We start from the raw sequence: 72,089 nt of genomic DNA, 5'->3' as shown, positions 1-72,089 counted from the left end.
TATTATCTGAATTCTACAATAAGATCTCCTCCTTTATTCCCCAATGGTCTAGCCAAGACTGGCAATCCTTATGCCACCCTTGCTTCAGTCGAAGGTGGGGGTTTTGGCTAGAGTTAGAAACAATTTTAGAAAACCTCTTGGCATCCATGTTGTATAATTTTTTCTTATACATAAGATACATAGTCACAACCATGCTTTCAATGGGGGAAACACTGGATTCAATAAGGAGGATAGGGCAAAGAATGTTTCCCTTAATCTTAAGGTTGTAGGTTATAAATTTATTTTGGATTTATTCAATCTTCCTCCATGATTCTCTAGATATACACCAACCCCAAACCTCATAGTCATTAAAAATAACACGAGTGACAACGCTCTCAAAGAGGAGTTTCATTTTATCCCAAATCCAAAGATATGCCAACTTACAATTGATTTCAAGTCCATAGTAAGCTTTCTAACCTCCATTTATCATTTTCTCAATGCTATAATTCTAATTGAGCTTATGATGGATGTCAATTCCTACATATTTGTATGACCAAACTTCCTATGAGGATGAAAGTATCATAGGTGATAGTTTTGGATTTGATTATCATGACTTTAGTTTTGTCGTATTTACAATCATATCCATCTTTGGGAAAAAATCATGGAGGATATGAGTTACTTGCCAAGATTGTAATGGTTCTTTGCCAAAAGAACAATATTGTCAACATAAAGGTGAAGAGTTATGACCTATTGTCACTACTACAACAACCCACCAAAATTTTCGACTTCTTCAAATTTTGGAGCCCCCTATTATCCTCTCAAAAGAAACACATTTCATAAAATATTTTAAGTATCCTTGTTTGTCATAAGTCCTGTTGAATCCTAACTTAGAAAACCATAGTTGTAGTTTCATCAATAAGCGTAGTTATCATCATCTAATGGGGTAATCTCATAATTGAACAATCTTGTGTTAATGGTGGGTTGACAAGAAAGAATAAAATTTTACAAATTAAAAAAGGAAAATAGATATACTACACTAGAAAATGTAGTATGTGGTTATGATGTAAAAATGTCATTTTTAAGTGCTAGACAAGTATGAAAAATATCGTTTCAAATGCTTAACTGTATACCTATTGAAGGCCATTGATTGGGACCGTGAAATCGCTTGCCTTTATCGACACTTCAGAAGCTTCATAACTCCCCTTCCAATCCCCTAGAAAAACGAATATATGAAAAAATATGAAGTAAAATACTTCAATGGATTGATTTTTCAGAGTTGAGCAGAGCATGATGTAATTACAAGGAGAAATAAATATAAGGAGACACAAATCCACATGAAACCTTCGATTGAATGGAAAGATTAAGAGATTATGAAATAAATATAAGGAGACACAAATCCACATCAAACCTTTGGATTGAATGGAAATATTAAGAGACTCTGCTTGATACGGAGTGTAACCTTGATGGTTCTCATTCTGCAGCAATTTTATCGTTTCCTCCTAAGGGCAAAAAGCCGTCGACTTTGCTCAAAGACTTAGCCCAAAAAATCTTCATCGATGACATGATGGACGATGTAAAAAAAATCCAGAGTCTACACATGACTATATAAAGATCAATCAACCATTCCATACATAATAATTTTAATCAGTTCCGCCTAAATCAATGCACTGAATGAAAGGCCAGGGAAACGAAAGTTGAAAATTAAAAGTGAGAGTTAAAAATACCTTGTGACCTTATGTTGCAGTGGTCGCAAGGTTGAGATTGGAAAAATCAATGCAGGAAAGATTCACAGGCTCAGAATAATCTACCTTAGTCATCGTTAATTCTGTCTTTTATCATTTGTTTCTTCTAAATCTCTGATACCTTCAAAATATGCCTTGTTCACGGATACCAATACATAGCTACTTCTCCTTTGCTATCAATGAATGTGAAAAGAAACCTCTGTTATCAACGAATGCGAACATAAACCTCGTATCATCACTGCTAACTCTATCAGTGCTGCCAATATCACTGATGGCTTGGGAATGGATGAACAACCTCCATTAGGTCCCATTGCACTTTCTCGAGTGTTGCCAGATCCTCCTGCAGACTTTAGAGTGTTACATCAGTCACATAACTGAAATTTTTTGAAATGTCTTATGGACAGTCAGCGCTTTATAGGCCATTTTATAATATTATTTAAAATTTAAAAAAAAACTATAAAAATCAAAATTTAATTTTCTTTCAAATGGTAAATTTAGCTGAACACTTCTTAGACATGCTAGAGGGCTTCGGAAGGGCTGTGATGTGTTCAAATTTGAACACTGGTCGGGATGCAGCACAGAAACCGATGCAGCACAGACACCGAGTGCCGGAGACAGGACGCAGCTGAATTTGAAATCGGACGCAGCCGAATTTGAAATCATAAGGCATTGAATATGCATGGTGGGGTTTGTCTTGTCCGCCGGTTGGTTCCACATTCGGGGTCAAAGCTGCGGAACTGCCGGGTAAGGGTAAGGGGCAAATCCTATTTCCACCCCTATAGATCGATTAATACACCCTCTAAGGACATCGGTACATGGGAAGACTCTGACATCTATTTACCAGTTAATCTGTATACGTAATTTTCAGGCGAACACTTTCTGGTTAATAGTTATGGAGCTGTTCAGTTGAGAATAATTAATATTATTTTGTTATTAATGGAGAAAATAGTTACGTTGTTGTAACTTTCTCCCTAGTTTAGGATTAGTTCCTATAATTATGGGGTTTGGGTGTAACTTCCTATTTCCTAGTATTGTATTTATTGATGTAATCTTTGATTGATTGATGAAGAGAGTGGGCGAGAGTGATCTCTCAAGTTTTGTGAGTGTAGTCTCCAGGTGCAGGCTACACCTGAGAGCTACAACTCTTTCTTTTCAATTCTGTTCACATTTTATCTTGGTATCAGAGCTCAGAGTGAGTGAGCCTGATCTTTTGTCACCTGTGAGGCTGAAGTGCCTGTAGTAGCTAGCTTGCCTGTGTGGCTTGAAGTGCCTTTGTGGCTGTGTGTACACGAGAGGTGTGTGCTCGATTGAGCAGGTGGACTGCAGAACACCTGGCTTGGACTCGAAAATTTTGGCGCGGATTTTTCACGGATTGGCGTGGATTTTGCACTAACAGTCGCGCCAGAAGAGGAATTAGCGCGGATTTTGAGGAATAAACTGCGCCAAAGCGCCAAAAAGCCCGATTAGCGTGGGATTTTACTGGGAAAGTCGCGCCAATTAAAATACTCTAAGCGATTTTGAATTAGCGCGGATTTTTCGCTCGGGGTAGTGCCAAGGGGATCTGTGAATCGCGTGAACTTCGTTTGGAAGTTTGCAAACGGTGCAGATCGACGAAATTGCAGACCCATCCGGGAGAGATAGATCGGGAAAGCGCCAGAGGAGATCTGCGAGAAACTTCGACTTCGTTTGGTGATCTGCAGGGGAAGCAGAATCAATGAAGCGGCAGATCAATCCGGGAGAGGTGGATCGGATCAATAGTGATCAAATCATTGTTTCGGCTGTGTTGGAAATGCTGAATTTGCTCATTGGAGTGGGAGTGCCAGACACTGCAGATCGGTGGCAGAGGTGACAGATCGATATGACAGGTATTGTTTTTTGTTGTCGTTAAGTAGATTCACAATGAGTAATATGATGGAATCTTACCTTAACGAGTCTGGTAAACTCAACGGGTCTAACTTCACGAATTGGAAGTTTAAGATCCAGACCCTGCTCGAAGGTGCGAATGCTTGGACTATAGTGACAGGCGATGAGCAGAAGTCGACTGCAACCACACAGAAGGAAGACTGGGAAAAACGAGAAAACAAGGCCAAAGTCCTGTTGAAGATGTCTGTGAAAGACAATGTCATTGCACACATCAAAGACTGTAAAACGTCCGCAGAGATTTGGACGAAAATCAAGAATCTGTATGAGACCTAGAATACAAATAGAGTTTTGGCTCTGAAAAGCAAGCTATTTTCAATGAGGATGGACGAAAGGGAGTCTGCTACTGCATTTGTCGCGCGAATTAAGGATGTTAAAGACGGATTGGTGGCCATTGGAGTGGCGGTGGCTGATGAAGATCTTGTTGCAATTACAATGAATGGGATGCGTGATGATTTCCAAACCTTCATCACTGGAGTCTCGACAAGGGAGAAAACACCCACGTTTGATGATCTCACTGCGATCTTGTAGCAAGAGGAAGAGCGACGACAGAATCTGAATATGAACCCCCAAAGTGACGATCTTGCGCTGGTGGCAAAACGACGACTATCCAAAGGGAAGCAGTCACAGCAACAATCAGTCCAGAAAGGAGGAACAACACATAAAAATCACTATCATAAAGGTATGCTTGCAAATCATTCTGAAAAGAAATGCTTTTATTGTGGAAAGAAGGGTCATATACAGAGAGATTGTTATTATAAGAATCAAGCTGATGAGGCAAGGAGGAGACAGGTAAATCCAAAACACAGAGGATATTTTGTTGAAGAAGAAGACTTCAGTTATGAATTTTGACTGTTCACAGTCGACTGTGCCCTTTCAGCATCGAATGAAGATGACATCTGGTATGTCGATTCCGGAGCATCCTCTCACATGACAGGTAATAAGGAATTTTTTGATAGTCTTGAAGAAATTATAAATGGATCAAAAATATATCTAGGGGATGATAATGGATATCAGATTAAAGGTCATGGGGTGATTTCAGTTAAGTTACCAAATGGAAAAATTAGTCACCTTTCAAATGTTTTATATGTACCTGGAATAAAGAAAAACCTAATATATGTATCCATGATGGCTGACCAAGATATGAATGTCGAATTCTTCAAGACTCACTGTGTGATAAAGGATTGCAGGAATGAAATTGTTGCAACAGGCATGCGAGTTGGAAGCCTATACAGATTGGATGCAAAAAAGTATATCAAAGCAAGCCATGGTTGCAGGAGAGTCGACAGCTGAACAACTCTGGCATCAGAGGTTTGGTCTCTACAGGAGAGTCGAGGTCTCCCCATCTTTCGTAACATTCAGTTAAATTGTGAAGGTTGTGCCTTAGGAAAGATGTACAGAGAACAATTCCCTGTGCATGATAGGAGGAGGCAAATAGAAATCTTAGAACTAGTGCACACTGATGTATGTGGTCCCATGTAGACAAGGTCGCTAGGGGGAGAATACTATTTTTTGTTGTTTACTGATGACTGCACTAGGTATTCATGGGTTTATTTTTTAAACAAGAAAAGTAAGACTTTCCAATGTTTTATAGATTTCAAAACCCTGGTGGAAAGATAGTTTGGAAAAAGTATTAAAATTCTCCGATCTGATCAAGGAGGAGAATACAAATCAAAGCAATTCATGAAATACTGCAAATCTCACGGGATTGTTCAGCAGTATACAGTGCCGCACACACCACAGCAAAATAGAGTTGCAGAGCGTAAAAACAGAACCCTGGTAGAGTGCGCAAGGAGCATGCTGCAAGGTAAGGGTCTATCTAATACTTTTTGGGCAGAAGCGATAAATACTGCTGTATATTTGAAAAATAGAAGTCCTACTAGGTTTCTTGGCTTCAAAACTCCTTTTGAAGCCTTGTATGGATTTAAACCAGCAGTAAATCACTTAAGAGTCTTTGGGTCAAAGGCATTTGCACATGTACCCAAAGCTGATAGAAAGAAACTAGACCCTAAGGCAGTCAAATGCATCTTTATTGGTTATGGCACAGAGTTTAAAGCATACAAACTGTTCAATCCTGAGTCTCGTAAGACATTTGCAAGTAGAGATGTAGTCTTTCATGAACAGGTACAGGAAAGGAAAGCTGATGTTGGAGATGATTGGCACATTCCATTGCTGTTGGAGGAAAGTAGCGAGGATGAAAGGGAGCAGGAACAAGAGCAGAAAGAAGAGATTGAAGAAGAACAACAAGAAGGTTAAAGAGCAGGCCCAGTTATTGCAGAAGAAAACAAATTTGAGGTAAGTCCCCTACCAAGAAGGTCAGGTAGGAAGACTCAATTACCATTGAAGTTGAGAAACTATGCGTTGATGTCAAAGTTTTTGAACATTATAGAGCCCTCTAATTATAAAGAAGCTAGTCAATTTGAGGAATGGAGAGCTACAATGAATGAGGAGATGGAATCAATTCTTAGAAATAATACTTGGGAATTAGTAGAGCTGCCTAAAAATAAAACACCTATAGGAAGCAAGTGGCTGTTTAAACCAAAAATGAATGCAGACGGAAGTATAGATAAGTTAAAAGCTAGGTTGGTTGCAAAAGGATATTCACAGAAGGAAGGTATAGATTTTGATGATACTTTTGCACCTGTAGCAAAGCTAAATACAATTAGAATGCTTATTGCTTTAGCTACTAAATGTAATTGGGAATTACACCAGCTTGATGTTAAATCTGCATTTTTAAATGGTGATTTAAAAGAAGAAATTTACTTAGTACAACCAGAAGGATATGTAAAGCAGGGGCAGGAACATCTTGTTTGCAGATTGAAAAAGGCTTTATATGGTTTAAAGCAAGCACCCAGGTCTTGGTACGAAAATGTTGATTCTTTCTTTATAGAGTATGGTTTCCATAGAAACTTAAATGACCCAAATTTGTATACCAAGTACAATAATCAGGGGCAGATTATTTTGATTTCTCTATATGTGGATGATATGATTTTAACAGAAAATGCAGAGGATTTAATTAGAGGAATCAAAAGGCTCATGGCACAATTTTTTGAGATGAAAAATCTCGGAAGCCTTAACTATTGTCTGGGATTAGAAGTATTCAGAGATACTGGGCAAACTTTCCTTACTCAAGGGAAGTATGCGAGAAATCTGTTGGAAAAGTTTGGTATGGATCAGTGTAGAGCAGCAGCAACACCTTTGCAGCAGAATCTGAAATTGAGCAGTGATGATGGCACTAAGGAGGTTGATGCCACAATGTACAGACAACTGGTTGGCAGCCTGATATATCTTACAACAACCAGACCCGACTTGGCATACTCAGTTAATGTATTAAGCCAATTCATGTCAAAACCACGTGAAAGTCACTGGACAACAGCAAAAAGCGTGTTGAGGTATCTTTGTGGTACTGTTCATTTTGGTATTTTATACACTGATGTATCTGATGTTACTCTAGCAGGTTTTTCAAACTCAGACTGGGCAGGCAGGTAACCTGGATGATCGGAGGTCCATCACAGGTTATGCATTTAACATAGGTTCCGGGGTAATTGCATGGAGCAACAAGAAACAAAGTACTGTAGCTTTGTCGTCATGTGAAGCTGAATATCAAGCATTGTGTGCAGCAACATGTGAAGCAATCTGGTTAAGGAGACTTCTTAATGATGCAGGAAAAGAACAGAAGCAACCCACTTCTATCAAAAATGACAACCAGAGCACTATCAAATTAGCATACAATCCAGTGTTTCATAAAAACACCAAACACATAGACACCCAGTTTCACTTTGTTAGAGAGAAAATACAGTCAAAAAAAATTGTTGTCGAATATTGTAAAACTTGTGACAATGTGGCTGATATTTTTACAAAGCCTCTTGCACGAGTCAAATTTGAATTGTTTAGAAAGATGCTAGGAGTTCAGGAGAACCCTTTCTCCATTAAGGGGGGGAGTTGAGAATAATTAATATTATTTTGTTATTAATGGAGAAAATAGTTACGTTGTTGTAACTTTCTCCCTAGTTTAGGATTAGTTCATATAATTATGGGGTTTGGGTGCAACTTCCTATTTCCTAGTATTGTATTTATTGATGTAATCTTTGATTGATTGATGAAGAGAGTGGACGAGAGTGATCGCTCAAGTTTTGTGAGTGTAGTCTCGAGGTGCAGGCCACACCTGAGAGCTACAACTCTTTCTTTTCAATTCTGTTCACATTTTATCTTGTTCATGATATGATCATCCATTTGGCTATTTGTACTGATGGTCATTGAAACGCGAAAGCATGTGTAACATAAGCCCATCCATTCTTGTGATATTGATGGCCATGAAATGTCTTTATACGAAACACAAGACGCCAACTCAATTGATGATAAATACTGTATACAAAATGATGTATCAAGTGGAATCAGTATTGTATGCATTAATACCATTTATTTATATTCAAATTCAAATTCGAAATTTGAACTTTGAACTTGTAAACCCGCCCCGCCCCAATTCGAAATTTGAACTTGTAAACCAGTAGCGACGACAAACGTGGGTCAGAGGCATTCAGGCCTTTCTGGAACCTTCAACGAACCTTCAAGGCACCCCCCGGTTTCCTTTTCTATGAGGGGGAGGAGGATGGGGAAAAGGCTCTGTAGCTTTATCTTTTACAGAAATGGGCGTTGCACAGGTTGTGATTCTCCTTCTGGTTGTGTTTTTGGGATGTTCCTTTTGCCACTGCATTCGGTCTCACTGTCCTCAAGATCCTCTCAACGTCGAAGCCTCTCAAGATGACTTCAATTGAGTCGATTTACAGCGGGTTTGCAATTTTTGTATTGCTTTTCTGTTTCAGTATTGGTTCTCTGTTATTGGGTAGGATCAAGAACGGTGAATAAGGTTTGAGTAGTCAGACTTTATCCAGAGGAATTGGCTGGGGCTGGTTTTATATTTTTAAATGACTAACACTGTATTTTTTTAGGTGGTTATTGGCAAATGTATATGGGATTTGAGCTTTGAATTTCTTTCCACATAACAAATTATTTTTATAGCCATGAGATTTGAACTCTTCTCACACATAACGTATTATTTTTATAGCTATAGAGATTTCATCAGATTTGAACTTTAAACATTTAGCCATAGAAATTTGAATCTTGAATCTCATTTTACATATCATATCATTTTTATAGCCATAATCAATTAAACTACCCAAAGACTACCGTGAAACTGCTATTGATTCAAGTACTGTAAATAATTTTAATGGCGGATTTGTGGGTTTGAAGCGAACGGGAAGATTGCATGGAATCTTGCTCTGGCACGGCTGAGGTAGGGATTTGATTGCCTGGAATCTTGCTATGGCACGGCTGAGGTAGGGATTTGATTGTATTGTTTGAGAATATTGGAATGCTCGGCAGAGCTGCAGAATGGGTTTTACAGACCGGCCTCGTTTTAGTATCTGCCCTGCGATTTTTGCATGCGTTTTACTGTATGGATTGCAGAGCCGGTTCTGCTCAGCTCGGCGCGTTTAAGAAAGTACAGTTTTCGATGTATTTTTTGGGGTTAATTTAATTGAGAGTTACCAATGCCCAGCTTCTATTTTTTGTGAAGGGTTCGGACAGGGAAATTTAGAAACGGATGGATCTCAGTTGCTTTTTCTGGAAAGATAAATTGATTAGGGCTTATTGGATCTTGGTACCAAATTGTGGGAACGTCTGGTAATTTTAAGTTAAAAAAATGTGTAGATTTAAATAATTGTTGTTGTTTTTTTTTATTACTGAAATTTGGTATAATTATCGATCAAAGTGTAATTTTTTTATACGAATCGCTCATCGTTTAACTATTTTTCACATTCTGGAAAATTTTGGCATATTTTCTAACCCGTTGTATTTGAAATCTAGAAAATATTTTTTTAATTACAAGTTTGAGTCATAATTTTTATGATACACCTGTTCTCCAAAAAAATATTAAATCTATTTAGGTAATGAAAAATATATTTTAAATGATAAAAAATCACAATTCATTCATAATTATAAATAAAATTTAAATTTAAATTAGGCAAAAATAATTTAATTATATAATTTTAATAATTATTATTTATCATTTTTTAATTTAAAAATAATATATATATTTTTAATAAATATTTGCTATTTAAAAATATCTTAATTTACATTATTTTTTTGTATTCAAGTTTATGTGATTCATATTCAATTAGGTAAACTGTTTTGGTAGAAATTATATAAGAAAATTTTTTGGCGCGTTTCGAACTAATAAGTGTGGTTTATCAATGATGAACCACACTTGTTAAATGATGAACCACCACACTTGTTAGTTGGAAACGCGTTAGCCAAAAATTTCTCTTATGTGATTTTTACCGAAAAACATTACTTAATTTATTACATTACATTCTTAAACAAAACAATTAAATCTTTATGAACTAGATTGCAAATTCCTATCTATATCATCTTTAATTCCATTAAATTTCTTTTACAAAATAAATATGCAACTATGTCTCACCTGAAACAATCTTGTAAAATAGCACTCCTTAATAATTGTGTGCTAAAAAATGGAACTGTCGCAAAGATCTTGGTTTTGTTATTTCAGTGTATACTAACACAATATACTTTACCTTGATTATGTATTTTTACTTTGATTATGTATTTTGTTCTTGAAATCAAGATAAGTATTGTCTTTGAAATCAAGATAACAATATACTTTACCTTGATTATGTATTTTGTTCACGATAAGTATTGTTCTTGAAATCAAAATAAGTAGGACAAAATGAAGGGTATTCCAAAAAAATTTCCTCCATGTGAAACTCTCATAAATTGTTAAATTGTTATTATTATATTTGAAATCCGATAATTGTTATTATTATATTTGAAATCCAATGATCAATTGGTATCTAGTATTTATAATGAGAATTTATATGGAATTTCTTAAAAGATTCAATATTCTCTTACTTTAGGGTTAATAAAAAGAACCCAATTATTTATTTCTTTATTTTCAAACCCACTTTTCGTGAGAAATTAGGGTATTCAATATGAGGCATTCTGCAAGGTGCTCACCACAAATACTCTTTTGGAAAATTTCATAGACTAGATTTACAAATAGAAAATTTCAAAGGCTAGATTTACAACTAATCCCTTCTTTATGTGGGTAAAGAAATGCAAATAAGTATCTTTAACAAAGTTTATATGTAATTTCGAGAGATGAGTAATGGATAAGAACTCATCATTTTCAACTTCAATATTAACTAAACTTGAAATATTTGTTTTCCAACATGTTTTAGATTTTATGAAGGATAAGTGTTTATGAGTATATGATGATCATAGGAATGTTTTAAATTTTATGAAAGTTTAATGATTGTAAGTATGAAATTTAGGTTTAATAAAAAATTATTAAAAATATGTATTATGATTTGTTTTTAAAATAATAGTGTAAAATTATTTTACCTCTATTTTTCTCTTAACAAAGTAAAGAAAAGCAAAAGAAATACAAATCTCTCTTTATGTGAAAGATCAATTTTAACATTTTATGTGAAGGAAATTATCAAAGAATTAAAGATGTGTAAGTGGATATATATTTAAAATCTCAAAGAAATTATATATATATATATATATATATATATATATATATATATATATATATATATATATATATATATATGGTTTTATAAAATACGATAGTTGTCAACATCACAACAAATTTTAGAAAATCATTAATATTTTTTGTCAAACATAAGAGGTTTTATAAAATATGATAGTTGTCAACATCACAACAAATTTTAGAAAATCATTATCATTTTTTGTCAAACATTAGATATTGGAATACATTAAGTTTAAATTAAAATGAATCTTGAAGAAGTGAGTCTTTCACACTTTGTATATTCACTCACTACGAAAGAATACATAAAATTCATATCTAGAGCATCTTTTGATCTAAATTATTAACAAAAAACAAAATGGAGTCTATAATTGGGGAGAAAGGAAGAATTTCAAAAACTTCATATTGTTATGCCTTTGTGCTATTTAGAATTAAGGTGATTCTTGCAGAAAAGCTATGATTATTTCTCTGGTTCCAAGTTAAAATAATAATTATATAAGCCTTGAATTCACTAAATAATTGGTGATTCCCAAGTCAAATATAATTGAAAAAATAGATCACTAGGACACAAAACAATATGACATAATTGATTTGCAATTAAACATTAGGTATTATACATTTTTATCACAAATTTCAATTAGATCCCTATAAACAATTAGGGAGACATTATTTTGGGTTCACCCTCAATGGAATCATTAGAGTCCATCTTAAATATGAAGAAGTTTTTTAGATTTTTCTACAAAAAGAAAAATAAAATAAAACTACAACACATTACCACAGAGGCTTCACTCAATGAGCCTCTGACATATCACGTGCGTTCGTGGCATACTAAGAAATACCCTTAATTTGACTACATATTGGAAAATACCTCTAAAAATCACATTATTTAACCCCCTACCAATACAAAACCAATACACCTTCCCAAACTAAAAAACCCCTATTTTCACTAGATATTGTAGGTATCCATTTTTTCATTAACATTTTTTATACCCCTTTATAATTTTTCATTAACTTTGAGCTCCCTTTTTTATACCTGCTAATATAAAAATCCTTTACCCTTATATATCCCCCAATATATTATGTCATTTTTTCCTCAATATATATCCCCCAATATGAATGCATGTGGTATGGTATTTCTCCCATAGTGAAGCCCCCATGGACATTACATTAGAGCTAGATTCAATAACACTAGAGGACATAAAAAATATCTCAAAAATAACTCTTCAAGAAAACAAAAAATTAATGCAAAATATGCAAAAAGAAGTTGGAAAAACTATCGCAGACAAAAATAAAGATATTTCTTACTTCAGGGACCACAGTGAAAAATTACTCATGCAAATTAATAATGAAAATAAGTTGTTGGAAACAAAGGACAAAAATTCATCAAGAAGGTGTTGTAGTAGCTATAACAACCAGGCTATATTTTTTTTAACAAGAGCCAAATTTAGGGTTGCCTCATCCAAAAATATAAGAAATTTATGTAACCTAGACCCTAATACCATTCTTCATACCCTTGAGCTATAATAAATGGGAAGGTTTTAACATAGAAAATTTGAAAAATTGAATGGCACATCGCAATCGTGCATTCCATCACATCACAATCATGCATCACAATTTTTTGTTGCAATTCATTTTGTATACCACCCCCTTCCATGCACTTTCCATAGTGGAATAGCAACGTATATCACCCCCTTCCATTTCATTTTCACCATGTTATGTCATTTTAATCCTTCCTTTCTCTCTTGCACCATGTTGATTGGTAGCATATCCTTGTCGTTCCATCTTGTGTTGCGTCACTTGGAGTTTTAACAATCGTACCCACCCACGCCATGTTGCAAGTAGGTATTGCACATGCTTCTCTTGCATCTGTTTTGTTAGTAAACCATAAGTGTTACCCTATTTTCATGTGATCATTCGTATGTCCAACCTTCACCTTCCACATATATACATATATAAATCAATATTATTACAATCTCCAACATGTAGCCACTTTTTATTTCCCCTTGTTGGCGCATTGTGATTTCACATCACATCATTGCATTACCATTTTGTGCAGCACACATCACATTTCATATTGAAGTGTCACACCTCTTTGCATGTCGCATCACAATTTTGTTTATCAATCTAATTTTTAATATTGTGCTACAGTGAAAACCCTTTACTCATCATGCCATGAAATTTTGCAATGTGATACACAATCACACCATAATCCATCCCTGCATCACATAACATATTGGTTTGTTAGTCTAGGCTTAAGTGTTTCTCTATGACACAATTGTTTCACTTTGCATGTGATATTATTTTGTGATGTATTTCATAGTTGAGTTGCCATACATCGACACTATGGCGCATTACTAAGTCATATCACATCGCAATCTTGATTAGCGCAAAAACACATCTCTTAGCCTCAGACTGTACTTCTTTTTTACATTGTACACCAAGTCTGAAATTGGGTGAAGTGCAGGCGGACTCTTGGGCCGTAGCATGGAGCCGCAACAAACGCAGAAAACAGAGCTTTCTAGTTCATCTGTTCTAATGAATATCTTTGATCTTCTAGGTTCAATTGATTTGTAGTTCTTCATTATATCATCATCTGAAGAGATGACTACTCCTAAGAGAAGACCTATAAAAGAACCTATTCAGGTAGATTTCGAAGAAAGTCCCATCACATTAGTGCCCACTTATGCTGATACAAAAGTGCTATATTGATAAATCCATTTCTCTAGAATGGTATGAATTCTATAAACTGTTTACTAGGAGATAATATCCCAATGGGGAGGAGGACATCAATGTGTCTCAAAATGTCATAAAATCATGTTTATATAAAGTGGCTTCTCACCCAACAACGTTTCCATGTGGTGAGACTATAGAGTGGATAGACAAGTACATTGATATTAAATATATGACCATCATACGTAGTCATGGAAATGAATTTGTTGCACTTACTTATCCTTGGATAGATGAATACTACAAGTTGCCAAAACATCCAATCACATTCTTAGTAGCTAGTTACAACAAGTTTAATGTAAATAACAAAGATATTTGAAGGATTTGGTGGTAATACCCCAACAAGTTTAGAAGTAGACAAAACATGATATGTAAAACAAAGTCACTTAGAAGAGCATATCAGATGATCATGGGTATGTGTTGTAGACTAAATTGTGTGGCAACAACAAATTTCTTCGAGGAGAGCTTGGTTCCACTTGTGTATACATGCTTAGATGATGGGGCCAACTTCAATTAGGATGAGATTATTTCCACATACATCTAATCCAATGTAATAAATGTTCAAAATATAGTAGAAGGGAAGAAAACAAAATTCCACGTAGCTCCCTACCTACTCGATGGCATATGTGTTAGTTGTGAGTTTGAGGTGATAGGGTGCGGATGGGCTCTCACTTCAGACATTCGACTTGTGCATATTTACTACAAGGAGTTATGGGATAGCTAGCATACAACATCATATAAAAATATGGTGGAGGGCTTCATTCACCATTGTTACATATCTAGGAAAATTTTAGGGGCTAATATTGGCACGTGGGCTAATTTTTGCATGTTTTTTCAAAAAAAAAAAAAAAGATTCACCAATGTCCATTTTTTTTAAATATTATTTTTCCCAAATCTTATATTATAAAATAGGAATCTACCATAAAAATTGGAATTTTTTTTATAGAGACTATATAAAATCATTAGAAATTCAATTATTTTACAAAAATATCGCCAAACATTTTATAGTTTATATATCAAGGACTAGTAAGATTTTCCAAAGTTTTTAAACTTCAAGTTAAATTTCCATCCTTGAAATTCTCACTGTCCATATCCTATTTGATTATGATTCACCATGTATGTCATATTATGCTAAGGAAGTATTATATGAAGTTGATGAACTATTCACCCCACCAGAGTCGATGCATATTAGAGTTTTTGGGTTATGGAAACCTCCACACCATCTCCCATTATTCATGATCGACAAGATAATTTTACAAGAAATTGCATGTCAAATGGCTATAGGTGTCAATGGTATGCTGACATGATTGAAAAAGGAACCATGGCCTACATATCCCTTTTAGGTAGGGATGTACAGTATAAAAAACTATAAGGAAACACAGGCATAAGCTACTAACCTAGATTTATTCAAGTTTGGAGACTGGACTTCCATAGATATGACCCAAGGGGAATGGTATTAACACATTGTTCCAAATGTAAATGTGAATGGTATTACTAGTCAAAAACCAAGAAAGACAAAGAACAAATAAAAAACTACTACAATGTTGTAGAATCCCTGAGAAACATGAATGGATCCAATCCTACAACAGGAGAATCTTCTAAAGGAAAGGATGTGGAGGATAAGAAAGATACATAAAAAGGGTAGAAAAAAAAAGAATTTGTTAAGAAAGAAAAGGAAAAACGTTAAAAGAAGATCTAAAGTTAAATAAATAAAGAGATAAAAAAAGAGGAGGAGGAGGCAAAACAAAAGGTAAGGGAAAAAAGAGAAAGATTACAAAAGGAGGAAGAAGAAAAGAAACAAAAGCAATAAGAGTGTCTTGAAAGTGAAATACTGGAAAAACAAGCCCAAAATGAGGCAAGGTTAAAAGAACAACAAGAATAATAGGCTCAAAACACAAGAACTGTTGGTTTACCTAGAATGAATATTGATCTGACAACCTCAAATGACACACCATTAATAGGAGGCCATTTGTTGATTAGGGAGATGGAAATCACTGTAAGTGATGATAATCAGGTTATGAACTTGGTAATTTTATGCTTTGACATGAACACCAATCGGATTTTCCATGAAAGGAGAAGTATTTAGCTCGAGAGCTAACAAAACCCATCTCAATAACCATGGAGAGAAACATAGTGTCTAACACTTTAGACAATTCCTTGGCCATAGTCTTAGCTAGGACAACCTTTTCCTCAACAATAAAAAGAAATATTGAATATTTAATGGAAAAGGTAAAATAACAAGATAAGACCTTGAATAAATAACATCATTAAATCAAAAATTTATGGAAAGAAAATCAAGCTTTATCTACCTCAATCTCTTACAACAAATATTGTAAGAGCATAATGTTGGAGGTGAATAAATCATTAGAAGGCATTGTGAAGAAACTATATGAGGAGCTTGGGAAACTCCAAAATATGGCTGTCATACTCATCTTGATTCAAAATGTGTGCAACTCAAGGAAATTTTATAGCCATTTATATAATGCATGCATGGATTAAGAAAAACCCTAATTCACTAGAGGCATTGTCAAGAAAAGATGAACTAAGTCGGGAAAGAGATTAAGTTAAACTCAGACTTGCCATCCTAGCTCAAGAAAACCTTGAAAAGGATGTGATGAAAACTATGAATAATACCAACAATATCACATCATGATGAGAAAGCTAATAGAATATCACAAGTTAGTATCCATCAGATCCTAAGGAGAGGTGAGGTTTGAGCAAGATATAGAACAAGAAATATAGGAAATGATTCTCACACAACGATCAACATTCATCAAAAAATATACAAAGCTGACCAAAGAGGCATTTGAACAACACTTGGTGGAGCCCATTAAGCTGCACACAATTCTCACTTCATTCTTTCATAGAATCTAAGTTGACCTAAAGACAATGGTGCCTAATACTTGTGACTACAAAGTCATTGATCAAGGTTTAATTTCAAGATTTTTTTTATCTATTACAGTAGATTATAAGGCTTGGCACACTCATATGACCCAAGGATTATAAGACTTGTTAATTTCGGGGTTGATCTCATGTTAGGTGTTTATATCATTCAAAAGATTATTTTGGAATTTTAATGAAACAAAATTAGAACTTAAAGTAAATTAGAAATTAGACAGGAGGAAAGGTGAGAAGTCGTGGAACGTGAACAATCACCTCATTTTATCTAAATATAAACCTCTAGTAAGGAGATGGGGATCTTAGTTTTTGAGACACTTTGTGTAAATTTTTTTTTAAAGGGAGAAGCTTGTAATAACCTTGAGGACTAGTTTCAACTTTATGTACTCCCACTATTGGGATTCTTGAAGATAGTTTGTGGCATGGCATTGAAAGTTCATCTCTAATAATTAGAAGCTTGAAGGGGCACGACAATGATTTTCTATCATGTGTTATGTATTGCTATAAGACTTTTCTTCATATATGTTTGATAATATATGATTGTTGTATATTTGTGGTTGGTTCATGAACTATTTCGTTAGCTTTAAGCTCTTAGTATTCCAAGAACTTCTTGTTGATTTTTGTATTTGTTTATGATGGTTGTTGATTGTAAATTGTTTCAAAATTAATATTTAGTATATTTTAGCTGTCATGTGTCTTAATAAGAGGTTTCCATCACTCTTTCTTCAAAATTCACGCTTATTATAAATTTGTTGTAGAATTATTTGTACAAATTCATTTAAAGTATAATCATTAAAGTTTATTTTTATTACATTCCATCAAGGAAATTAGTTTTTTTTTTCCCTTTCATATCTCATCCGTCCAAAATTTAACATTCACAAAAGCATAAGATGGCAGGCAGGCCAAGAAACCTTACGAGACTCATCCCAAATGATGTGAAGAATAATTGGAACCTCATATTGGAGATATCCCCTTGAGACTGTAAGAAATGCATTTAGCCCTACCAACATCACAATAAATATGATCATTGTTTCTGAAAATCACTATAATTTTTTGTGAAATATTAGATGCCAATTGAATAGACCCTTCTGTGAAATTATCAGACCATTGTATTGTGATATTGGAATAAATCAAGTTTAAATTAAAAGGAATATTGGAGAAGAAAGTCTTTCACTCTTTTTGCATTCATTCATTACAAAAGAATACATAAACTTCATATCTAGAGCAACATTTGATGTAAATTATTGACACAAAATGAAATGGAGTCTATAAGGAAGATTTTCAAAGACTTCATATTGCTATGCTTCAATGCTATTTATAATTAAGGTGACTCTTGCAAGAAAATATATTATTATTCCTATGGATCTGGCTAAAAATAATAATTATAGAAGCCCCATATTCGCTAAACAATTGGTGATTCCAGAGTCAAATATAAATGAAAAATTAGATCACTAGGAAAAAAATAATAATATAACATAATTTATTTATAATTAAACATTGGGGATATAAATTTATATTGCAAATCACTATTATATCCCTATGAAGTGATCAAGGTGACATGATTCTTTGTTCACTCTGGATGGAATTACTAAAGTCCTTCATCTTAAATATGAAGAAGAATTTTTTGACATTTTTCTACAAAAAGGAAAAAATAGCGCTACACGACAATTTTTTTTGTAAGTTTGGCAGTGGTGAGGCTACATCATAGACATGTCCAAGAATAACACCCAAATAGGGCGGGGAATTGAACAAATGATTTAACATCTAGGAGTGCCTTAATAGTGCACTCTATCATCGTCTATCTAAGCCCCCATGGACAATACTACATGATATTACATTAGAGCTAGATTTAGTAACAATAGAAGAAACAAAAAATATCTCGAATGTAATTCTTTAAGAAATGAAAGATCAATGCAAAATGTGAAAAAATAGGTTGAAAAAATTATCATGGAGAAAATAAAGAAATTTCTTCCTTCAAGAATCACAGTGAAAAATTACTTATGAAAATTAAGTTGTTGGAAAACAAAGGACAGCAATTTATCAAGGAAGTATCAAAATATTCAGATGTGGAAATTCAAGTTGAAGAAAAGGGAACAAATATAGATGTTATTAATTTCATATCTCAATTAAATTTGAATCCAATTGTATTCAGTTCATACTTGGATGTTGTAGTTCAAACTACATAAATTCTAAGAGAAGATCTAGTAATCAAACTATCAACATAAATATACAAAGAAGATCATACGCCAAAAAAGTAAGGAAAATTCCACAAGTACAATAAAATAAAATCAAGACACAAGAAATCCTTATTGACACCCAAAAAAAAGAGAAAATATCTCAACCATTCAACAAATCCATAACACTCAAGACAAAAACAATTGAGTTATATTTCTAGGAATAGTAATGTCAACACAATTAAGTGTTATGATGACAATCCATCTTTGGAAGCGTATAAGTGTAACGTTTTACAAAAGATTGATTTTGGATGGTTATACCATTTCATAGTATGAAAATTATGTACCATGATTAGTATTTCATATTATCTTGTATCATCGAAGATGAAAGCTCTAAGAATTCGGAAATATGCAAATATATTACAAGACAAAGAAAAAGGTAACACACCTTTCCATCTATAAGGTTTGAAGACAAAGCATTTCCTAAGGGGAAGGAAATGTTATGAACATTAATATGGAATAATTCAAATAAATAATAATAATAATAATAATAATAATAATAATAATAATAATAATAATAATAATTCATAACTATGAAAGGGCATGTCTCAAAAGATAAAACTCTTTATGAAAGGGCACTTCCATCTAATATTTATATGAGGTCCATCATTTTATTCAACCATATCACTTTTGTACTCAAAGCATTGATTTATAAATATTACTTATCCTATGATGGATATTCTCGTATTTTAGATATTTTGAATATGTGTGATAATGAACTTTGTTCGTATCAAACATATATGAAGGAGAGATATGTTAAATATGTTCCCCCATAGAAATAAAAGTATTGAATATGGAGGTGTTCTACTTGATGAGTTCATTAGAGAAATTTTGAGGTTTAAAATGGACCTCCTAAGAAATGTTATAAAATAATAATGGAAATAATAAAATAAGATTAGATTACATCATCAAAATTTTAGAGGGAAAAATAAAAAAGCTATTTTTTAAACTTGTATTTTAAACTTATCTCCCTATGATTTTACTCAAATTTTGAGCGGGATCACTCATTGGATGCATAATTTAATTCTTCATTGTTATGAAACTAGCTCACAAAAAGATAGAAAAGAGAGATCAACGCCTTAAAATTCATCCTCTTCGAGGGGGCAACCTCCTTTACATTACACAAATGAACAATTCTTGGATGATTCAAATGACAAAACCTCCTTTCTATATATAGGAGTCTAAGGAGTCACAATATAACCCAGCCGATGTAACAATAATAATATAAAGCCAAAATAACAATAGAGGGATTCTATGGGGCACAGTAATAAAAATATGGGGACAATAGGGGCACAACAATATTAATAAGGGATACAACTACAATAGTAATGGGGTAATCACTAGTATTATAGGGACCTAACATGCCCCTCTCCTTCAAAAAAAGTGTTGTCCTCAACGCTTGAGTAGTTTTGGATGTTTCTGTATAAAATTCTCATCCTCCCATGTGGAATCTTCAGCGGATAAGTTCTTCCACTTGATGAGATACTCCGAAATTGATCGATTTCGTAGCTGTCGAGTTCTTGTTTCTGTGACTACTTCCGGTTCCAATATAATTTTTCCTTCCTCGTCAAGTTCTGGCAATATTGTTTGAACTGGCAGCTTGTCACCTATAACCTTCTTTAAACATGAAACATGGAAAACTGGGTGCACTCGAGACGCTGCAGGAAGCTCCAATTTGTGTGTCATAGTGCCAATCTTTTGCAACACCTTGTACGGACCATAATACTTTGGTGATAATTTATTATCCTTCTTAGATTGCTTGAGGGACATTTGTTTATATGGTTGTAGCCGTAGGAATACCCAATCCCCTACATCAAAACTTATTTTGCTGCGATGTTGATTTGCCTGTTGTTTTATTCTATTTTGTGCCAACACGAGGTTATCCTTTAAGAGTTGGAGGACTTGTTGTTGATGTTCAAAAGTAAACTAACATACAAGGATATAAATAGGCGACATAAAAGCAACATGTAAGTGACATGTAACCATATGTAACCTGTCACATGCTCATGACAAATACTCTTCATGAAATCAACATCAAATTCTCCATGATAACCATATTACAACCCTAATACATCATCAATTCAATGCAACAAGTATATAAGTGTAAGAGACGCACATGCAACTCACATGAATGCATGACTAACACATTCAACCCATCCAGTCTGAGAGTTGAAGATATGTGCAATTTTCTTATATGTGCATATCTTCCATATATGCACATCTTGCATGTACCGTATATGCACAACTTCCATATATGGAAATTTCGCATATACAGAAATTGTACATATATGGAAGATATGTGCATATCTTCCATATATGCAAAACTTCTCTATATGCACATATCTTCCAGGTATATGTGCAACTTCTGTATATATGCATAACCTCCATGTATGTGCAACTTTAGTATATGTAACTTCTGTATATGTGCATCTAGATAGTGTTTATGTCAAGGCTATAAGTGTTTTTGTTTGGGATAATAAGATAATATATTAGCTATATGTTTGTATAAGGAATATAATGGTTGTAGTTTTTCATGTTCTATTAAACTAGAATGAAGTATTCATTAAAAAAAAATTATAGTGTCATTGAGACTCTTTTATAAATATTAAATCTCATATATGTAATTTTTGTTGATCATAGTAAAATTATAATTAGAAGGACAAAAACTATATACTACTATGTATTTGTACACACACATATATATTTCACTCATATTTTATTATTTTCCATTAAACAAAATGGTAATAAACATTTTTTCAATGTCTATAATAATATGTGGGCCATCAATATTTGTATATATATATATATATATATATCCATTTTATTGTATAAATAATATATACATTGTCATGAATAATTTGTAATTGGGTATTTCTTACTTGTCCTTGAGTAAAATAATAAACTATTTAAAAAAAATTCAAACTTAGTTAAATAATGATATTTGATTGTTCAATAACAAGTCCTTTGAGACCATGAAAAATAAAATGCTATACAAAGCTGGTTTGAATAATCTTTTCTTTTCTTTCCTTATTTGTCAGAAAATTTAAATTAATTATTTAATATATTTATAGTTTAAATATATAAAATAAGAATAATTATTATAAAATAGTTAGTTTTTATTTTAAAATTATATACCACAAATTTAAAAACTAATTTAATTATATTAATTAAAAAATATTTAAAAATCTATATATTCATTAACACTAATAAAATGTTCATTAAAAGAAAAACTAACATGATAAATTAACAAATATATATTATAAATAAAAATAACACTAAATGTTGAATATATTATCAAAAATGTTTATTTTTTATGAAATTTTTAAAAAAAATTTTAAACCAAATTTTGAATTTTGAAGACATTTTTAAGCACACTTTGAATTTTTGAAATATTTTATTTTAAAACAGAAAATTTTAATAATTTTTTAAAAAAAATATTTAAAAATCTATATATTCATTAACACTAATAAAAATGTTCATTAAAAGAAAAACTAACATGATAAATTAACAAATATGTATTATAAATAAAAATAACACTAAATGTTGAATATATTATCAAAAATGTTTATTTTTTATGAAATTTAAAAAAAAAAATTTAAACCAAATTTTGAATTTTGAAGACATTTTTAAGCACACTTTGAATTTTTGAAATATTTTATTTTAAAACAGAAAATTTTAATAATTTTTTAAAAAATATTCATTAATGATTAAGTTATTAACATGAAAAAAACCACAATTAAATTGTTAAATTAAAACATGTAAGCTATTTATAAAAATGCCATTAAATTTCTAATGTTTATTAGAAATGTTTGGTTTTTCAAAGTTTTGAAAACATTTTTACTCAAACTTTAAATTTTTGAAATATTTTATATGCAATATTCGTTTCAAAATATATAATTTTGATATTAAAAAAAAAAGAAAAGTAATTTTCTTCTCAAAAACTTAGCACTATGTAAGTTAAAAAGCTAATTAGAAGATTTTCAAAATATAAATAAAAATAAATTGAAAAAGACTCCTCGGATAGATATATAATGTAGACCATTGAAATTTCAGTGGAAATTTCATTATGATAAAGTTTGATAGATATATAATGTAGACCATCGAATTTATTGTTAAAATACAGAAAATGTTTCATTGAACTAAAGATTGTTAATTGTCACATTTAAAAAATTACCACATACTATTTTTGGAGAGGACAACCAAGGCCTTAACTTAGGGAAGAAAAGGGAAAAATTCCATATTTATAATCATTAACAGAGACAAAATTCGAGAGGAAAAGAAAGATAGAGACGTTAGTGAATCACCATTTGGGGCTCTCTTGTAAATAAAAAGCTATTGTTGAATGGCGTCGTTACATATTTGCAATAACATCCCCAATCCTCGAACAATGGAGAGACAATGCCAGATCCATATAACAGACTTGTCGAGGATGTTTTTAAACTCATTCGATGGTATTCCCATTCACCTTTGTTGGCTTTCATAGCCAGATTGCATCAGCAGGGCTTTAGAAAGGGATGTATGGATGCAGCCCAGGGGATGCGGCGCATTTGCCATTTCATAAATCAATATATTAAGCTCATGCTCAGCTATAACAAGGCACAAAATGTCACATGGGGAAGGAGAAACCTCCTGTCACATATCTAATAACAAATGATTGAATGGAAAGCTTTGAGCATCTCTTGTCTTTGTCATGTAGTCGAAAACTCCCTTCAGCACACACAACGGGATCTGATTCTCCAATTTAATAATATAGTGCATGATACGCATGCAATAAGCCACACAAAAACCTTTGTTTTAGAGTCTAAGCTGTGTATTGATATAGAAGAGGAGGATGCGAGGATTAATGATTGTAAAAGGAAGGATAAATCTATGAACCATCATTAGAGTGAAGTTTTGAGAATACTCACCGAAATTGTGAGAGCGAAATGAACTTGGCACAGGTTATGCGAGAATGTGGTCGCGAACTTTATCTTGTACCTCTTCACCTGTGAAAGCTCCGCACAAGGAGAGTCAGTATCTTTCTCCATCTTCCAATGGTGGTAAGGCCCAAGGGAGATTAGCTATGGAATATAGGCTTCTGGTTTCATCATTAGTAAATGAGTCACTGCGCGCTGGTTCACAACCATGTTTAGTCGAGGATCATCGATTCAATTTCAAATTCCAAACCAGCAATGGCATGGATTCAAGCTCTGTGGGCGAGCCTTATGCAGTCTCCAAAGTATGCTAGCTGGCTGTCATCCTCGGCTTGCCTTCCATACCAGAACGACAGGCCTGAAGGAGTAACGAAGAGGCAACACATGGTGAGGTTTGTCAATGGAACCTGGTGAATCGCTGAAATCCATTTAACTGCATTGAAATAAATAAAATAGCGCGCTTTGAAATTCAAATTTGAATTCAAATCAAATGGGTAGATGAGTATTAATGTCGACGGACTAGATTACGTACTATCATGTATGCTATGTCCATGAAGCGCATTCTCGTTGGTATTGTATGGTCATGGAGCAGTCGCCGGAAATAATCGCGTTATTTGTTGCCGAGAAACCAGGGAGATGGGAGTCCCCATATCGAGGCAGCCAAAACCCACTGTCAGGGTATTGTCTCTCGTACTCTTAAGCTGTAATAAATATCCTATAGGGGTGGAAATAAGGCTTGTCGTCGCCGTGTCGCATTGGCCTTACTTCAGGTGTCCCCATCGGTGAGCCTTATTTCCACCCCTATAGGTCCATCACACAAAATACTCTCTCTTCTGATTGTTGTTGATAACCATAACTCTATAAGCCACAATATCCTCTAGCTTCAACTTTGGGTGATCAACAATAAAGGATGCTATGTGTGATGGCATTCTTATAGTCTTCAAAAAAGTATTGTGTATTATATATATATATATATATATATATATATATATATATATATTTGGTTGTGGTTCACAGACACCCTAGTCAACAGGTGGCGACGCTACGTCCTTGGAAAAATATGAGTTGATCGACCCCAAAGGGAATCTAGCCTTGCGGCCCACTTGCAAGGCCTGACCCCAAGAGCTTCGGGGAGATTGGACCTTGTGACCTCCTGATGGCGAGGTACTAATTTTGACCAACTGATATATATATATATATATATATACTCATATCTCCATCACCATGAACAAACTTGTGTAATATATATTTTTAAATGGTCTGTTAGTCATATTCTCCTCACATTCACATCAAGTACAGTTGAGGCACCAACTTGCATCATCCAATTTGGTCAATATGGTCCAATATTACTCAATAGTAGTTCTTGTATAGGTATTAATGTGCATTTGGAAATTGTCACAAGCATCATTTTAGAGAGGGTACATTAGGATTTCATGTTGACCACCCTTAATATTGTTTTTGTTGCACATTCTACACATTGTATTACTTCACTAGGCCTTGCAGGTAGTTCAAATTCCAGTATCATGATTTGGTTTCAGTTATGCTAAAGTTCAAATTTCTAGTGAAGTTGAGACTAACCAGGATATCATCAGCCATATTGTTCAACTGTCCAATTTAATTCAAACCTAAGTAGTATTAATTGATGGATCATTATTGATGTGCATTTGGAAATTGTAAAAGGTATTGTTCCAAAAAGGGCACATTAGGATTACAAATTGGCCATCCTTAGTCTTGTTCAAGTTGCATATATTTTACATGTTATATTTACTCACCATGCCTTGGGGGTTTTTCATCTTCCATTTTTTAGTCTCACAATTTAATTTGTGAGAGAGTTTGTCGTCTTCATTTTTCTTTTCTAATCATTGAATCACTATGTTTGCCTTCATAAATTATGTTAGTTTTCATATTTTTTTTTTTTAGTTTCAGGCTTTAGCTTGACATAATCTTTGTGGTAGTTCATTTTTTTGTTGATATCATATTAGAATAAAGGGCCCTGTCGGAAAAGGATCTTAAAAAAAACTAAAAATACTAAGCATGAATAAAAAAATATTCCAGTGAAACCAAGTGCATTGTGAACTATAATATGTGATAAAAAATAAATCTAGAGTACGTAAATGAGTACCTCCATTTATGAAAGTCACCAAGGCACTACCTATGTTTATTAGCTTGCTAATTTTGTTTCATTCTGTTAAAAGAGTAATGTTTATTTATGGCTATTGTCTATTGGCAAAGCTACTTGCCCACCACAAGAGCCACTTGTCTGGAATTCATCTGGGGTCAGTCTGACCAACTCATGGTCTCCATGGAGACCACTAGTATACACATGATATTCCACATTTGAAGTCCAACCATTTCTTGAATCTTAATATTTTGTTAGGAGAAATAATAACAAAACTGTGATCTTTTATGGATTTTAATTTATGGTTGCAATGTTTCATAGTACACTTTTGGTACATGAACAACATATTTGATGAAACCACTTGAATCTTAATACTTTGTTAGGACAAATAGTAACTAAATCGTGATCTTTTATAGATTTTAATTTATGGTTGTAATGTTTCATAGTGCACTTTTGGTACATGAACAACATCTATGATGAAACCAACCTAGATTGTGATTATGTTTTTTCTTGTATGTTGGCTTATCATCAATACTTAATTATTTGTAATGTGATCTAGCAATGCTTGTAATGCATGTCTCTATATAGCTAATTTATTATGAAGTTGAAATGCTTGATTTTGGTTATTATACTGAAAGATAGTTCCATATTGAGTATGTCACCGTATCAATGTCGTTACCTTTAAAAATATGTAGGAAACTAGTGTTTAATGGAAGTACCACTGAGAAACCCTCGAGTATAGTGCAAGAATCGAATGTATAAGAAAACTCAGTCTATAATCTAAAAGAATCGAATGTATTGAATGTAAAAGGGAGCAAGGCCACCGAGAAAACTCACAGTCTAGGAGTAATATTTTAAACGCATATGATCATCGAATATTCAATGGAATATACAAACTGTTGAATATTCAACCACTGGCAATCTTCTCACTCGTCGCATATTCAACGATAGAAATGACATATGGAAGCATCGGTGCCTTAAAACTCACTTTGGACAAAACTCTACTTTGTCGCATATACAATGCTTAACCGTCAGATTCCAAGCGTCAGAGCAACAAAATCTTTGTCACACAATATAATTATTTTTTCGATTACCCGATGTATCACGGTCGGTTTGTTCTATCGAAAAAACAACCTATCTGTCACATATCTGACAGGTCAATGTCAGCCTCAAAGCATCGTTGCGACAACACTTTTTTCACAATATTTACTTATTCCTTTCATAACCCGACACTTAAACATCATTTTTTTTTCGTCAGGCACAACAACGTACATGTCAAATATCCAATGAGAGACTCATACACGACCAACTCGATATGCGACGTTTTATTGGTCAGATAGATGACGGTTTGTAGCATCACATAACCGACTTATAAATGTTGGTATTTTAAGGACCATTTTAGGTTTTATGTGTCAGATTGTACAGTCACATATCCGATGGTAGCTAAACTATCAACTATTCGACTAAATTCCAATGATGGTTTGATAAACACCACTGTGTTGGATAACAAATGCCAATAAGTCACATATCCAACTAATCATCATTGGATTTTGGCCCCATTTGTACTAGTGCGTCATGAGCCAGAAACCCCAAGTGAAAGTACCATAGATATACAAAATGTTGAAAATGCATATCTAACAAGATAGAATGAAAACATGACACACATGAGGATGAACATGAAATTTGTGCGAGCCCCAAAGGTGGAAATTTAGCATGTTGAATTGAGGCTGTGAATGAGAAGTGTGTAATTTGTGATCCTAAAGGTCCAAGTGGTATCAAAAATGAATCTTGAGGGCTCCTGCATGGTATGCCTGAAGTTCCAAACCAAGGCGTATAAAAGTGTGGTGGGGCCAAAATGCCACCTCATTTGATCTTTGATGAGTTGGAAATCAATGAGTCGTCGAGTGTTCCTAATGTTGTTTGGAGGTCGCCAGATACCCCGATCAACTTAAGCTTGGAGCCTAGTGAGTCTTATGTCCTTACATTTTGTGATTTTTATTATTTAGCTTAGGGTGGTGTTATGGTATGGGTCTACACAACCTTTTTTATGTTTTTGGGCCCATACCCATGTGGGCAATTCAGGGGAAGTTGTGGTGACTGTGTGAGTGGGGAACAGGTAGTCATGATAATGACCACAACTATGAATTGTGTAGTTCCACGAATGGTCGTGCAACTTGGGTGGCCATAGTTGCATGGATTTGTGTGATTATGGGTTTGTAAAACATGTTGTACATCATTCCTAGGTGGAAAATAGTTGTGGTAATCACCATAAATATTCATATCATAGTTGTGTGATGACTTACATACAAAGGGTAGTTACAACGACATTGATCACACAACTTGTGTTGAACATAATTGCAAGACACCCTGTGCAATTGTATGAGGTATAAATACATGGACTAGTGCAATTGTTGGAGGTATAATCGCAATGATCCATCGAAAATGACTGAGGCAATTTTGTGTGGATTGCATTTTTAAAAGGAAACCTTAGGAAACTTTGGTTTTTCTGATTTTTTGTATTTTCCAACATTCACTAGTACACTTACACTTGTCATTCTCTAATGTTGAGCATCCCAGCTAGTCAAATTGAGTCTAAATTTTTTCAAAGATAACAATGAGGGAATGTAATCCATTGTCTATTCAAATAGAATAAAATGTTAAGTTTTGAAATGATTATGATAAAAACGAACTAAATGATACTTTCTAGAGATGATTGGTGGGAATTCTAATCTTTTTAACCACAACAAGGTCTCAAATTACATATTCAGTTCTACTAAGTTAATTCTTAGTTAAACCACTTAATAATCGTTGGAAAACAACTAAGAGAGTCATTCGATACTTGGAAGGCACTATAAATTTTGATATTGAATATTCCAATCATTTGAATCTTAAGTTGATAGGCTATTCAAATTTTCATTGGATATAAGATCTAAATGATGAGAATCTACAACTAGATATATATTTATTATAAGAGCTAGAATTGTGTCTTGGAGTAACATGAAGCAATCAATTATCTCCTTGTCCCCAATTGAATCCAAGTATAAAGCATTTTGCAATGTTGCCTATGAAACAACTTATTCTTGAAGAAATGTGAGAAAGGAAATGAGTACCTACATCTATTGAATATGAGAATCAAAGTTCAATAAATATGTCAAACAATCCAATATATCATGCAAAATCAAACCACGTTGAAACTCAATATGACTTTGTAAAGGAAATTGTTCAATACAAAAATTCATTTTGATAATATGGTGAATATATTCACCAAGCATCTAACAACGGTTAAATCTGTAATTAATATCTCTCTCTCTCTCTCTCTCTATATATATATATATATACATATATATATATATATCTATATATATATATATATATATATATATATATATATATATATATATATATATATATATATATATATATATACATATATATACATATATACATATACATATACATATACATATACATATACATATACATATACATATACATATATATATATATATATATATATATAAACACACTAGGAATTTTAGAGACCTCATTTCTTCATTCAATTAGAGTTATTTCATGCTAACATGGTTAATATATTCACCAAGCATCTAAGAACAATTAAATATATAATATATATAAAAACTAGGAATTGTAGAGAACTCATTTCTTCATTAAATGAGAACATATAATATAATATAGATATATTTTTGTAAAGATATACAAACAAACTTATATGATTACTTTTTTTTTTTTTAATTCTTAATTGATTCGAATAAGATAAACATTACTAACTAACATTTTGCAAGTACTTATGGATACTACATAGCCCTTATAATTTTATTGGAAATCAAATCAAGGTAGACACTAGTAATTAGACAACTTACGTACTTTTTATAACTCAAAGCTCATTTTTTAAGATTTAAAGAAATAAAACAATAGCACCAATGATTTGGAAATTTAATTACTTAAAAACCATTAACAAATTATTTTAAATTGTCACTTTTACCCACACAAATAATATTATTTTATATTCCAATTTTAAAATTTTATCAATAAAATCCAAATTAATTATCTTAAATATCATAAATAATTTTATTTATAATATAATTTATTTAACTTAGAAACAAATATTAACATTTATAACAAAGTTATTTCATATAACATGTTTATAACAAAGTTATTTCATATAACATGTTCAACTTGATAAAAAGAATTATATTATAAACTTATTATAAACCGTGCTTCTAGTTGATTAATTTATACGATGGAGTAATCAAACACATTAGAAAAAGAACCAACCTACAAAGTTTGGAATTCTAAAATGCATTTTAGGAAAGAAGATTCTGCATGTAAAATGCATCATATTTTTAATATTTTCCATATTTTGAATGGTAATGCTTTTTAATCGGTATCCTTATGAATATTTGTTTAGAGTTGATAAGTAGATTCGCTGAAAGTTGTTTAGAATTGATAGGTAGTTCATTGAATATTTGTTTAGAGTTGATAAGCAGATTTGTTGAAAGTTGTTTAGAATTGATAGGTAGTTCATTGAAAGTTAAATGAAATCCATAAGACACAAAATGCATAATTCAGAGGGAGGCCCACTGAAAGGTGAATGGAAACTCAAGCCAGGGGAAATTTTTTTAAGTTTACTTAACCCATAATTGGATCTGGATTGACACGAGTAATAAATAATGGGATAGAAATTTTTTTCAGAGAAAAAAAAAACTTAATATATTATATGAGGATTATAAAATAGCTGAGATACATCCGCAGATTCAGATCTGTATTCCACAAATAGTCTTAAACAAAAGACCTATGATCTATAGAGAAAAACATAATGTCTAAGAAGCCAAACTGAAAATATCTGTATCAAAATCTCTGTATATAGTGACTATCATGCAAAACAGAGCACTAAAAGTCTGGTAAGGCAAAATCATTGATCTGATAAGTGGAATCATCCGATACTATCTCAAGATGCCAGAATCCAGGAGAGGAAGAAAGACCCATTTTAGAAAGTGCGTCGGCTGTTGAGTTTTTGTCCCTGTTGATGTGCTGAATAGTGCAATTCTCCATGCGGTTCCAGTAGAAGTTGATCCTGTCTCTCCATCCGGTCAGATGCTGTGCCAAAATGGAATTTTTCCTGTTTACCGAATCTACCAATAGCTTCGAATCACCATAGATAGCCACCTGCTGAATGTCTAGGAATATACAAAATTTTAAAAGACCTGTGAGGGCTAAGGCTTCAACCAGATTTTTGGAACCCTGACCACCGTGCCAGAAAGAAGAAAAATGAGACTTTTCAGATATCTTGATGTGGAATCCACATCCACATTGACCCTTTTGAGCTGCCCCGTCGAAGAATTCTGTCGGCTGAGAAAGATGAGTAGGAGAAGACCTGGCTGGGGAATTGTTTTGGTACTTAATTTTCTTCTGAGGGAGCGATTCCAAATAAACAGAGATAGAATCAAATGCTTTAGCAAAATAAAATTTCGAGTGGTTGAAGATACAGTTGTTGCACCATTTCCAGATAAACCACATGGTTAAGATACAAATTCTACGCCATAGGATATGTTGCTTGCTGCATTCTATGAACCATACCTGGATCGAAACTTGCATATCTAGCTTGAAGTCATAGACTCTTTCTAATTCCTGCCATATGAGATATGATTTCTTGCATTTGAGAAATATATGTAAGTTTGATTCCTCGTCTTCTTTGCATAAAGAACAAATGTTAGGTCCATTCCATCCCCTCTTCAATAAGTTCTCCCAGGTCAGGTTTTGATTGTGAAATGCGAGCCATGAGAAGAGAATCATCTTCATAGGGAAGCCATCTTTCCAGAAGATTAGTGGAAATATCGGGGATCCAGTAGAATGCTGTCCGATCAATTTCTGATAAATTCCTTTTACTGATATATTCTCCGCCTCATTTGGGATGTTCCAGGTTAAGAAATCCAAATCTCTTGTTCTGAAGAGACCACCATTCTGTAGCCTCATTTTTATGCTATGCCACTGCTACGCAGACTCTTGGGGGATGTTCAAATCTACTGTATCTTTCCATCGTGGAATGGGGCCATTCCAATCTGCTATCAATTTGTCCCAATAAAAGTTGCCACTTCTATGGAAGTGATGAAGAAGTGAATCAAGGATATCAATATCATCTGCCCCGCATTTGAAATGGTCTCTGCCTATAATGATGTTATTCCCTGATTGAAAGCGCCAGATCAAATGCTTCAAGCAGAGCGCCTCAATCCTTCGAAAACTACGCCATATGGGGGATCCATATGATGCTCCAATAGAGCCTCTACGATACTAGAAGTGGAAATTCTTTTTAGCAAGATATTTCGATCTTATCAGATGACTCCACGGGCCATCACCTTGTATAGCTCTCCAGAAAGACTTGCACAGGAGAGCTCTACCAAAGATTCTTAAACTTGTTAAACCCCAGCCGCCCATCGACTTAGGAAGTGAGATACCAGATAGTTTAATAAGATGAAATTTACGCTTATCAGCATGACCCCCCCATATGAAATTTGCAAAAAGACTGTTCATATTGTTGATAATACTCACCGGAAGATGGTATAGGTGCATCCAATAAACAGAGAGTTGATTCAGAATGGATTGTACTAAAATAATTCTCCCATCCAAAGAAAGGCAACGATACTCCCATCCGGAGATTCTCCTATAGAATCTGTCCACGAGCCAGTTCCAATCGGCTCTTGAGTATCCATTCGCTTTGATTCGGAACCCCAAATATTTAATGCCACTGTTGATATGATGAGATTTTATACCAAATAGCTCAGATAGCCATATTACATCTTCCAGCTTGAGATCAGAATGGTATATAGAAGATTTATCCAGGTTTACCTGAAGTCCTGTAGCCCTTTGAAAATTTTCCATTATCATATGAAAGCGCATCCAAGTGGACCTGCAAAACATGGCAAATAATAATATGTCGTCTACAAATAAGTTATGAGTCAGAGATATGTCCTTGCAAATTTTGAGTGGCCGCCATGCTTGCTCTTTAACTGCCTTATGAATATGTAAGCTGAGAGAGTCTATAGCCAAAATAAATAATAAAGGGGAGAGAGAACATCCTTGGTGTAGCCCCCTCTCTGCACTGAAGAAGGGAGTAGGAGTGCCGTTTATAATAATAGCATAATCCACAGGATCGACACAAGCCATGATCCAGTTGATCATGTTGCTCCTCAACCCAATTCTAGCCAATAAACACCTGATATATCCCCAATCAATACAATCGTAAGCCTTTCTAAGGTCTACTTTGAGTAAGACTGCTTCTCTTTTCTTAGAGTGTATAGAAAATAATGCCTCCTGAGTACCAGCTACAGCGTCATGGATGCTTCGTCCTTTGAGAAAACCATACTGTTCTTTTGATATTGACTTTGATAATACTCCTTTTAGCCTTTCTGCAATGATCTTTGATATTATTTTGAAGGTGGTATTACATAAAGAAATTTGTCGATAGTCCATAAAAGTCTGAGCTTCCTTTTTTTTGGGAATGAGGGCTATATAAGTGGAGCTCAACTGCCTGCTGATATTCCCCTTTATTCTGATCTCTTCCAGCATCTCTAATAGATAATCCTTAATATGTTCATAGAAATGTGTAAAAAATTCTATAGACCAGCTATCTGGTTCGGGGCTCTTGTCCCTATTGAAAGATTTCATTGTCGCCAATAATTCTTCCTCTGATATAGGCTGGAAAAGCTGGTCATTCTCTTCATCATTAAACATCACCGGGTAAACTTCAATACCCCACAATATATCCTGAAAGCTTCTATGTTCCATCCTTTGATATTGTTTTCTGAAATGAGATACTGCTTCCTTTGCAATGTCTTGCTGAGAGACTAGATATGCTCCATTCTCGTCCTTAATTTTCCATATAGCATTTTTGAGTCTTCTGGCATTTGCGTACCTCTGGAAAAACTTCAAATTTTTATTGCATTCTTTCATCCATAAGGCCCTGCTTTTCAGGAGCCAGAATATTTCTTCCTTCTTTAGATAAAGCAGCTTCTTTTTATGGAGATTCTTGATGAGTTGTCTCCTTTCGAAGGATAAAGAATTATAATCTGAAGTATTTGCAGAATTATCTAATTCCTCTTGGATGTCTTGAAGTTCTTTTCTATTTGTTCTTCTTTTCAGATTCTGCCATTCTTTAACCACTTTCCGGATATTAATCATCTTATCCATAAAATTCTCCTGATGTGTAATAGATCCGCTATTTGCATATTTGCGCCATGCTTTAACAACTATATCGTTAAAATCAGGTTCCTCAAGGCATTGTCTGTTGAATTTAAAAGGGATTCCTTTTCTGATGCCCAAGGACATCCATCCCAGAACAATCAGCCGATGATTCGATATGAAGGAGTCTTCAACCACAGAGAAAGGCATGCCGAGGATATCTACCAGGGAGGCATGAATAAGGAATCTGTCTATCCGCTTAGCAATGTAAGCCTCTTCGCATCTTCCATTGTCCCAGGTGGGAAGAATAGTGGACGGAAGAATGTCAACGAAGTTTCTCATAAGAAATTCATTTCGAATCATAGATGCGTTTGGGGCCAATTTCTTACCCTTCCCCCATATTTCATTTGAGGAGAAAGTTATATTAAGATCACCTGCAACCAACAGAGAGTCAATATCAAAAAATTCCGATGCAAATAGGCATTCCCAATATTCAGATCTGTTCAGGAATGGAGCATATATGTTCAGGATGTTGATGCGGCATCTAAGACCTCCAACATGTGCAGAGATGAGAATACCAGCAAGGCAGCTGTATGCCTTCGCACTAATCCACAGAGGGTCCAACAAAACAGCTAGACCACCAGATAAACCTACGACATCAATTGCAGAGATGTGCCAATTAGGAAGCATTTTCTGAAAATATGATATTGTGATATGAACTGGATGCATAGTTTCCTGGATTAAAATAATTTTAGGACACTTTGACAAAAAAAGGTTTCTTAAGGCCAAGAACTTCATGTCTGCTCCCAGGCCTCGAATATTTACAGAAAGGATAAAATTCATTTTGAAGGAAGATCGGCCTTTCCAGCTCTAAGAGGCCTGTCAACTGAGACATCAGTGATGGGAACATCCACCGGAGATAAATTCCTGAAACAGCAATCAGATACAACACCCCTCCCCCTGAAATGCCTACTTCCCCTTTTGTTCTTCCTTCTAACAGTGATATTCATAGCAGAAGAAGGGATGATCCTTGGAGAAACAGGAGATGATGGCTTATGAACAGTGAGAGGAACAAGTTCCAGAGATTTCTTGGATAAAAAAAAGTCTAAGTCACTACCAATCGAATTGATAGGCGATTTAGACGGAGAGTTTAGAGGAGTGGGAGCAATCAATGGATCAGAGCCATGTTCTTCAGGAGAGGAATCAATAATGTGAGGAGATAGCTGACTGCGATGGGAACAGGGATCAATATTGACAGAAGAGAGAGGGATAGGTTGCAATATCGGGACATTTGGATCTCCGATTGGTTCCGCAGGATGATTCGGAGGATGGGGCAACTCATACTCTGAGGCAGTCTCCAACTCCGACATCGACGACGATACCCGGAATAATGGGTCAGGATCAATAGGTCGATAGGAAGAATTCTCATGACATGCAATCGGAGAATCTGAACTGAGGGGGCAAGGAGAGATATCGAGAGAAAGATAATTATCAGGAATTTTAATAGGATCATTAGAGGTAAAAGGAATTTCAGAAAATTTAGTAAGGCGATGATGCTTTCTACCCAATGCTCACCTTCTCGGGCAATTCATAATGAGATGTCCAGTATGATGACATGTAGCGCACCGAAATGGCACACCCCAGAAATCCAATCTCTGTCTGATCGACAAATCTCTCCAGCAGATGTCGATATGCTCCGGGAAACTGCCTCTGAAGGATATTTCAATCAGAATCCAGGCGATACGTTTGTCTTTCTCACCCCGACACCAGGGATCAACATAAACACTTCTACCGACAGCATTACCAATCTCAGAAAGAGTCTCAGAAGACCAGAATTCGAGAGGAAGTCCCGGAAGTTTCAACCAAATAAGGTTATTAGAAGGGGTATTGCTAAGGGGATTGAATCCCAGATACCACCTATGCAGAGAAAGAAAACTACGACCACATACCCACTGGTGTTTTAAGATGGCTTCCCGATCCCCTGCATTTAGAAAATGGAAACAAAACCATTCTTTCAAGAGCTTAGCAATAATCGGGGTATACCCGATTATGGGTTTCCACTGAGCTTTGAGTTAGTCTCTCATCTGATTATCGTTCAGGACCGGGAAATGCCACCTCCCAATTAAGGCTTTTTCTTGAAGACTATCAATACGCTCAGTCAACTGTGAGCTGTCAATCCGAATAGCACCTGGAGGATGAGAAGTCTTAGCTGGCTTATAACACTTTCGGGATCGATCCCCAGATGGGAATTTTCCTTGATGACTTTTATCGTCATGAGATGTATGGGGAGGGATCGATGGCTGAACCAGCAAGTCATCTAAGGTGGAAGGCCAGTCAGAAGACAGTCTGGCTTTACAATGGAGAGATTCAGCCTGTATGGCCGCGTAGACCATAGCCTCCGTGGCTGATGAGTCAGATTTTAATTCCATCATATTAAAAGGTCTAACACATGGCGTCCAAAAAATCCAAGGAAAGACTAAGAAAAGTATATAGCCGTTTTTGCTATCTGAAAAGGAAGGAGGCTAATAAAAGAGAAGGACAGGAACAGATAGGATCAATCCTAAAGGATCTGTAGACGGTACAATCAAAGTACCCTCCCACAAGGAAGAGCATTAACTCAGATGGAAAGTCAGGAATAAAAAACATGCCAGTCACCCTCATAGATAAATGCAAGATATAGGAAGATACTGCAGAACGGATTTCACAAAACAATCGACGGCGAGATAGACCAAACCTCCTTAATATCGGTCCTATACCTAGTAATGCTGACAGATCGTATGTGGGGTGCTTACAAGTGAAGATTGAAGCCACAAGAAGTCCGTCATGTAGGCTTGGACGTGCAGAAAAATTGGAAGAGAGGATTTGTAAAAGGATGACTAACAGCCAAAAGATGGCATCATAGGATATGGGAAAATCAAAAAATGCAGCAGATAGCAGGAAAATGGAGTGATAAGCAAAGAAACTAAAAAAGACGGAAGCGAGGTGAATATATAGCTAATAGCTACATGCCAGATGGAAGGAGAGATCTCCAGGTGTCAAAGGACTCTGCAGAAGGCATCAAGTGGAGCGACAAGCAAAACTAAACAGACAGAAATGAGTAGAGCTATGTTGAAATTATCTGCATGTAAGATGATAGGATAGATCTCCAGGTGTCATTGCGCCCACCTGAGAGACTTCTGGCTTACCGGCAGATGATTAGCAGATGGCCTCAAATAATGGGATAGAAAGTGTACGTGAAATTATTTATTTACCTTATTTATATTTTCTATGACGAGTTCTTCTAGGTAATGAAAATAATTAAGAGCTGTGAGAGAAATCGCAAGCATGCACGACCCAAAAAACTTAATTTTTCTCAACGAGTCTGTGGTAGAAGTGTACCAAAGTGCGAAGTCATTGTTGGTGTAAAAATGCAGAGCCGCGCATGAATTAAGGTATCTATCCAATGTATATCTACAATCTAGTACTCTTACATGACCAGCTTTATGGAGTTCACTGTCACGGACTCTGTAGTGTAATTTCCTTCAAACCCTATATACCTGAGATTAAGGGCACACATTTTCAAATCCTCCAGACCTGTGCAATATTGGATTTTCAAATTTTTAAGAATGGGGCATTTTGCTACAAGCTACTCAAGGATATCATCATTAGTCAAGAACCCTATTAGAGAACAGGTTATAAGGTATCTGAAACCATAAAATTGAGGCGGTAGCTGTGTGAATTTCAGTGGCTGTGTTTATTCAAAATAGGAAAGCTTCAGAAATATGATAAAATCGCAGTAAAACATAAAAGTAGGAGGATGTTTTACTTTAAGACTGATTTGTTTCACGATGCAGAATTGATCCATTTCCACAACATTTTGCCAGAATAGAACCCGAAAATATTCAAAATTTCAAGCTCAGTAGAATGATATAACAAAATATGATCAATTACTTCTTCACTAAAATAGTCATCCAAAAATTTCAGATAGGGTAATAATGTCCAAAGCCACCGCCATCTACGCTAGAGCATAGAACAACGTGAGAGGGGGAGGCTGCCTTTTCCGCTTCTGCACGCTGGCCTGATTCCATTCATTTTTGGTTCAAAATGAAAAGAATCCATTGAATATTTTGGCTGCTTGTAGGAAAATCCCACCAATCTACTGGTAGACTGCTATTTTAATCTGCGTTATCTTAGGTTTAGGCTTCTACTTGCCCTGAAACATTGGCGAGGCAGTTTACAAGTTCAAATTTCGAATTTGGGCGGGGCGGGTTTATAAGTTCAAAGTTCAAATTTCGAATTTGAATTTGAACATAAATAAATGGTATTAATGCGTACAACACTGATTCCACCTGATACATTATTTCGTATACAATATTTATCATCAATCAAGCTAGCGTCTTGTGTTTCGTATGAAGACATTTCATGGACATCAATATCAGAAGAATGGATGGGCCTATGTTACGCATGCCTCCGTGTTTCAATGACCATCGATACAAACAGCCAGATGGATGATCATATCATGAACAACTCCATAATTATTAACCAGAAAGTGTTCGCCTAAAAATTACGTATACGGATTGACTGGTAAATAGATGTCAGAGTCTTTCCATGTACCGATGTCCTTAGAGGGTGTATTAATGGATCTACATGTACCGATGTCCTTAGAGGGTGTATTAATGGATCTATAGGGGTTGAAATGTCAGGTAGTTCCTATTTCCACCTCTATAGCAAAGTTAATGCCATGTCCTTACACCCTCCTGACAGCGGCAGACAGCCCCCTTGACGTCATGGCGTGCTTACATGCTTGACCATGGATCATGGCAGTTACATGCATCCCTCTCCGGTGATTACAGGTCACGCAGCTCCGGCGACTCTGCCGTCTGCCGTGCTCCTGCCCATCGACTCTGCCCGCCTCCACTTTGGCCTCCACTCTGGCGTATTAATGAGGCACATTTACGAACCTTACCAACCATCCTCGATAATGTATTATCTGCTCAAATCCTGACAATTCAAACTCCCGACAATTCAACCATTGAACTCCGGCGAACAGAGGAGAGGTTACAACCATTGAACTCCGGCGAACAGAGGAGAGGTTACAGAAGGTGATTCAGTGCATGCAGTGCTTCAAAGACGGAAGATTTCAAACGCTCTTTCGACCTCTGTCTTGCGCGTATACAGGTATTATCGTATACCCTTGCATACCTTTTTTTTTCAGCACGGTCTAGCAGTGGCAGTAGCAACCGAGCAGGCCCGAAATTCCTCACACATAACTATGGTAGAGCTGTTGATGCAGGGCTAGCCTGCAAACCCCAGAATCTTCAGTAATTTCTGCGCATATACAAATTCTTTGCAATCATTGCCCAATTGACATTCCAAGATAGGGCAATTTCATATATTTCCCAAATGCTTCATTAAATTTTACTTCTGTAATTGTAATTCCTATCAGATGATTCTCAGTGTCTGCATCTCTATAATTATATTTCAATTTCCATTTTTCTATACAGTCTTGAATGCCAGTGTTCAATCTTTAACTTGTTCATATAGCCTTTCCAGTGCCAAGACAGTGTGTTTAGATACAAAAAGAGTCGTTAATCAGAGTCGGTTTCAATCAGAACTCAACCTACAAATTCAGTTTACTACCCACAATTTCTTTAGCGCTAATAAAACTCAAATCACTCTGCATTTGCATTATAAAATGACACGGGAATCAACCCACAACTTTACCATAACACTGTCTGCGTTTTAACTTGATTTATTTACTGTAATTAAGACTGGAATCGATCTCCATCGATTTGGATTCATAGCACAAACTCAATAGGTGAAACGATCCTAGCAATTAAGCATTCTGCAATTCAACACAATCAGCGTCGATCCAGCACATAAAATCTCCATTTAATCAGCGCACAACACATAAAATTCGGAATGGTAGTCGATTCAATTGGACCTGACTAATTCATACCTGTGAACTTATAACGCAGATCCTAGAACTCATTATTTGTCTGAAACGTTGTTTTATATTCCCAAACCCAACTCGTCATTTACCCAGATTGGAAATGCTGTTTGTAATGTTAACTATGAGTCGCTTTTGTTCCTTTTTCAACAATTTATACTTACGCCTTCACTGTAGTTTCCCACAAGCATAAAAATGTCAGTTCTGAACTTTAACCTCTGCATCAGCACAACTTGTCATCTGTCAATTTGAATACCTCATTCAATTGGGAATTCAACCAGAATCTAACCATAACATCGATTCTCAGAAATAGATTTAAATTCTTGTTTTAAAACAGAAATTCATAAAACCCAATCATCTTTCATCATTGCATTCCATCAACACTACAATATTGATATTAATAATACCAATTCCTTTATTCCGGTGTAGAGTCACAATACAACCCAATTACAACATCGATTATTCAGATCGATTTCCTATCCTATAGCAAATTAACCATTCACACAGGATTTAATGTTCGATTCAATGTCTTCTGTCTTCAATAGTTTTGCAATGAACTCATAAACAACAATTTCTTAATCAAATTGTATAAAACGGGCATTCTTCATTTAAACCCAATTGCAGAAGATATATTCCACTCCAAAAATCGAACTACGCAATTCTGAAACCACTTTTTACATTAACAATGAAAGCACTTACAGACTTTGTCCTTGCCGGATGTGCAACAGTAATGGCCTTACAATTGCCGGAGGCTTACAAGCCTTGGCTGTCCAAGCTTTTCTTCTCCTTTCTAATTTTAAGTGGAATGATGATGCTGGGATAAACCGGATGAGATTCTTTACATGGCAGGGTAACCCAATTAGGCAATTTTCATAACGAGGTCTAAAAAGGCCGCAATCAACTCCTCTATGCTTCAATTTACCCCAATCAATTTTGTGTGTCTGCTTGGCCATTTTAAATTGGCCTTGTATTTTATCTTCCGTCCTCGAAAGTCCGAGATTGTTGATCTTAGTCCTCACTAATAAGGTGACATATAAGGGCAGATGCGAGATTATTTTTGGGACCCCATTTGCATAATTCACAATTGAGATCTTACTCATTGAAATTGTTTGCTGTTAACAGTGTTTGGAAACATGCTTTATCTGGTTATGGTTGGCACTATAAGGTAAAGTTTATGCAAGAACATGATGAAAGATTAAGCTTCAAAACTAGGGGTTTGGACTCTACAGTCTAAAAGAATTAAATAAGACACCAAACTTCTGACCAGATCACTGCCCTAGAAATTGATAACGCTGGTACAAGCTATAAAAACTGCGAAGTTTTACAAGCATGTTAAGATGTGAAGCAATTGCATACTTCATATTCACTGGTATTGTTGACGGCAAGCTTCAATTTTTTGGACGTGAAGTCAGGTTGGATTGTAGGACTCATTTATTTCAAATGATTGGATCAATTAAACGTTGTCCATATTATTGGGTCTTTAACATTGCTGGCAGCTTCAGTGCTGCTATGCTTTGGGCTGTCTCTAGCTTCTTGTTGGCAGTTGTAGTGGTTATGTTTTGTTATATGTATTGGCCGTTTCCTTGTCCTACCTTGTTTGTGTTCTGTTTTTGTCTTAGGCTTGTTGAATTTCCAGTAATTTCAATACTTCAAATTCAAAATTATAAAATTACATTGAAGACCATGAGATTTATATCATAATCATGTAAATCATAAAAGTAAGTACACTGAAGGCCTTGAGATTTAAATCAGTTTGTAGAATCACTTTGTAGCGTGGTATTATTGAACCAAGCTTGTTTCCATCTCATGAGCTTATGTCTACTGTATATTAAGGTATCCAGCAGGTATATTGGATGCCGGGAATTCCATTTAACACAAGGATAACAGTCAATTAGAGAGGGCAACATTTTCTTCTAAAAAATATTTATTGGACTGTAAAGAAGGTTTATTAATGAGGGGCTGGCTTTGTTGGGAACCATGTAGTTATACCAAAACCTGATAGCATATATAGGGATAAGCCGGATGAGATTCTTTCCATGGCAGGGTAACCCAATTAGGCAATTTTCATAACCAGGTCTAAAAAGGCCGCAATCAACTCCTCTTTGCTTCAATTTACCCCAATCAATTTTCCAACTGAACCTTTCATCTAGCAGATTGTGAACAACATAACTGAGGAAACACCAAATATCCACTAAATTGCTTGTACTAGTCTTCTTGTAACTTTTGCACATACATCTTACAGGGTTAGGGAGACAAAAATTAAAGTTTCCTCACCAAAACTTTTTGTCCCATACATGCTACAGGGCATGGGGAGCAAAAATAAAAGTTGTATATTCTATTTCACTAAGATGTATTTATGTGTGCACCAACCACCGTATATTTAGCTTATATCTATTCACTTTGTTAACTAGAAAGATATATATTTATGTGTTGACATTATTTAACTCTTTTCATTATTTATGTGTTGATTTTTTATCATCTACAAAAAAAGTTGAGTTGCAACAAATAGATATGTTTTCTGTCCAGTAACATATTATATATAACTTTTTAAATATATCAAGGATTTAAGAACATTTTATTCTATTCCAGTTTTCAAAATTTTAGTGTTTAAAATGGATTTTAGTGTTTATTCTATTATTATGTTGTTCTTTTTAGATTATGGTATATGGAGAGCATTAGTGTCTTTACTCTCCTGGTTATGTTTGCAGGGAAAAAATATGTCCTGTAAATAAATGGCATCCTATTTTGCCTTTGTTGAAGAGTCCATAGAGCCCTCCCCCATGGAGTGTGCAGGTTACGAGCAGTATGTGCATCTCCCCGAGCTCAGTGCCATGTGGAAATTCAAGGAATGGCCTGGTTGGTCTAGAGAGGGGTTGGTAAAGGCTGCCTTACAGTCATTGGAGATTACTTTTCGGTTTGTTTCGTCTGTCCTCTGTGACACAAGGACTTACATTGACAAAGAGGAATGGAAGAGAAGGCTTGAATCCTTAATTAGTTCCCAGATTGAGTTGATTTCAATGATTTGTGAAAATGACAAGCAGGTTCCCACTCTTCAGTTGTCAGTAAGTAGTGGTGTTCTTGCTAGGAAAGTTTTCCATGAGGTATGGCAGAGACCTAGTGCTTTACCTGTGGTTAGCAGAACAAGTGAAGAGAGCTTACTTCCTCGTTTGGGTACATGGAAAAGCGCTGAAGCTATGGTTTCTAGAATATGGCTTGCCATTGAAGGCCATATGCAGAGGACTCCCTTCACTTTAGGTCTGGGGGAACCAAATATGTCAGGTAAGCCTCTTCTTGAATATGATAGAATCTGCAAGCCAAGATATTTGCACTCTTTAAAACAACATAAACAGTTCCATAATCCAGAAGATGCCAAACTTTGCAATGTCCTCCAGATCTTTGAGGCTTGGGTATTTGTAGGCCAAGAATTGTTGCACAGAGTATATGAAAGAATAGACTCTGGGGATTTCGTAGGAGCATCCACAGACTGTTGGATGGTTGAAAGGATGTGGAACATGCTCACAAAATTGTGAATTTGCTTCTAGTGATGGACCCAGATGATTTCCTTTGCCTTAAACACCAGTTGGCAATTAGTAGCACTAGTACGCTTGCAGGCGCATATTGCCTTTGGTCTGCCCCCCTTAGAGACTGGTGAGCCTCAAACCTGCACTTCTTTACACATCCTCTCTGCCTCCTTTTCCTATTCATTTCCTTCTTTTGCCACTCATTCCCCCCATCAAATTACTCAAATCATTGTATTTTAGGACTTTTTACATGGTTTGTTAATTATGCTAATGACTGTGTTGTTGGTTTATAATTTTGGTTCAAGTGCTGCACTTCCCACAGCTCACACAGGGTTTCCGCAGCTGATCCCGGTTTCCGCAGCCAACCCCGGATTCCGCAGCTATTTTATTAAACGGCATGTTCCAAGTGTCCCCCGGGCAGAAGAGCCACATGGGCAAGTTCGTGGAACCAAGGACATGGTGTGTGTCCTTCCAGCTCAGCCAAACCAGTCATAAAAACCCATGGTCAACGAGGGGGCAACTACGGTCAAACAGAGGTCATTGGCGGTGGCATGGCTCTTCGTGTTCGGTTTTAGAGCACGTGAAGAACAGCTGGCCTCTTCCTCAGCCACGCAGATGATGGGAAACACGAATCCAACAGAAGATTTAATGCCCACCACGACCGTTGCCTAAATCCGAGGACTGTGCTAGATTACGTGTTTTTACACAGCTGATAGAATAGCATAGTTTGTGTTAAGTTAGTTTTGTTTTCTCTGCTATAAATAAAGTGTCTCTGAACGCTGATTAGTTAGCCGCTGTTATGTAATTTTGATCTCCCACTGTACTTTCTATTTTGCTCCATAATATATGAGAAGACCGTTATGTTTCTAAGTGTGTAACTGATTTTTTGAGTTGGCTGGAGTAGGCAGAGGGCCCCTGTTTACTTAAGGCCTGTACAGTGCTTTTAATTTCCTGCATTTCTTTTTATCATTTTATGTATAATAGTTGTACAAAATGCCTTTGATTGCCGTGTTTCGATCATGTACAATAGCTGTATATAAACGTTGAATTCTGCTCATTTATATTTCTGCACTTTTCCATGACTGATCAGTGTGTTTTGCAGATTGCTTAGGCGTGCCCGGGACAGTTTCTTTTCTTCTCTTTTTACAACTAGTGGCATTTGTGATCGTCTTATCTAGACTGCTGATCTTTATTTTTGATTTTCATTAGTATCATTGCTTTAGTTTGCACTTTACTTTCTGCTCATAGCTTATCAAGTTGTTCACCTTTTGATGGCTCTTTTTATCATAATCAACTAACTTTAGTGGAGCCAGAATATCACTTAGTGCAGCTTGGTTTATTTTGTTTTAAGACTCACATTGCTAACTTGCTCATAACTCTTTCTTATATGATCAATCCAGCTGAAGGCAGAAAGGTTAAGGGAAAATTAAGTGGTGTGATTTGTCACTTAGATTTTACATTGATTTAATTGAAGAGTTAAAGTAGTTGTTCTTGTTTTTTTTTAATTGAGTTAATGTAGATGTCATTTTCAATTTCATTTTCATCAGCAGTAGAGGTACTGGGCCGATGCCATTGGTCTTTTCTTTGATGCCTTCATTTTCCTTTAAGAGTTGATTTCGTTTCAGTTATTGTTCAAAGCTTTCTTGTAGAATACTTTTAAGTTTTAGGAAATCATTTAGAACCCATCACAATCACACACACTTCACTCACTTTATTTCATTTCCATCAACCTCACAATAGGCGAATTATATTTGAAAACAAACTTAAAAAGTTAAAAACGACAAAAACTTAAGAAACAGTTGCCTAAGTACATACAGTACACATCACTTCATCAGCTTACGAGCCCCGGGTTGACATTTAAAAGTTGCAATTTAGACATCACTAAATTGACCAAACATTTTGGCGCCGTTGCCGAGGACGTGAAAATTAGGTAGCCAATTCTTAAAAAAAAAAAAACAAGAAAATTTCAAGGAAGGAAAATTAATAACCTCTCAAAGTATGCTCTCCTCTTGCACCTAGAGTGATCTGGAGGATCAGAAAAGAGAAAGTTATTGGTTTAATAGTTTCTTGAGTATGCTCTCTTCTTGCACCTAGAGTGACCTGGAAGATCAGAAAGAGAATTATTACCCTGACTTGAAGGAAAATAAAAAAATGACATGCATAGAGCAAGAGATTCTAGGGGAAGGTTTTTAGCTAGAGCTAAGAGTTCGATTTTTACAAGTCCATCTACTCCAAGGAATAGACAAGAGACACCTCCATCATCTCCAACTCACACTCCTAGCCCTAGGATTCCTGGAATTCAAGAGGCAATAGTTGACTCTCCCACACCATCCATCGAGTCTGAACAAGAAAGAGACCCTTTTCTCTCTTCCATAGGAGGACAAATTGTAATTGAAGAAGTAGAAACATCTGAAGAAGAGGGAGAAATTCCTTCTCGTTCACCCTTAGTAGAGGAACTAGAAAACTCTGAAGTCTCCAAGGGAACTATCATGACAGAGGAAGGATCAACTGGATTTGGTAGGGGTAGAGGTAGAGGAGGAGGAGGAGGAAACAATGGAGGAGGTCGAGGTAACATTGGGGGAAATAGGGATGGAGATAACTCATTCGGGTTTCCTATAGTCGATGAGGACTCCCGAGCCACCATGAAAAACATCTCACCATCTGTCCTCCCAAATTTCCATGGGATGAGGAATGAGGACCCTGAAACATTTCTATTTGAGTTTGAATTCGTTTGTCGAACTTATGATTATCTGGAAGACTCTCAAAAACTCAAACTGTTTCCTTCAACACTGAAAGGAGCAACTCTGAAGTGGTTCATGGGATTACTCACTCAATCCATTAGGTCTTGGAATGATATGAAACAAACATTTTTGGATAGGTACTTGGACTATTGTATGCCCACCAATCACAAGGATGAGGTATTCAAAATGGTACAAAAGGAAGATGAAAATTTGGAGGATTTTCTTGAAAGATTTCAATACAATTTGAAAAGAGCAAAAATGAACAACTTATATGAGGAGACCTTGAAAGCCCTTTTGTTAAAAGCCATTAGAGATGAATGGATAGACATTTTGAACATGATGGGGAAGGGAGATATATCTCAACTTTCACTCAATGATATAGCAGAACTATGTGTCCATCTCTCAAGGGGGAAATCTAAAACTCAAAAAGGGCCTAGAGATCCTTCTCTCCTCAGAGCAAACAAATCTGCAACTGGATCAGTAAGTAGGGCTGAGATTGGCAGTATGCGTGATGAATTTAAAACTGACATCTTAGGGAGTCTTAGTGAACAGTTAGACACTCTTAAGATTCACAATAAGCAGAAAGCAGAAGCTGAGGCTTTGGCCATCTTTTGCCCAAAGTGTAGAAAGAAACATTCTCTAAGGGAATGTCCCTTGGAAGCAAAAGTTGTAGAGACATGTGTAATTTGTTCAGAGAACCACGAGACCAAGGATTGTCTTTCAATTCCTGGGCTCAAAGCTGTCTTTCAAGAAGATCCAAGTACACTTGAATCTCTCTGTTTTGTTGCAAGGAGACCTTGGCAGGGGCAACAAAATCAAGGGTTTAACAACTCTATGAATTTTCAACCTCCACCAAATTGGAATCCTTGGCAACAACCTTGGCCCCAACCTCAAAATCCTTTTCAAGCATGGGTACAAGGTATGCAGAATCCTTATGGTAGATTTGCTCAATTCTACCAATATCCTCCATCTTTTCAAAATCAACAAGCTCCACAACTTCCAAATCAAAATCCACAACTATCATTACCATTTCCACAACAACAACAACCATCTCAACAGAATCCCAATTCTCAACTCTTGCTTCCATTCCAACAGAAGTCAAATCAACTTCCTTCTCAGCCATTGCCAAACCCCAACAATAAAAATCCTCAAAATGCTTACATGATGGAAGGACAACCTTTTCCTACCTATATGATTGTTCCTCTCAATGAAGTACAACTCAGATCAGGTAGAGTCCTAGACAAACCTTCTATAAAAACTCAAGAGCAAAGCATTTTTGAGGAGGAATCTCTTGATGCCAATAAGGGTTCTGAAGCATCTCTTCAAAACCCAGACGCTCAAAAAGGAAAAGAAAAAGAATTAACCCCCACAACTCCTATAGTTGAGCAACCTACATCTCTATCCACACCTCCTTTTCCTGAAAGATTACAAATTGACAAAGGAGTGGAAAAACAAATTTGGTTGCCTGACTATAATTTCATAGATGAATTGAAGAATGTATGTATCAAGATTCCCTTGTTACAAGCCATTAAGGAAATTCCTATTCTAGCGAAAACAATAAAGGAGTTGAGCTTTAAAAGACCAGGAAGGAAACCAAGAGATACCAGAAGGATCCACCTGGTAGGAAAAATTGCAGACATCATGATGGGAAAGATTACTATGCAGAAATATGTAGATCCCGGTAGTCCAATTGTCAAAACACATATCAATGGGGTAGAAATACCAAATACTTTGATTGATTTAGGGGCTGCTATTAACATTATGAGTAGACAGACTATGGAACAGCTAAAACTTCCTAATATTCTTTTTACACCTACTTTATTGCAACTTGCAGATCGATCAATTATTAAACCAGATGGTGTATTAGAATACATTCCTGTCTCCTTAGATTCTTGGGAATATCCAGTGGATTTCATGATTTTAACTCCCAAGAGTAATCTAGGAGGACATCCTCTTATTTTAGGAAGACTTTGGCTAGCCACAGCTGATGCTTTCATAAGTTGTAGGTCTGGGGATATGTACATTTCTGATGGTAATTCGATAAAGAAGTTCAATCTGTATCCTCCAGCAAAAGCAATCACAGAAATAGGAGATAATGAGTGGGTTGATGATGAAGATACTATACAACCTGTCTTTACCATTTCTGCGATTAGTGAAGATAGTCAAATTCTGAACACATTAGAAAATTTTGAACCATCTTCAGAATATGACTCCACACAATTTCAGTTGGATTCTGACATAGAGTGTCTATCATCTAGACAAATGTCTCTTTTCTCTATGGAAGAGTTTGGTAGTTCTGCCATTGAGATCTTTCCAGGAAAAACATTAAACATCAACAAAAACTTGGAAAAATCACAACAGGAAGAGCTAACCAAAATCTTGCAAAGACATTCTACTGCATTTGCATGGGAGTATACCGATATGAAAGGTATTGATCCTAAGACTTGCATTCATCACATCTACATTGAGGAAAACAGTAGACCAATCAGACAACCTCAAAGAAGGATGAATCCAAATCTTAGGGAGATAGTGAAAGAAGAGCTCCAAAAGTTACTTAATGTAAACTTCATTTACCCTATTTCAGATAGTCGGTGGGTCTCCCCTTTGGTTATAGTACCTAAGAAGAATGGTAAATGGAGGGTTTGCATTGATTACAGAGAATTGAAAAAAGCAACCTTGAAGGATCACTTTCCTTTACCCTTTATTGATCAAGTATTAGATACTCTAGCAGGTAAAAAGTATTTCTCATTTTTGGATGGTTTTAGTGGTTACAATCAAATTCAGGTAGCACTTGAAGACCAGGACAAGACCACATTTACCTATCCATGGGGAACTTTTGCTTACCGAGTACTTCCTTTTGGGTTATGTAATGCACCTGCAACATTTCAAAGGGTAGTACTAGGAATCTTTTCTGATCTAATTCATGATTGTGTAGAGGTCTATATGGATGACTTTACAGTTTATGGTAATTTATTTGAAGAGGCATTAGAAAATTTGGAAAAAGTCCTTGTAAGATGTAAAGAAACAAATCTTTCATTAAGTCATGAAAAATGTTTTATGATGTTTACTGAAGGGATTGTTTTAGGACATCATATTTCAGGAGATGGAATCAAAGTTGATAGATCAAAAGTCGAATTCATCTCCAAGTTACCTATTCCAAATTGTCAAAAAGATGTTAGAAGTTTTCTTGGGTTTACTGGGTATTATAGAAGATTTATTGAAAACTTCACCAAGATAGCATCTCCACTCTTCAAATTACTTACCAAAGACTGTGAATTCAAGTGGGATCCTGACTATCAATCTGCATTTGAAACTTTAAAAACTAGAATATCTGAAGCACCCATTTTGAGAGGGCCAAATTGGAAACTCCCTTCCACATTTCTACAGATGCTTCAGATACAACTCTAGGAGCTGTGTTGGGTCAAAAGGATTTAGTTCCTTATGCCATTTATTACACCAGTAAAAATTTGACTCCCACTGAGTTAAATTATACTGTGACTGAAAAATAGTTCTTAGCCGTTGTTCATGCAATCAACAAGTTTAGACACTATATAACAGGCTATGAAACTTTTGTCCATACTGATCATTCTGCAATTAGATATCTCATGAACAAACCTGTTACTAATGGCAGAGTTACAAGATGGCTTTTACTTCTACAAGAATTCAATATTACTGTGTTAGATAAACCAGGAAAACAAAATACAATAGTTGATTTCTTGTCTAGAATTCAAAATACTAACGAAGATTCTCCCGTAGAGGATAAGTTTCCAGATGAATATCTGTTTGCAGTAACTACTAAAACTCCTTGGTATGCATATATTGCTAACTATTTGGTTACAGGGAAGCTACCTCCACACTTATTTCCTAATGAGAAAAGGAAAATCATTCAGGAGAGCTCAAAGTATTCTTGGATTTCTAATGAATTGTTCAAAACATGGCTAGATTGTGTGATCAGAAGATGTGTTCGGGAAGATGAAATGCCTGACATCCTTAAGGCATGTCATGATGAACCGTGTGGTGGACACTTTGCTGACAAGAGGATGGCCTATAAAATCCTTTCTTTAGGATATTATTGGCCTTCTCTCTTCAAAGATGCAAAGCAATATGTTAGAAGGTGTGACAGCTGCCAAAGAGTTGGGAGACCAACTCCTTCAAATGAAATGCCACTACAGCCACAGGTACTCATCGAACCCTTTGAGAAATGGGCTTTAGATTTCGTTGGACCTACTAATCCACCATCTAAACAAAAGAAGTATATATTGGTTTGCACTGATTATGTTACTAAGTGGGTAGAAGCCAAGGCATTGCCTTCTGCCACTGAAAATTTAGTTGTTCAATTTCTTTTTGAAGATTTTTTTACTCGTTTTGGTGTCCCAAGAGAAATTGTGACAGATCAGGGAAGTCAATTTACATCTAATTTGATGGAGAAGCTGATGGAGGAATACAAAATCAAGCATAGAAAATCTACTCCATACCATCCGCAAGCAAATGGTCAAGTGGAATCTACAAACAAAGTTCTTGAAAGCATCATCACCAAGACTGTTCATCTCCACAGAAGAGATTGGGCAGAAAGGCTTCCTGAAGCCTTATGGGCCTATAGAACTACATGGAGGAACACAACAGGACATTCTCCCTATGAACTTGTTTATGGGAAAGAAGTCTTGCTCCCCATTGAGTTTCAAATCAAGACCTTCAAGATGGCAGTTCAGTTGGGGATGAGTCTATCAGAAGCCCAAAAGCACAGAATGGAGCAGCTAAATGAGCTAGATGAAATAAGACAAGATGCAATTCTAAGGACCGATCTAGTTCAGCACCAAAGAACTAAGTGGCATGACCGATATATCAAAGAGAAGAAGTTTCAAAAGGGAGATTGGGCGTTACTGTTTGATTCAAAGTTTAAAGACTTCAAAGGGAAATTTCAAACTCATTGGCTTGGGCCATATGAGATTGATGAAGTCTTTAGCAATGGAACAGTTCGAATCAAGACTATTGATGAGTTTCAAACTCCTCTCATTGTGAATGGCCACCGATTGAAAATTTATCATAAGCCACTCTCAAAAGAGGACTTTGTCAAAATATTCCAAGAAAATTCTGCAATGAGGCTAGTGGAGAAGAATTCTTCTCCTCCATCAGCCTAATCTTTGTTTCTTTCTGAATTGAAAAAAAAAAGAAAAAGGAAAAGAAAAAGAAAAAAGTGTATAAGCCTGAAAACCAATCTCAGATTGGCGGTCTTATACAGAAAATATGGAGTGAAAATCAGGGACACCTGACACTCTATATTTTCCAAAAAAATCTCTCTCTCTTTCCATCCTCACTTCATTTTCATTCCATTTCACTTCACCTTCATCATTTTCCATCTCCATTTCACTTCATTCCATTTCATTTTTCCACTTCACTCCATTCACTCCATCTCATTCCATTAATAAAAGTCCCTTTCAGGACTATTTCCATTCAGTTAGTCTTTTTCTAACTAATTTTGTGCAGTTAAAAGGGAGATGTTTAGTTTCCGCAGCTGGAAACCGTTTCCGCAGCTCGCACCAGTTTCCGCAGCCAGAAACGATTTCCGCAGCCAGCACCACTCTGTCTCTACAGCTAGCAGCACTCTGTTTCAAAAAGATTAACATCATCATCATCACCAAAGGCAACAAGGATAGGAGGCACCTGCAGGAACAAAAGCAATCATAGATCAGCAACCTTAATCAACAAATGGTAAACCCATGAAGGTATGATCAAAATATTTTCCAAACAACCATTTAAATGTCATTTTATGCATAATTATTAAATCGTGGACAGAGCCACTAAATGCAATGATTCGGCAAGATCATCCCACTTCTCCTCCACGATAATCCTTCATCCACCTCATACCCTCCTAACGGTCTCATAATCACTCTTAGTTCAAACTCAAGTTGAGACTGCGCTTTCATTTATGAGCCGTACAAGGAAGAAGAGACCTATCGTACTACGTCTCTTCTCAACCACGATCTCCGCAGCCAATGCTAAAACGTGTGCGTAAGCCACCCGAACTTCAAGGGATTCGGCCGTTATTCCATTCTCTTATCACCCCATTTCCGCACGCATTTGAACTCATTCTCGTGTTTGTCTTCTACTCCCTCGCACTCACAACATTTCCACTCTCATTTTCGCTGTAAATTCCACAGCTCTGTTTCAAACCCCGCAGCTCTGTTTCAAACTCCACAGTTCCGTTTCAAACCCGTATTGCCTTGCATTACATTGCGGCTATTCCACTTACAGCCGTAGTCCATCTGTTTTTCCCGTGAGCATCCTCCTTGAGCATCCATACACAGTCAAAGCTTCAGCCGAAGTTAAGAGTCGAAGATGGGGAAGCTGCTTAGAGCTGAACCTGAAGGTTCAAAGTATCTAGAAGGATACCCACAGAAAGAGGAAGCATTAAAGAAGGCAAAATGGTTGAAGTTCATCCAAAAATTCAGAGGATATGATAAGGAGGTAACGAAAGCGTTTGCTCGATCATTCAATGGACACACTGTGGAAGTAGGGGACCTGAAATTCACAATCACAGAGAACTCCATAGCAACAACAACCAGCTTACCTCAGGTGGGAGACCGATGGTTTAAGAACAGAACAGTGGAAGATCAAGGATGGAAATATATGCTTAAGAACCCAGGTATGGACACTTCAATATTCACCAAAGGGATTCCTGTACATGTGATTAAGGAAGAATGGACTGCATTGTTATTACTTGTTCAAAAGTTTGTTACATGTGAGGGCTGCTTTAGCACTATGTATATGTACCATGCTAGAATTATGATGAACTTCATGGAAGGCCATGCCATCAATTTACCCTATTTTCTGTTAAGAAGCCTAACGAAAATGAGTTCCACTGTCCAAAAGAATATAGACCATATTGAACCTCACTTGTATCATCACGGGTTCATTAAAATTCTCATAGAAGACCAATTGAAAAACAACAATGATACATGGGAAAATTTTTTAGTCAGGAATCATTTTCAAGAGGCAACTGAAGCTTCCGCTAGCAGTTCTCCTAGAGTCCCAAAAAGAAGTAGGAGAATGAAAAGAGATGTTGCAGCCCAAGATCCTCCTATTGTAGAAACTCAGGAGACTACTCAGGAAGAAGAGGTAAAGAGAGATAAAGCTAAGAAACAGAAAAAGGAGAAAGGGAAAGCAATTGTTCAAGAATCATGTCCATCACCTGAACCTTCAATAGAAGAAGAATATCAAACCTTGGCTAATAGACTCTCACAACTTCAAGCTTCTGCCCTCTCAAAGAAGAAACAAAAAGAAAAACAGAGTGTCCAACCAAAGAGCACTAGTGCACAAGTGAGAAGAAGCAGTAGAATTAAAGAAAGAATGAGTGTGACTAAAGTAAAACAATCACATTTCATTGATTTGGGAGAAAGTACACCTGAAAAGGCTCCAACTCAGATTGACCTTGAGTCCACTCCTCCACGGGAAGAGAGCCCCTTTCAGCCAGAACTTCAAACAGAATTTGATTTTGAGCATAGCCCAAAGAGATCACCTGAAATTGACCCTGACCAGCAGGAGGTATACAATTATTTGGAGACCTTAGAGCAATCAGTTGCAGGTCCAAGCACTATATTGCCTCTTAATGAACAGGTCCAATCTTTGAAACAAGAGGTGTTTGAGCTAGAAGTCCTGAACCGGCATATAAAACAAGAAAACAAAGCATTGAAAGAACAAAGCAAGGTGGACAAAATTGTCCATGACAACACCATGCTTCACTTAGGACTCTGGCAGAAGAAGAACAGAAAATTGAAGAGAAAATGCAAGAAACTGAGCAGGGCCTTGATCAATTTGAAATTCAAGTGTTTGGTTAAGAAACCGAGAACAATTTTGGAAACAAGAAGAAAGAAAAGAAGGCTAGATGTTTTGGCAGAAGCATCTGAACACATGGACTGAACAGCAATGACAAAGTTTTGGTTGCATGAGGAGATGCAACACCTTCACAGTGGGGGTATGTTGAGCCTCAAACCTGCACTTCTTTACACATCCTCTCAGCCTCCTTTTCCTATTCATTTCCTTCTTTTGCCACTCATTCCCCCCATCAAATTACTCAAATCATTGTATTTTAGGACTTTTTACATGGTTTTTTAATTATGCTAATGACTGTGTTGTTGGTTTAGAATTTTGGTTCAAGTGCTGCACTTCCCGCAGCTCACACAGGGTTTCCGCAGCTGATCCCGGTTTCCGCAGCCAACCCCGGATTCCGTAGCTGTTTTATTAAACGACATGTTCTAGGTGTCCTCCGGGCAGAAGAGCCACATGGGCAAGTTCGTGGAACCAAGGACATGGTGTGTGTCCTTCCAGCTCAGCCAAACCAGTCATAAAAACCCATGGTCAACGAGGGGGCAACTACAGTCAAACAGAGGTCATTGGCGGTGGCACGGCTCTGCGTGTTCGGTTTTAGAGCACGTGAAGAACAACTGGCCTCTTCCTCAGCCATGCAGATGATGGGAAACACGAATCCAACAGAAGATTTAATGCCCACCACGACCGTTGCCTAAATCCGAGGACTGTGCTAGATTACGTGTTTTTACACAGCTGATAGAATAGCGTAGTTTGTGTTAAGTTAGTTTTGTTTTCTCTGCTATAAATAAAGCGTCTCTAAACGCTGATTAGTTAGCCACTGTTATGTAATTTTGATCTCCCACTGTACTTTCTATTTTGCTCCATAATATATGAGAAGACCGTTCTGTTTCTAAGCGTGTAACTGATTTTTTGAGCTGGCTGGAGTAGGCAGAGGGCCCCTGTTTACTTAAGGCCTGTACAATGCTTTTAATTTCCTGCATTTCTTTTTATCATTTTATGTATAATAGTTGTACAAAATGCCTTTGATTGCCGTGTTTCGATCATGTACAATAGTTGTATATAAACGTTGAAATCTGCTCATTTATATTTCTGCGCTTTTCCATGACTGATCAGTGTGTTTTGCAGATTGCTTAGGCGTGCCCGGGACAGTTTCTTTTCTTCTCCTTTTACAACTAGTGGCATTTGTGATCGTCTTATCTAAACTGCTGATCTTTATTTTTGATTTTCATTAGTACTATTGCTTTAGTTTGCACTTTACTTTCTGCTCATAGCTTATCAAGTTGTTCACCTTTTGATGGCTCTTTTTATCATAATCAACTAACTTTAGTGGAGCCATAATATCACTTAGTGCAGCTTGGTTTATTTTATTTTAAGACTCACATTGCTAACTTGCTCATAACTCTTTCTTATATGATCAATCCAGCTGAAGGCATAAATGTTAAGGGAAAATTAAGTGGTGTGATTTGTCACTTAGATTTTACATTGATTTAATTGAAGAGTTAAAGTAGTTATTCTTGTTTTTTTTTTAATTGAGTTAATGTAGATGTCATTTTCAATTTCATTTTCATCAGCAGTAGAGGTACTGGGTCGATGCCATTGGTCTTTTCTTTGATGCCTTCATTTTCCTTTAAGAGTTGATTTCATTTCAGTTGTTGTTCAAAGCTTTCTTGTAGAATACTTTTAAGTTTTAGGAAATCATTTAGAACCCATCACAATCACACACACTTCACTCACTTTATTTCATTTCCATCAACCTAACAATAGGCGAAATATATTTGAAAACAAACTTAAAAAGTTAAAAACGACAAAAACTTAAGAAACAGTTGCCTAAGTACATACAGTACACATCACTTCATCAGCTTACGAGCCCCGGGTTGACATTTAAAAGTTGCAATTTAGACATCACTAAATTGACCAAAGAGAGACCTCACAAATGCATGCAAGGAACTAAGGCATCTGGTGCCCAAAGTCATGGGTGTTGAGGCTGATCCAAAGGGTGGACCAAGGCTCCAGGAGGCACTTATGCATTTGTTTCATTCACATGGACTTCGCTCACATAACACTTCAGGTGCTTATCATGTTGCAACAATACATGTTCTGTTGGCCTTCCAGGCAATAGAAGCCGCGATGAAAAGGTTTTTCTTCTCATATCAACAGCTGGTAGTAACAGCCATGGGTAGCATTGAAATGAAGGGTCCATCATATCTAGGTGCTTGTGATGCCCTACGTCAGATATATTTTGAACCACCTTATTTCCCTAGGGTGGATGGTGCAAAGACATTTTTGGGTTACTATTGGCACTAGAAGTCTACAACTATGGTGGATGGTACACTGGAAGATCTACAGACAAATCAAGTGAAGTTTACAAGACAAAGAACAATGCCTTCAGTTTTTCAAAGTATTACCCCAAATTCATACATACACTTCTTACATTGACAGTTTTGAGTACTATACATAGAATTATATTGGATATAGGATTAGACTCATTTTTGTTCATCCCCATCAGTAGGACCAATCAATAGAACAGTGCTAGAAATTTGAACAATTTTTTTTTTCCCTCTCCAACATGGATAGGATACTAAGGATTCATAGTGTGCAATTCCTCCTTCGTTAAATACTGTAAAAGATTGTCCAAAATTAAAAAGGTAATTATTAAAATTATTAAATTTTACGAGTTGTTTCTTTTTTTAATTTTTTAATTCTTTACCTAAATTCTATGATGAGTTTAATGATATTTATATAATTCATTATAAATTTTAACATGAAATGTAGTTTAATGCTGTTATTTTTTAATTTTTTTTCAAGATTTTTTAATTCAGCGTGTGAAACTGAGATAATTATAATTTTAAATTGTTAAGTTTATTTAATGGAATGCATCATAATTTTTTTGATGCATTGTTTTTTATTTATTTATTTATATTTAATCAGATTTTTTGTTTTTTAAGATTTTTTAATTCAGCGTGTGAAATTGAGATAATTATAATTTTAGATTATTGAATTTATTTAATGGAATATATCATAAAAAATTTAATGTATTAAATCTATATCATATTTAAATATATAATTTAAATGATGGAACATTACAATTTCATTACGGGTCATACTAAATAATTATCTCTTTAAACTAGGCCTCAAAAAATATAATTCTTTTATTTGAATATTTTCTGCTTCAAAATTAATATGAGTGAACCAACTATCCAAGGGTCTTATTGGATCTTGTTCCGATTTATTGATTTAACGATATATAAGATATATCATTATACTATTGATGAGTCATCTTATACGGTGGCTTTATCCAATTTTCTCTTATTGACGAAGATAGTTATCTTATATATATATATATATATATATATATATATATATATATATATATATATATATATATATATATATATATATATATATATATATCTATATATATATATCAATTTTTTTGGATATATTGACATCATACCGTTATGTTTTTTTCCTTTTTTCCCTACATTTGACATTTCTGTGTTACGTGTTTGTGTCATAACAAATTTGAGTGAGTAGTAAGGGGTGAATGAGACTATTCTAAAGGTTGTCTCTTGCTCATCATCTCTGCAGCGCTTTTCATGGTGGGTTTCTACTTTGACAGTGATTTTCTTCCTTTGCAGATTGTTCTTCAGAAACCATTTTGATGCTTCTTTTCTATAAAAGTGGACATACTTTGTAAGTCAAAACACCAAAACCATAATGAAATTTGTTCCTTCATACTTTGGTATAATTGTAATAAAATCCATTATGGCCTCTTCCCAACACTCACTTGGTATGGACAATGGTTCTAGTAGACTTGGTCTCTTGATTATTCCTCTTTTGTATTCAAGCTACATTCCTACCATATATATCCACTCATTTCCAAAGTTTTGAGAAAAAATATTACATAATGCATTTTGGATTGACTAATAACATATAATTAGTATAATTTTTTATCTCTACATTTATTTTACAAAGTACTCTGATACTTCTTTATACTCTACTTTAATTTTTTTGCGCATGGCCTTGTGTTATTGCTTAGGATGTCATTTAATTTAACTGAATTTATGGTAAAGGTATAAATTTTGCCTTTAGTTCTTCAATACTAATTTGTTTTAGTGAGATTGTAAATTTTAGTCAAATATATCTAGTATAGTATCATTTATAAAATACATTGTTCTTTAATCATATAAGTTTAAATTTAGAACATTGATAATGCATATTGCTTATAATCATTCTCACTCTTAATATCTATAATTTGGCTTAACACTTATCATTTTCTTGCAGATTGACACACGGTTCGCTCGCTTGTGCAGAGCCTAACCCCACAGTTTACAAAGAACAAAAACAATCATTGTAATTTTTCTTTCGTGGGTGACTGGCAACATTTAGTGAATTGCCTTCACCTCTGCAATTTTTTTCCATATAGTTCAGATTGTTTTAATAATCAGTATTAGTAGGGCAATTACTTAGCCTTTACTTTAAAATTTTTACATTTCACACATAGCTTAATTAAGGGGAAAAGTAATTGGCCATAATCCACACATTTTTTCAATTTGTTTTGCTATTTTACCCAAGTCACATAGCTTAATTAGCAAAGGAGTAAGTGGCCCATAATTCACTCATATTTTTTACTAACCAAAGCATCTTTACTTCATTAGCATTGGGACTAGGAACTGGTGTTATTAAAGAAAGGGAGTAGCCCCTGCTCCCCTTGCGTCTTTTAGATGATCTTGGGCTTGCATCTGAAATCTTTCTCAAAGCACTCAGTTTTTCATCTCCCTTTTTAGGCTCACATAGTGTAATAGGAAGGAAGTAAGTGGCCCATCAACCACACATTATTTTATTTGCAGGTAAGGAACAAACATAATTTAGTGTAAGTAGACGAATTTGAAAAGGATCATCGAATATCCACATGACTACAAACTTTGTATGTTCACTCTGTCACTTACACACACATTTCGCTACACACACTATGCTACTCTAAACTTTGAACAAAGGGAATCAAGTGTAAAAACCTTTTGTACTTAGTTTATTTAAGCTTAATTTTTCACGCCATAAGTGAAGGAAGACACGTAAAAGCAATCTTAACTTGAACAAACTAAATTTCCCCACATGGGCCACAAAATAATTTATAGTTTAGGTTAGGAATGTTGGGGGTAGGCATCCAATAAGCCACCATGGTCATGTTACATTTTGAAACATAGAAGTTGTCTTTTAGGGTGCTTCAAATCCTTCAATCAGTCCCCAGAAAAGACAACCCAGGCAGCACAGAGACCCGATTCAGAGGGGTTTCGGCTTAGGCTTAGTGCGTGCGGCCCTATATGGGGCTACCCAACCTGTATAGTGCTTGGTACTGATAACCGATTACCAAGAAGCTAAAGACTCGACTGCCTCCGTGAGACGAAGGTATCCTATTGGCCAAATTTTAGGGCATCTTTCCCTATAGTTGGAGGTGTGGGAAGCACTAAAGCCTCATTCAATACCTTGGTTGATTCTTTTCATTGCTGGAAGCGTCACAAGTTCTTTCGGGACATAGCCCTAGTACTCGTCATTTTTTGGCTGCTGGAAGCGTCACCAGTTCTTTCGGGACGTAGCCCTAGTACCCGTCATTTTTTGGCTGCTGGAAGCGTCACCAGTTCTTTCGGGACGTAGCCCCAGCACCCGTCACAAAAGATATCTCCGCAAGGCCCAGTTACTTATAGAGTGGAAAGGACGAATAGGTCTTCATAGGACCTTTTATCATACGCAAAACAAACTAAAATATTTTCCTTGTTTGATTGATCACATAGCTTAACTTAAAGGGAAAGTAACACTTTATTTTTCATTTTGCTTTATGTATGTAATTTATTTTTATACACATTCCTCTCCTCACCACAAAAGTGACACACATTCCATTTTAAGAATACATACATACTTTACTTTTTCATATTAAGAATAACAAGACAATGCTACACAAAACATTCCAATTCTTGTTTCACCTGAATATACATTAAAATAAATTCTACAAATAAAAATTGAAATGAAACATTTTTTTTAACTGATTTAAAATGAATTATTGGAGAATTTGTTATTTATTTTGATATTTTTTGGGTAGAAAAATTGGAGGAATTATCTTTTGTGACATATTTTATGATATGTCTTAATTTTGAGATTTAGAATTTAAAGCCCTCTAAAGTTATTTTGGGATATGAAATGAGTGAAAGCTTTGTGAACATAGCTCTCTGCCTCTTGATGTCGTTTTACACACCAATTCTAGCTTTCAAACAATGTGAAAATCACCTTAATCAAATTTCATATGCAGAAGCTATGCCTCCCACAAGTTCAGCTAACGTGTTCATACGGTGGTACCAAGTGGACGCTGCATCAACACCATTACTTAGATATGTGGAGTTAGTCACGTGTGGACATTCAAGAAGATCCTAAAAGGTCCAAAACCGTAACACTAATAGTGGCTTGAAAAATGTGAAAACCCTAAACCTTAAATAGTTTCCAAGCTATGTTAAATACTATGTCACTAGGAAGAGAAGGGGTTCCATCTTTTTAGGATTGTATTAAAACATAGTTGAGCACAACATCTAGGAGTGGGATTTGAGATCAAAACAAAGGAGAAAGATAATTTGCAACAACCATATAGACAACAATGTCATAGGAAACTTGATCGTAAATACCCCTTTCTTTGTATTTGTATTTCCATAATTAAATAAAAAAGAGTAGAGTATAAGCCTCACCTTCTAATTAGGTTTTCTTTTATATGATATCCCCTGAGTTATATCTTGTATTAAATTATATGATTTTTATATTCACTTACATTTTTTTCTTTTATGGGTTTAAATATTTATATGTATTTAAAACTAACGAAGTGTTGAGACATGTGAAAACCCTAATCTGAAATCATTATCAAGCTATGTTAAACACCAGGTCACTAGAAAGAGGGGGTTCCATCTTTCTAGCATTGTATTGTCTCGTGGTAGAGTAGAGCATCTAAGAGTTAGATTTAAGAGCATAACATAAGAACCATTTAGAATACAATGTAAAAAAAAACTCTGTAATAAATACTCGTTTTTCTGTATGTAAAGTTTCATAATTAAATAAAATATAATAGAATATAAGTCTGCTTTTTAATTAGATTTCTCTGATATCATATTTTATAAATTACATCTTTTATTAAATCATATAACTAATATTTCCATTTACTTATTTTTTTTTAAATTGTTTTCAAATATTTGAATAATAAAATAATAAACAAAATTAAAATTCAAAAAATAAATTAAATAATAAAAATTCAAAAATGACAATGTAGGCTATAATAAATTACTTCGGGTGAATATCTACAATAATTTATATATTGTTCACAATAACTTAAACTTAATATTACTTTTTGAAAAATTCACTCTCAACTTTCAATACCATGACATTTCATGGTGAAGACCTCTCCAATCTACTAATGTAAAAAACGAAAAAACGAGGGGTATTATTAGACTCGAGAAGCCTCAACCTATGCTTTTACACTTAAAAGTTACCTTTCTCAATGATGCATTATCATCTATAACCACATACCTTGAGATCTGGTAAAGGACTCTCCATAATCTACTTAATTAAAAAAGAGGGGTGTTATTAGGCTAAATAATCCTCTAACTTATGCTTCTAATAAAGCAAAGATGCAGGGTGCATCAGCTTATGTTAAGTTCGTTCATTGTTTAATATTAAGTATGTAAGCTAGGGTGAACAATGATATTATGGGGACGACTAACTTAAATTCTTTTTTTTGCTGAAGCAAGATTCGTACCTTCTATTCATTAGAAACAAAGAAACAAATTACATATAATACAACTACCCAAAGAGACCTGAGGGACATAGAGTCAACTATCCACTCAGGGCTTGGGTACCAAGCCAAAAGCTTAACATCCGGGCCACAGGCCCACAAATTTAACTGTGAGACCTTCAAAAGACAAACAAAAGCCTAAACCGGCCAATCCGTTTGCAAAGTTCCGATGGATGAGATGCAAATCAGAGCCAAAAAAGGCATATTCTTAGATTCCAAAAACGGACTCGATGAAATAATAGAAACCATACTAAACGGATTTTGAGTCCGAATGGTGGAATAAACTTCGCGCATGTGAATCTCCCGAAATCCACCAATTCCAACCTCAAGGCTCAACATGCACGGAAGATAACAGTGAATCCGAACCCGAATTCAAAATAACCCAAAATTGCCACTCGCCCATGGTAGCCCGCGAGATCTCCTGCGATTCTGTCCCTGGAAGAGTCCCTTTGATACGAACAATCTTGACTGTTGATCCACAGAGAAATCCAATGGAAGAGCATAATATCACACCGAACAAGCGGACCAGATGTTAGTGTGCGATGGAGGGCAGTTTTCCAAACCCTCTCTCTGCCACGTGTAGGATGTTGGATGGGATCGCTGCAAAATCGCTAAAATCGTTTCCCACTTTAGAGCGATGCGAACATCCAAAAACCGCCAAGGAAGCGGTTTTACTCTACGAGGCCCAAAAATGTAAAGATTCCGGTTGCCGGTAAAACAAGGATTCCTTCCATGCCTGCTCAACTTTCTTGCCTGAACCTGGATCCCAGAAAAGAAGAGAGGCTCTCCATTAATTAAGGAACTATGGTATCCGCTGTGCTCACGCCAATGAACAATGATGTTCATCTGACTGACTCTAGGTATTTTAGCGGCCAACCTGTGATTTCCATAGAAACAACTATTGTATTTTATTGAGTTCTTCTTGTGGTAACGAATCTACTCCTCCCGTGGTTCCCTGTATCAAAAACCCTTCCAGATCTAGGTTTTCTTTATCAAGAATTTCTTGTAGTTCATGATCCTCCAGGTCCATCTCATTTTGGGTCATTTCCTGATCCATCTCCAGTTTTGTATCACTCATTATAGCTTCCTTCTGATAATCGATGTCCTGTGTGTTTTCCCGGTTTTCTTCAGATTCCTTGTCCGCAGGACTTCCTTCCATTGCTTGATCTTGTTTTGAGATCTCTTCAACTTCCTCAAGCACTTGGAATTTGTTCTGATTGATTTGTTGACCTTCATCTTGATGTTGTTTTGGTCCTCTTTTGCCCCCCTTTCCACGATTCACCACTTTCTGAAAGCTGTATGTTTCCTTCATTGTGTTATTTTTTCTCTTGCTTACTACTTTACTGAGTGGGCAATCTCTGAGAAGGTGTCCATGTTCATGAAATCTGCGACATCTGAACAGAATGTGCTCATAATCTACTGTTTGCACCCATTCTTCATCAAAAACTTCCAAGATCACCTCATCCAGTAGAGCTCCCGATAAATCCATTTCCACACATATTTTGGCAAAGGAAGTATATTTTTCTTTTCTTGTGGCTTCAGAAGCTTTAACAAAATGACCTAATTTATTATTGATAGCGGCTAATGATTCATTTTTCTAGTAATCAAGAGGTAGAGAATAGAGCCTTACCCAGACCGATACTGAAGTAAAAGTTTCACGTTCTGGAACAAAATTCATCATCCATGGCTGCATGTAGAGTCTAGCTGCTGCATAGAAGTAAGGTCCTCCTTCAAAAACTCTTTGATCAATATATATGCAAATCAATGCCACCCTTTATTCTTCAAGGATGATGGTTATAGGCTTTGGCTTTTTAGCTAGAGGAACTAGATTGCAAAATGAGGTGTGGTTTGGTGAGTCTTGTATTTTTGAGCTAGTTGATCCTATTATATCCTAGTCGAGTCCCTATCCTACTCTATAACATTACTAAGTCACCACCACCGTGTATTTTTTTCTCAAAGAAGATTTAATAGAGGGGATTTCCTCTTGTCTTAATTCACAAATTTTTTTAGTGGTTTTACTCTTGATATTGGGGGGTTTGTTGGGGACAGGTTTTATGTCTCTCCCTTTCATCCCTATTTGAAGGGACCCATTAACGCACCATCTTATGTGTCAGTGTTAGGCAGTTCCCTTTGACCAATTCCAGCTCAGCGACTCATCACAAGTCGCCCCTCGACAATAACATGGTGGCCCCACCTCCAGAAAGAATTCATATGTCATACATGGGTTAGTATAAATTTGTAGAGATATTTAAGCTTATTAATGACCCAATTTCTTATGATCTTAGTTATCGTACAATGTCATCTAAGATCCCCTGAATATTACTTAATCCCAAAGTGGTTTACGTGAAAAGTATAAGATATTTACTAAAAAATGAGACTTCCATGCTTAGTACGCTATGCATTGATCAAGACCATAATATTTACTCAAACTAAATTATTTTCAATGCAATTTGTACAGGTATTTTAAGAATGAATAAGTGGGAGAGGATTTACGAGTTGGAAGTTGAAGACCCGGAAGATATGATACAATTTTCAGCAGAAGACTTAACATGGACAGAGATTGAGGGGGACCAAGTTGCAGTTATTCCATATTGTCGACTTGATGATTTCATAAGTGGAGAGGAATCAAATGAAAGTGCACCCACTCAATTTCTTCTTAAGAATCATCGAAGTAACAAAATAGAGGATATCAAACACACCAATTACTCAACATTCCTGGAGTACAGTGTGTGAGTCTCTATATGCTTTTTCAAGATACGTATAATTTTTTAAATATGCATAAATATTATATCTAATTTGTAGTAATTTTTTTACATATAGTTATTGGTGTTCATATGGTCCACAGTCGACAAGGAGAATTAGGAGTGCATCATCAGATCCAAAGACAAACCACAATCGACATGAAAGAATTAAAAATGGTTGCCAATGTCACTTCTTTGTGCGACGACTTCAAATGAGACCAGATGATGCTGTAATAATATATACTGCATGTAGACATATTGATAAATCCAATGTTATTTGTCATGGGACAGATGCAATCGGTAGGTCCATGAGATTCAATTATGCACCACATTTAAGTTGGGATATGCGATCTAGTGTCCAACATTTCGTTAAAAGAGGTTTTAATGCTACAATGATATGGGACAAGTTCATCTCTGATGTGAAGGATGGATCTGGTGAGTTATACACAGGGATACCTCGAGATACCTACATGAAAAAAAAAGATATAAGTAACATTTACAATGATACCATAAGGCTAGAGTATGTTAAATATCAAAGTGATCCAAAGAGTGTAGAGTGCTGGTATAAGGAAAACCCAGAGAGTTTTTTCTTCTACCAAAAACAAGATCTTGTTGAAAATATCCCTTTTATCATAGGCATACAAACAAAGTGGATGTGTTCAATGATGCTGAAATACTCTCATAATAATATTATCTCAATGGATTCAACCTTTAGTACAAATAAGTACGGGGTGAGTACATATTTATCCTAAATCCGATTCATTTATTTAACCTCATATTAATGCATGTATCTTATATAAATATAATTATGCACATTTTTTGTAATGCAGTATCAACTTTACACCTTAATGGTTTTCGGCGAACATCACAATGGGGTTCCAATAGCTTGGGTGATATCATCACGCAATACTATAGCTGATCTTTCTAAATGGATGTTGGCCTTACTTGTAATTGGAAACAAAGAGCGACCAGATTGGCATGTTCTTTCCTTCATCACAGATGATGCTACTGCCGAAATTGAAGCATTGAGGTGATGTGTTTATTATTTTTATAAGAGGCATAAAAAATATTGTTAATGTATAATCTCTCTAAAAATTATGTTATTGCAGGTCTTCAATCAAGTGCAAAGTATTATTGTGTGTGCCATGTTCGTTGTGCATGGTTGAAAAATGTTGGAAACAAGGTCAAAGGGAGGGAAAACCAAATACGCATTTTTCGTGGTTTAGGAGAAATCATGCACATGTGTAAAGATGATGAATCTGTGAGAAAGAAAGTTGAAAGCTTATTTGAAGAATTCAGTGAACAAAAAAGATTTTTGGAATATTTTAGAAATACTTGGTTAGCCAACAACAAAATATGTAAGCTTCTTATTGGTGGTTTTAATGACTCTATTTTTCATGTCATATGTATACTTATTAATATATAACTAATAAATTTCTTTCTACAGATATGTGGGCAAAAGCATACAGAAATTTTCCACATTCAAATCAAGATACGAACAATGCCATTGAATCTTACCATCGGTATATCAAGGAAAGGTACCTATGTGAGAAGAACAATGCATGCCATAGAAGGGTTGATTGGTTAATCTATGTTTTGTTGAAAAAGGTTGTATTATTTTACAATCTAATGCATCGTTTAAAAGAAGCTGGTTTTGTACGACCCAGAAAAATACAGGAACAATTGAATTCATCCAAGTGTAGAGTTTAGAAAATCCCAAATGAAGATTGTGTGCCTGATGAAAACAGTAATGATTATTGGGTTCGTAGCCAAAATAAGGATACTCGTGACATTTGGTACAATGTCATATATAAGGGTTCTAATCTACACTTCTGCAATTGCAATTGGGCCCTAAATGGAAATATCTGTAAACATGTATTGAAAGTTGAGATGTTAGTGAGTAACACTATTTTGGGTGAAAATGTAACATCTGTTGTGTCAGGCGGAAAGAGTCGATTGTGCGGACACAACCAACCTCCCTAGGAGCCTAAGACTTTCTAGTGACAAACAAGACAAACAAGAGCAATCCTTCTCTAAACATGCATTTACTATATAAGAAATCAAGTGTTTAGATCCTACCTATAGCCCAACGCTGTTGTAGCAGTCCAGCTTCGCTGATCCGGATGAGCTCCTCCTTCACTTCGAAACCTGCATTCACTAACAATCAAATGATTAAATAGCACTTGAAAATCTCATAGAATAAAACATATTTAACACATAGACCAAGGAGTACATGAAACAACTCATAAATAACAAGTTATTGAGAAGAATGGACTCATTTGCATTAATAGGTAACAAAAGGAACAAATACAACCTGAGCCTTGGTGTTGTGCAAGTCCCTCCCAGGGTCCATCAAGAGTTCTCCTTTACTTTGACAAAGCTCACCCACTTCCAAATAGAACAAGCAAAGATGAAAATCTCTCCTCACAAGCTTCTAAATGGGAGTCCTAATTCTAGCAGCATCTACCCATAGAAATGTATAGCTTCCAACCTCTACTCCTTCTGGCCCAATGCCTGTATTTATAGTGCTCAAGAGGAAGTTAATCAGGTCCACCATCAATGGGATAATCCCCTCTTTGGATGGGATAGCTCCCTTATTGATGGGATAAGTTCCTCTTTGGTAGGGGTGCATGAACCATCTGGAGGCGCTCAATACACGTCGAACAACCTTCTAGAATGCTCTAGAAATGACCACAAGTAACTTTTTAAAGATGAAACTTGCGCATTTTGACCTTTACAGGGGGACGGACCTGCCCCTTTACATACAGAGCATCCAAAGGCGCAGCTTTTGTGAACATTGGGTGCGTACCCGCAGGTAAGGTTGAGAGAACCTGCGTACCCAGAGATAAATACATTTATAAAGACTTTCTCTCTTTTTGGAGTTTGACATGGAGAGCAGAGGCATAAGACTTGCCTAAGAGGATAGCATGACTGTTGATAGAGCCATACTAACTGTAAATAGTCATGGTGACATTTTTTAGTGTAACAGATTGCCCCCTAAAGTGCGAAGCCTGTAATAGATTAGGGTTTTGTATTATCTAGGAAGGGTGAAGCGCTTTATCATTTCAAGGATTATCTCGCGGAGAGCCTGGTCAGAACCTGCAATTTTCAACACAAAATACATGTATAAGATTATATCATCACTGAGGTAGGCATTCCCATACTCAGATCAAAACTTTAACTAACAGACTAACTACTCTGATACAGGAATGATCTTGCAATACATCATAATCATAGACTTTTGTAGACACAGTATAGGCGCAGCCATCTGTTTATGATTAGTCTACTTAAATAATGAATACAAAACTCCTCGCAGCCTGGATGGTGGAAACTAGATCTAGGGTCTTCATCTCTACTCCCCGAATTGGTACGATTCTAGCCATGCGAATAAATGAGTTGATGTCGAACATGGTAGAAACCACTTGATTACCAGTCGATGATGAAAACTATTAACAAGTGTGAGAGAGACCACCAGTAATGTCAATGGTTCTCAAAGTACCCAGTACAATCCATGAGATGTGAATGAATGAGTTGATGTCGAACATTTCACGGAATCCTTCGATCGAAAGTCAATGATGTAAACTGATGTCAAAGGCGAGAAACCTGCCATTGATGCATGCAGACTTCAAGGTACTGACGATTTCTAAGTCATCTCTCTAGATAATGTGTTGATTTCGATAGAAAGCGACCCGTTGCAGGCAAGCCTACAACACGAAATCATTGTTCAAGTTGAAGAAATGTTGCTGTAAGGACTGACTCAGGGATGGTCAAATGGATGACAAGTATTTTGCAGATGAAAGTTTTGCTTGCAGACCTCTTGAACACATAACGACACGACATATGGTTTGGTGATGAATAACTCAAAGTTAATCCCCGGAACCCGGCTGAAGACTTTCAAAGTGGTTTGATCAACTGTGAGGTAAAGGATTTCCCAACCCAGGTGAATGAAAAGTGTCGTGTCCAAGAGTGGTAATAAAGTTTCTTCTGAGACAAAGGATAACAAATAGGCTCATTCTTCTCTCTTTTCCCCCACCATTTCTGGCAAGTACCTCTTTATTTTTAACAAGCTTGAGGAGGATAACATATGCTTGATTATAAGCTCATCCTTCGGATGAGTCCAACCTAGTTTTGAATCGAACCCTAGGAAGGAGTGGTTCGTTCCTGTTTGTAATTGAACAGGTCCTTTACTGTGAAATGTTTAACGAGTCCAGTATAGGAGAAACTCGGAGTTTTTCAATTTTAGAGAGTCTGAAAAACTTAAGAAGACTCCAAGTTGAACTTTTTCGTAGATTTGTGTCCCTCAAGCCCGAAAAAGTATAAAATAATACCTAGGGGAACCGCTTGATCTTGCGACCAAGGAGTACTTTCATAATTAGTGTCACTGACCTGAAAAGTAAAAAACGATCAAAGACACGTCGTTTTATTTCCGTATCGAGTTTGAAACGGCAAAAACCCGACAATCTTTTCCTGATTTTACGGTCAGAAAAGAGCTATAAGGGGACCGTCTTTTAATTCTGTTTTAACGAGTGTAAAAGAAACGCTCGGCGATCTTTTCATATTTTAGGAGTCAGAAAAGGGCTTAAAAGATGACTCTGATATTTTGGTTCGTGAAAAATGTCAATTTTCCCTCTAAATCCCTTTTTCCTGCACAAAAACGACACATTACTCATACCTGTTTAAGATAGGCAAAAATACATTGAAAAATATCCTTTCATGGTGAAAAATGAACAAACCTAGTATTCATTCATCCAAAAAACCTATAAAAAGACTTTTTACCATGTCATTTTTACCATTTTACTGTTGAGGTTGAAAAAAGGGCTTTTGGCAAGAAACTTCCCGTGGTCGCTGCGGAGAATCCGACCGTCAGAATCGAACGCCATCTCTTCCAGGTATTTCACAACATCCTCCTCTTCAATTTCATCCGATTAAAAGTTTGTTTTAGGTTTTAGTTTTTATTTTTTGGGGGGTTTTGGGTTTCAAAAATCGCTCTGCGAGGTACGCAGGTGCCCTTAGGGTGACCTGCGTCCCCCGACTCTTTCCTATACAGGAAAAAGGGTCGGGGGACGCAACCCACCTTCAGGCCAGCTGCGTCCCGACGCTCTGTGTCCTAAACGTGGGGTGCGTCTCCCGCGAAAGGCGGAATTTGAAACCCCAAACTCCACAAACAACCATTTAAATTTTCCCAAATCAATTCTAATCATTGTTTCTTGGTGTGTAGGGCACTCACCATGTTGGATTGGAGAGAAAGAGAACACGAGGACGTTGATTTAGCCGCAATTAATCATCAACCTTCCATTGATGCCCTAAAAGCATGCGGACTATATAAATACCGGGCCATACCTGGCATGAGGGCTCAGGTGAGATTCTTGGAGTGGCTGGTTGAGAGATGGAACATTCATGAGCAATGCTTTTACATCGGAGGGCACCAGCTCGAGATAGAGCCCTCTGACATATAATTTCTCACAGGCTTGCCAAATAGGGGCGAGCAACTCAATCTAGTCGGGACTAGGCCGGGTGGCCAATCCCTTGCTAGTCTCCGGGCAGATTGGTGCACACCCAATGCACACCATGCGAAAGGCGTAGAAATCAAACACATCTCTCTGCGTGAACGTAAGGTTATAGCTTTCACGGTTACCAGAATTTGCGGCGCAGCCGCTTTACATATTGCCACCGGGTCCCAAATGCGGATGGCGATTGACTGTTTCCAAGGCACCATTTTCAACTGGTGTGATGCTGTGTCGGCCAATATGAAGGGCCAACTGACTAGGGCAAAGAACGGACAACTGAAGACCTTTGGATATGGGCCTCTAGTTGTGAGCTTTGCCTTAGAGAGAGTTCCGATGCTGATCCCTCAGCAACTCACTGTTGAAGTCTTGGGTCCTCGGGAGCCAAAGCTGATACGATGGGTTACGGTGATGGCCCGGCATCCTGATGAGGGCACGACGGTTGTTCGATTCCCTGATAGTTATTTTCACTGGTTAGAGGACCAGGTTTTTTCGATCCAGGACTTTCCGTATGCCGGAGTAGATTTTCGAGGTGATCCAGACATGGTTCTTCCACAGGGAGAACAATGGGATGACAGAGGTACTTTATTTTTCACACGTTTTCAAATTATATATTTTTTTGTTTTTTATATATATCGTCTCAAAACTGACAGTAAAAATTTTCAAAATGCAGATGTTGGTCCACGGCGCCCAGCCAACCTCCAGCCTTTTGAGAGGAGACATCTAGTTGCGCCGGTACCGGCTCCACAGGACGCGGCTGCAGAGTCACTAGCTGAGTTGGAGCAGGATCTAGAGCGTCTGACGGTGGATATACCTGAGACTACCATAGATGATATTCCTATCAGAATTCAGCGTATGTCGTCGCAGTCCCTGGGCCGTTTAGGAGATTTTTGTGTAAGGTAGCCCGTGCAGTGGTGTCGTATAGGGAGCACCACCAGTGATTGGCTAGCCACTTTTGTAGACACATATGACATTTTTGGCTTTTTGTACTTATCATTTTGCCGATCATAAGGTGTTTTTCAACCTATGATCGAAGACGATGTATATTTTTGACACACTCCTATCTATATATATATCACTATTACCGGCTTATCTTGTTTAACATATGTGATGAAATGTTTTTAAATTTACTTGCATGATTATCATAAATGTCTGTCCAACATTCGAGAAGCAATTGCATCTGCTAATGTATTTAAAGACCTCGGAATATGCTGATATTCAATGTAATCAAATTCACGTTCCAAGAGACGCACTCTCAAAAACAACCTTAATAACACAGGATTTCTAATGGCATATACTCTATTAAGCTGTAATACAACAAGTTCAGAATCTAACCTCACTATCAAACGTCGAATTCCAAATGAAATAGATTTGGATAATAATTCAACCACTACACTGTATTCTGCAATGTTGTTCGTTGTTTGACCGAGGCTTACCCCATGCATAGAAACTAACTCGTCAGAGGGCGAATAGATAACCCAAGCTGCGGAAGAGATATTCCGTGTACTACGACAAGCACCATCAGCAAATCCGATGTATGTTTGGAGAGGCGTTGACATCTGCAATATCAAGAGTAAAACCAAGATAAGCCAGAATAACGACAAAAAACACACTCTCTAAGCTAAGTACACTAACCAAACTAACAAACACACTAGCTAGAAAGAAAACCTAACCTAACTAAAAATTCTCCATACCCACCATTTAAG

General features: G+C 35.9%; 1 pseudogene; it reads left to right on the top strand.

Annotated features, from left to right (window-relative positions):
- The first annotated feature begins 42,959 nt into the window (after positions 1-42,959).
- Positions 42,960-56,620, top strand: LOC149243878 (nematode resistance protein-like HSPRO2 pseudogene; annotated as a pseudogene).
- The last annotated feature ends 15,469 nt before the right edge of the window (positions 56,621-72,089 follow it).

Source organism: Pinus tabuliformis, chromosome 8 (assembly GCF_031772625.1).
Source record: "Pinus tabuliformis cultivar Carrire ecotype Pingquan chromosome 8, CPIR1, whole genome shotgun sequence".
Taxonomy (NCBI): Eukaryota; Viridiplantae; Streptophyta; class Pinopsida; order Pinales; family Pinaceae; genus Pinus; species Pinus tabuliformis.
Note: the sequence above shows the minus strand (reverse complement) of the source record. Positions and strands in the feature narration are given on the sequence as shown.